Genomic DNA, 72089 nt, shown 5'->3' with positions numbered 1-72089 from the left:
TTTTTGGGAAAGAAGGTCATTCGCTTCTCTCACGAGAAAAAATGATGGGTACGAATTAAAATTAGAAAGGTTCTAACTACCAGCTAATTATAGCTTGTTTCTGAATGCCCACTGACTATAGCAACCTAAAAAATACCTTATTATTCTCACACCTAGAACATTTATCTGCCCAAGGATGCTTCATACTTAGAGGTAAGTTTTCACCCAAAGCATTGCAGGCATAGACGAAATCAAATAAAAACAGTTTCAGTCACTTGCAGTGCTTAAAATATTTATAATCCTTTCTACAGCCAAAGGCAGCCGGGCTAATTATTTACCAAGCAAGTGGAAATGATGTCCCCAGGGATACAGCAGAACTGATACATCAATTGGGACAAAGATTCGTAGTTAGTTGGAGTTCAGGGAGTCTCAAAAGCATCTCAGAGTGGCTCTATTTTAGCCCTGCATAAGAACTGGACCATCGTGTTACAAATGACACATTTGCCACTGAAAAGATCAAACGGTGCTGGGAGGGCTTCTGTAGCCAGTCCTCACGTTGATTTTCCGAGCATCTCTAATGAGCTGCTGCAATAGAAAATCTATGCTCTCTGGGGCTAGGAGGTCCCCAAATGGAAAGACTCTGTAGATTCCAGGAGAGAGATTTAATGGAGGTGGGAGATTATTGGGTCTGCACAAAGAGCTTTAAGTTTCCCAGACGAAAAGCTTTCTATTGGTAACAACAGTGATTTTATGGGTTTTGCTAATTAGAAGACCAATTAAGGCTTGCTTTAAAATTTCTCAGACAACACAATAACATCTAGACTTGAAACGGACGCTCCCTCTCATCTCATTCCTCCAAAAATAACAGTAATGGCTTGATCATATTCTTCCAAAAATTTTCTATGTGTATACATATGCATATATTGGCATTGGCAGCTATGTATTTAGGTATCGCATTACAGTGTTGTTGGTCATTCCCAGCTCTTCTTGAAATGTTCCATTAATGACAGGTTTGAAGATCTGATGCAAAGACCAACAGCCTGGGCTGAGTTTGCCCCCTGTTGAGTTGTCTGATTTCCGCCTCACATCAGTTATGACAATGCTTCCTAAACACTGTTGGCTGTGTTTTCTAAGTCTGAAAACCCTAACCTGTGATCATTTGCAAGCCAGAAACCTTGAAGTTCTCCTCACCTTAACACCATCTTCTCCCTTCTCACCTTCTTCAATCCACAACTACGTCCAGCCAATCTGATCCCCTTCCCTGTTCGTGTCTCTCCATTTTCAACATCGCTACTTTGGTCCAAGTCATCAAAATCTCCCATCTGATCTGCTGCAGTAGCTTCCTTATGCTCTTGTCCTCTTCTAATCCATTCTCCACAAAACAGCGAGAGTGATCTTTTTAAGGACATAAATCTAATCCTAACATCCACTTATCAATGCACAACAAAAATCCCTGTACGCTGTTGCCATCTGTCCTTGTGTGTGACTACTTTGCCTCCTCGTCCAGCCTCAGCCACTCTCATTTCCCAGGCTCCAGCCACTCCGGCTTTCAGTTGCTGGAGTGTTGTGTCCAACCCCCAACCCCTGCCAGTTCAGATACAGGGATACTGCTATTTTCTCTGCCCGGAGTCTTGTTTACTACTTCACCTAGTAAACTCTTATTCAGCCTTCAGATCTCAGCTCAAACTCTACTTTGCCAGGTTAAGGTTTTACTGCATGTGTGATTGTTTGGTTAATATCTCTGTTGACCACTAGACCGTAGGGTGCACTCACACAGGTCTGTTTTAGTACCTGGTTTCCCCAGAAATTAACAAAGTACCTGCCACATGGCAGGAACTAGAATAAGTGCAGAGTCAATTTACTTCCCAGTAAAGGGTTTTAATTTGCTAATAATTAAAGGACAGAACAGGTGAAGCTGCTGGGCAGAGCCCTAGCTGGGGAAATGCTGACTATGCCCCCCGGTAGAAGAGCCTGAAGTAGGAGTTAGCCCTCCACTTCCAAGACCAGTCACGCACCCAACCCCTGGCTTCAGCATGTGGTCTGTTCAGCTTGGCCATGTCTGAATGGGCAGAAATGACATTACATATGTGGACAGCAGTACTGATTTCTCCTTTTTCAAGATGAAAAGATGACCTTTCAAAGGTTTTTTAAATTAGCTATTTTTAAAGTGGCGACGACCTGGGGAAATAAACCTAATCTATCATACTACTTTTCCATCCTTTGGTGCCCTCTATTGACAGTAAACTCAATTGCTGTGAAATTATACCAAGTTTTTTTGGTTTTTTGTTTTGTTTTTTTTTTTTAATTTTTTTTTTTTAACGTTTATTTATTTTTGAGACAGAGAGAGACAGAGCATGAACGGGGGAGGGTCAGAGAGAGGGAGACACAGAATCTGAAACAGGCTCCAGGCTCTGAGCTGTCAGCACAGAGCCCGACGCGGGGCTCGAACTCACGGACCGTGAGATCATGACCTGAGCTGAAGTCGGCCGCTTAACCGACTGAGCCACCCAGGCGCCCCTTGTTTTTTTGTTTTTGTAGCTAGGAGAGTAATGAGAAGGGTATTTGCAGGGCTTTCTATAAACACAGTTTCTGGGTGATTTTAGGGGAACTTGGGTGGCTTAGTCAATTAGGCGTCCAACTCTTGATTTTGGCTCAGGTCATGATCTCACGGTTCGTGGGTTCAAGCCCCACATCTGGCTCTGCCCTGATGGTGCAGAGCCTACTTGGGATTCTCTGTCTCTCTCTCTCTGCCCCTCCCCTGCTTGTACTCTCTCTCTCTCTCTCAAAAGAAACAAATAAACGTTAAAAAAAAAATAAAGCAGTGTTTATGGGCTCACACATCCAAGCTTTTTGTCACATCCTTATGCATCTTCATCTGGCCGATGTCAGAACTCAGGGCAAAACTGTGATAGAATTTCCAAGTGTCAAATACCAATAAGAAAGAATAATCTTTTCTTGTACAGAAAATACACCCTATCCAGAACTACCAGATTATCTTTGTTTTTCTTGTCTTGGCAAAAAGCAGACCAATAATGGAAATACGGACAAAGCAAATATTAAAATATAACATTTATTTAAATTTTAATTCATTTTACTTTTTAATTAAGTAATATTATTTAACATTAATTTTAATCAATTAATTTTTTCCAAATAATTTTAGCTCCAAAATAATGTTAGTTCTTTTCAAAACATATGACCTACTTCTCATAGAAAAATGAATGAGTCATTAAAAAAGGATGCATCAACTTTGTACGTGCTTTAATCAGAAGCACAACTGCTGGATAGAAACTTACTTTTTTATAAGCACTGAATATTGAAACAAACAAAAATGTGAGAAAATTCTCTGAAATAAATTAATTCTATTTTGTTGGTTTTCACAAATTAAAAAAAAATGTTTTTGAGAGAGAGAGAGAGACAGAGCATGAGTGGGGAAGAGACAGAGACACAGAATCTGAAGCAAGGTCCAGGCTCAGAGCTGTCAGCACAGAGCCCAACATGGGGCTTGAACCCACAAACCGTGAGACCATGACTTGAGCCTAAATCGGATGCTTAACTGACTGAGCCACCCAGGCATCCCAGTTTACACAAATTTTAGAAGGAGGTACATGTAGAACAGAACCCAAGAACCTGAAGGTTGGCCACTTTAAATTTTCCAGTGATCAGTCAAGAGAACTCTCCCATTTTTTTTTCCTCTGAAGTGGTCAGTGAAGATAAATGAAAGAATGATGAATCTCTATGCTGAATCTACAGCCCAGTTTGTATATCTGAAGTACATTTGGACGCTAAGACAGTATCACGACACTATCCAATAGGAATGCAATGCAAGCCACATGTGTCACTTTAAATGTTCCAGTAGCCACGCTAAAAACAGTGAAAAGAAACAAATGAGCGTTATTTTAATACCGTATTTTATTTAACCCAGTAGGTCCCAAATATTACTACTTCAACATGGAATCAATATAAAAAATTATCAACAAGATATTTCACACTATTTGTCATGATGCTTTCGAAATCTAGTATGTATGTTACACCGACAACACGTCTCAATTCATTTCTTTTTCTTTTAAAATTTTTAATGTTTTATTTATTTTTGAGAGAGAGAGAGAGACAGTCTGAGTGGGAGAGGGGCAGAGAGAGAGAGGGAGACACAGAATCCGAAGCGGGCTTCAGGCTCTGAGCTCTCAGCAGAACCCGGTGCGGGGCTCGAACTCAGGAACCGCGAGACGGTGACCTGAGTCAAAGTTGGACACTCAACGACTGAGCCACCCAGAAGCCCCAGCACATCTCAATTCAGATGCTGAATTTTCAATGATTAATGTGAAGTGTGGTTCTATTAAAGTAGTAAAATTATCTTTAATGGAAAAATATTTTACACTGCTTCAGTTCTTAAAGTTAAGTAGAATTAAGTAAACTTTGAAGTTCGGTTACCCGCATCTCTCTTGCCACATTTCAAGTGCTCACTATCCTTGTCAGGCTAGTAGCTAACTGTGCTGGATAATTTCACATGTCAGTTTGGCCATTGGGTGCCCAGATTAAACACTATTTCAGGTTGTCTGTGAGAGTGATTCTGGAGGAGATTAGCATTGAATCATCACACTCAATAAAGCAGATTGCCTTCACCAATGTGGGTGAACATCATCCAATCTACAGAGGTCCTGAATAGAACAAAAATGGAACAGAGAAAAGAGAAATTCACCTCTTTTTCCCCAGCTTTACCGCTGGACTGAGACATCTCATCTTCTTTTGCTTCTTTTGCTGGACTCATCTCTCTTTTACGTAGGTTCCCCAAATCTGGATTTGGACTGAATTACACAACCAACTGTTTTGGGTCTCCAGCTTGTAGATGATAGATTGTGGGACTTCTCACGCTCCATAATGGTGTGAGTTAATTCTTCATTATAAGTCTTTATATGTAATCTAAAGGTTACACACACACACACACACACACACACATATATACACACATATACAGGTCATGTTTCTCAGGAGAACCCTGGCTAACACACTGCCAATACTGTATAACCCAGGTCGAATACATTCCCAGCCTCTAGCAGTTTCTGGGAAATGCTAAGTCATCTTCACCGTGGTTCTGCCACCAACTAAGTGATCTTGATCAAATCATTGACTTCTCAGGACCTTACTTTCCTCATCTGTAAATAAGCGTTGAACTAAATGATCTTTAAGACCCCTTCTAACCTGTCATTTTATATTTCTAAATCTTCCCACACACCCCTCGGACATACCCAATTTCCATAAAGGCAAGCAGAAACTCTATTTATCCCTACCCTCCGTTCTGTTCTACAATCTTTTATGAAGCATCAACTGGTGTAAAGACTTAAAGACACACAGATAAATATGTTACCAGCCCTGCCCTCTAGAAGCTTACAGTTGAACGATAAAATTCACCATAACACATATAGGACAAAGCTATGTCCGAGCTATGAACAATTACTGTGGTAACACAGTGGACAGTGCGATAGTCCTACAGAGCTCACAAAATGATTGTTTTAATTTCGTGAATTCAGTGAAAAATCAATTAAGCCCTGTGTTTGGCATTACCCAAACAAAATAATATATTGGACTTTTTTCTCTTTTGCAATCTATGCTCTAGGTTTCACTGGGGTAGCCTAAATATCTGAAGAGAATACAAGTGGTGCTAAATTCATATGTCCTTTTCTGAAATGTCTTTATCTGGTCTATCAGGTCTAGGGGGCCATGTGCCGATCTGCTTACCATGACTCTCTTGAGAACAGCAAGTCCCTTTGCCAATATTTGCCAAGCAGTTAGCAGCCTGTGAAGTGAAAGTCTGCATAAAGCAATTTCCAGCTGAGGCAAAGCATTCAGAGCCCTGAATGCTATCTTAGGCATCACTATCTTTTTCAACTCATCTAAATGCTGCCCGTGGTCCACAAAATAATCTATTTCAAACTCAGCCACTGAGACCAACAATTCACCTCTTCGACTTCAACTCTTTGCAAACCAGAGCCCATGCTAAGTTCCCCTGGCTAATGGTGGCTACAGACTTGTCCCTCCAGTGTCCCTGCACTGAAGGACAAGGTGGTAGCTATAAATTTCACTAAGACCTGATGTGAAAGCTATTTAGTGTTTCTTAGGCCTCTGAAGCATTTATTTCTGCCCCACTTAGAAGCTATTCTCTGCAATGAAATGGGAAGACTTCTCAAAAGAAAGCATTTGATGATCTAGCTGGTAAAAACATAGAGATGATTAAAACAGAGGCAAAGAATCCACATGTTGCTATTACCTTAATGATTAAAACATGTATCTCATTAATTTAAGCTGACAGTGGGCCCTTTTGTGGGTAGACAACTCATATGTAATGTCTTACTCCAGCTGAAGAGACTTGTCCCATGCCAAGCCTGGCTCCCCATTTCTTTTATTACTGAGAAGGCATCGGTACAATCCAAAATGATTAAAGCCATTGAGATTGAATTGCAGACAAAGAACTTCAGGCTGGATCAGGGATGGGAAAATAAAACTCCAACCAAGTACAGGACTCAAGGGACTTACGATCAAAACATTCTTTTTTTTTTTTTTTTTTAAATCTGGAACATTCAACTTGCAAGTTTATAACATGTTAGAAAAAAATAACTGACATGGTCTATTAATACACTAATACTTTTTCTGTGGCAGGAGTTCCTTCAGAGTCCCTAAAAGAGAACCCTTAAAATCATATATGTATTGTACCAGAAGTATAAGGAAATTAATGAAACGGATTCCTGGGTTCTGTTCTCCTTGTCCATAGCTACTCATTGCGTAAACCTGGAGAAATGTGTGAACTTGATTACTGGGATGATTAGAGAAACAGCACCTAAAACATTTAATCACAAACACAACAGAGCAGTAAAATGAACACCTCACAAAAATTACAGAAAAATAAAATTCTTCATATCACCTCCATATACCTAATCCATGAAAAATAAAATTTCCTTTGCATGAAACAAACACAAATAACTCAAGCATCCACTATCACTCAAAAAGCACAGAAATTATTTTCAATTGCTAATATTCTACATCTGATTTTTAAAACCCATCTTAAGCTGCTTCTCAATCAGCAGATTCGAGCCTTGTTATTTTTATTCTTAAGTTGTGACATATATATTAAGGCAAACTGTACCCTTACATGATGTTAGGTTAGCCCACAGAGGAGATTCCCACCCCCTGTTATACATCTTCTTTCACACTGCATCCATTCTCATAGGATCATTTTGATCTAGCTCACGATACAGATCAAGTGAGTGAGGGACACAGTTCTTAAGCTACTTTTCAGTGCTTCTTAAAAGCAAAAGTAGTTCATGTTGAGACAGATCCAAATGGTAAATTTCATTCTGATATTCTGCTGTTGGACAGCCAGTTCTTTCAATGTAAAGACAATCATGACAGATGCCATTTGAATTTTCCCACTTGATTATGGGTAGATTCTTCTTAAGTCAAAATAAGCTTGTCTTCAGTAATAAAAATACTCACACAAAACTCTTAAAAAGACTGTCTGAAGCAACCCACTCCACCACTGTATTGTCTATGAAGACAGAGAGTAACTAAAATGGTGATGCCACAATTATTAGTTCTTTATTTGTGTAGATGGGACCTATTTCTTGTTGATACTTCCTCTGGCTCGATAAAGTCAGCAATATGATCCTGATGCCTAAAAGTAATGTTTCCAGCAAAATCTTGGCTATTTTATATGAATTATTTCATTTAAATTCCTCTTTGTGATCTGCTGTTTAACAGGTTTCACAATGCATTTATTATATCATGCTTTGATATTAGAACTTTTAGTTTAAGACTAGCAGAAATAGTTCAGCTAATGAAAATAATGATTTTTTTCATGTTGTACTCCATGGTAGTTTAAAGCATTTCTATTAAACAAACTGTCTCATTAGATCTCCTGATGATGCTTTGATATGGTCAGAAATCCCAAGGATGCTACTGGGATGCACTTTAACTATCATGTGAACAAGTTAAGGAAAGTTACCATACTCCAAACATTTTCCGAGTAATCAAACGACCTACTTTAGAAACCTTTGAAGCCATATTGTTGTGTGGACCCAGGATAAATTACCCTTGTTTAACACGTACCTTCAGTTTATGTTCCTAAAGGCATCCAAGTCTACCACTGAGATTTATTTGAAAAATTCCATTTTTTTCTCCTATCATATCTGAAGATTACTTGAAAGCACATTTGTTCGCAAAGTTCTTGTTGTCCTGTTAATACTTTGTTTTTTCACAGATAGTCTAATAATGAATATTATAATAAAGAATTGACTGTTTTATATCATATTCCCTATCATTTTTTCCCAAGAGATTTGGGCATTTCTCTAGGAAACAAAAGATTAAGTACACAAATAAACTAATTTAGTAAAAGTATCATGAAGATACTATTTTTAATTATTGTTACTTTTTTAAGTAATCTTTATGCCCGAAGTGGGCATCTCAGGATGCCGAGATCATGCTCTACCGACTGAGCCAGCCAGGCGTCCCTCATCGAGATACTTTTAAGATAAATCAAATGTTGTTACTTTAAGTTAAATATTCAAATGTTTTCAGATAAACTGAAGGTTTAAAAAGATAAGAAATTATGTTACTTTTACTGTGGTGGTTGAAAAGATATGAAAAAAATAAAATTTTCATGTTCTTAATTGACATAAACAAGAAGTGAAACTTGCAAACTTTTTATGTCACCAAAACAACTAGCTTCTTGAGTTTAAATATTTGTTAATTTCATTTAAATATCCGATTTATTACTGTAGCTGGCGGTCTGCCCAAGGAGGTAAGAAATGGGTTTTTGTGAACACATAGCCATTTTGCCACAAGTCTCAGCAGGAACTTGCTGAAAGGAATATAATCTCACAATTGGTCTTATAACAGGAGAGGTTATCCTTTGGTCTTTACATTGAATACTAAATATAAGTCTGTGTAGTAACACTTAAACTACTATTCTAACTAAAAGGTGTTAAGTAACCAGTAACCATCTACATAACATGATGTTTAACCATCTTTGTCTCAGGTGCTTCTTCAGGGCACATGGATCCAGCTTTTCCTATGCAATTTCCAATGCAGAATCTCTGAGTTCTGAAAATACTTCACTTTTCCACCCAACTAGCTGCCACAAAATGGCAGATACAGTAACTTCAACCTCACTTTAATCTTGAAAGCTGGGGTAACTCAGATTAAATATTATCTAATTTCTTTTTCCCTAGGTGACCCAAATCAGTATTTTAAAAAAGCACACCTCACAAACCAATTTAAAGCTCACGCCGTGTGTGTGTGTGTGTGTGTGTGTGTGTGTGTGTGTATTTAAGCTATGTATTTTGAAAGCCGAACTAGACAAAGCCTCAACAGAACATCCAAATGGTCTCTCAACTGATATTTCACTCAGTTGAAGTTCCCGCCAGAGGTCTGATTTCATGAGTCCTTGTTAATTACCAACCTTTCCAAACGTTCTGTAGTGACCTCTGATGCAAAAAGAAATCCACCTATTATATAACCAGTGTCTAAAGCAAAAAGTGAGCAGAAAATTGAGGCAAGTACCCAGGAAGTTCGGGCAAATCCTGGCAGCTTGCTTTGTATCTTCTTTTTATTTTTACCTTTACTTAATTTTCAAGTTTTTAGTACTTTATTTTATTTTACTGTTTTTCAAGTTTTTATTTCTTTTACATATCACAACCCCAGAGCAAGACAGCAAATTATTGATAGGCAATGCAGAAAAGAGTGATAGGGTTGACACCCTGCAGGGACTGACCTAGAAAGACAGATAAAAGGAGCCGAGAGACTGGCTGCTCCATCTTAACACAGTCCTGAGAGGTGGCTATTTCTGAGATCTGGCCCTGTCTAATCCCTCCATGACTTCAAACATGTTGTTTAATATTTCTATTTCGGTAACTCTTACTTTTTCAAACGAGGATAATGAGAAATGGGTTCAGTTTCATCTCTGAGCTAGGTGCATTCAAAAGGCATCCTTCCAGTTTGTTTCTTCTTTCTCTAGGAGGCAGCCCACACGGAAGCCTTCCTAGGGAGATTCTTTTGTGGCCAAACGAAAGTGATTTAACCTCCTGGCCTCAATTTTCTCTTCTGCAAAATGGGAGTTAAAAATACATGTCTTGTGGGTTTGGATGAGGATAAGATAAATGTATAAAGTCACTTAACAAAGGGCCTTACAAATTAAAAAAAAAAAAAACTCAGGAAATTGTCATTTTAAAAAGAAAGTTTATACCAGCCATCAATGACCTTCTTTGTTATCTAACAATCTTTCAAGTTGGTAAAATATTATTGAAAACCTAAGACTATCTGTATTTAATGTAATCCTGATGCCATTCATTTTAGCCTATAAATTAGAGAATTACATACTATCTTCTATGTGGTTTTATGTAGTTTCAATGATTTAATCTTGAAAACTCTGAAGAGTCAGAAAAGTGGTAATATTGAAATAGAGGGTGCCGACTGGAATCCAGTTTGTCCACACAGGAAGTCAGAAAGAACTTATGGTGAAGCAAGAATCCTTGACTCACTACGGCAGGCACAGTGTGTGGCAGTTGTAATACCCAGCTCACCTCCAAAGTCTACACCTACGTCTGTAGTTTTCAAAACTACATCACTAGTTTTCAAAACTAGTTTGAATGGTCTCTGCTGATCAATCGGCCACCACTAACCTATTTCCAATCATAGAGTGAAGCATATTTTTATTTATTTATGTTTAAATTTTTAAAATATCTATTTATTTTTGAGAAAGAGAGACAGAGTGCAAGCAGGGGAGGGGCAGAGAGAGAGGGAGACATAGAATCAGCACAGAGCCTGACACAAGGCTGGAACCCATGAACCATGAGATCACGACCTGAGCCGAAGTCAGACGCTCAACCAACTGAACCACCCAGGCACCCCAAGTGAAGCATATTTTAAATGGGAACGAAGCCTTGAGGATGAATTGATTTTGACATCTTATTTGGGTTTTCTGTGTCAACAGAACAAAAAAAGCAAAAAAAACCCAAAAAAAACAAACAAACAAAAAAAAACGCCCACAAACAAACAAAGCAAAACATGATTAAAGCCAATTCTTGATCATAGGTGATAAAGGAGACTACAGTGTAGCATGAATAAATCAAACTAACAATTCTCAAAAGCCTACGTGAGAAATGAAGACTTAAATGTTGTCTAAATATGAAACATCATGGAAACACAGAGGCTTAAGTTTTCTTTGAAAACAAATAGAAATTAGAAAAAAAATCCATGATAGGCAAACATGAGCAAAGCTCCTCTTTTGTCAGAGCTGTTAACAGTAACTAAGTCTACAGGTTTTATTTGCACCACCTCTGCCCTTCACTGCATGTAGACTAGGAGACAGGGCAGTGTATCTGAACAGGGCAAGAGGCAAGAAGGAACAGAGACAACTGAGGTAGGAAACCACGCATACTGACCAGTTCTTAAATAATCTGTAGCTGTAAGACTATGAAATTTTTGGTGATAAACATATAAAAACAGCCTCAGTGCTAAGAAGAGAGGAAACGTTAAGTAACAGTAAGGGAAACTTATAGGAAAAAGCTAAAAACACTTCAAAGGAAAAGCCTATGAACAAGAAAAAAAAAAAAATGTATCTCCGTAAGCAATTTTGTTTAACTCTTGGGTAAAAGACAAGGTCATCTATGTTGACTCTGAGTAAGGATGCTATCTGTTGGGTCGCTACCATTGGGAGAACCAGAATAGAATAGCTGTGGACAGACTCTAAAGCCATACTTTCTGGATTCGATCTTAGTTCTGCAACTTTCCAGCCTTGTGACAAGTTGCACAGCTTCTCTGTGCCTCAGTTCTCTTCTCTATACAGTGGGGATGATAACAGAACCAACCTCATAATGTTCTGAACAGGTTTAAATGGGTTAATTATAGATAACATCTAGAACACATAATAGGTATTCCTGACAGAATAGGTATTATACTTGAGTGTTTGCTATTGCTCTTAATTGCTATCACTTGTTGAAGATCAAACCTCAAAGGAACACTAGATAGTTTTTAAAACTAGTAAGATGTATTATTGAGTTTAGTTATTATGTGTTTATTTTTAGGTACTTTAGAGAATGTACTGATTTCCCACTTTTGCTGTAATGGATTTCCACAAATTTAGTGGTTTAAACACAAATTTATTATCTTACAGTGCTGGAGGTAGGAAGTTAGATATTGAATCTCATTGGTCTAAAATCAAGATGTTGGCAGGGGGCTGCCTTTCTGGGGGTGCTGGGGGAAAATCTATTTTCTCACCTTTTCAGTTTCTAGAATCTGCCCACTTTCCTTGGCTGGTGGCTCTCTTCCACTGTCAAAGCCAGCAACGTCCAATCAAGTCTTTCTTACATTATATCACACTGACACTGACTCTTTTACCACCTTCATCCACATTTCAGGACCTTCAGGATTACACTGAACCCATCCTGATAATCTAGGACAATTTTTCTATTTTAAACTCAGCCGCTTAGCAGCCTTAATTCCATCTGCAACCTTAATTCTCTTTGTCAATAACAAAACATATTCATAGGTTCCAAGATTTAAGATGTAGATATCTTGGAGGGCCGTTGCCCCACCTATCACAGTGAGGAATAGTAATCTATCTCAAATGCTGGAATGATTTATATAATCAGTGTAGTAAAATGAGAAAAGTTCTGGAGTCAACAGATAGGAGGCCTGAGTTCAAGCCTGTGTTCAGTTATTAACTAGTTTTATCACTGTGATTAATTTTAAGCCACGCAAACTCTCCACGTACATACAATGAGCTGGTATTGCATTGCCAAAGTCTGCACCTCTAAGTAGGTATTCACCTCAAAAACAGTAATTGGGGGGGGGGGGGGCGCCTGGGTGGCTCAGTCCGCTAAGCACCCAATTCTTGGTTTCGGCTCAGGTCATGACCTTGTGGCTCATGACTTCAGGCCCCACCCGGGACTCTGCGCTGACGGTGCAGAGCCTGCTTGAGATTCTCTCTCTCTCTCTCTCTCTCTCTCTCTCTGCCCCTCCCCTGCTCACTCTCTCCATGTCTCTCTCAAAATAAATAAGTAAACTTTTAAAAAATGGTAATTTGGTAACATGGAGCATGGAGCCAAGAAGTAGGAGACCATCATCTCCAGTGGAAAAAACCACTCAAAAATGCTTGAGCGACAGATGATGGTCATAACCACTGTCCCTTTTACTTGTGAACAGTAGCACATCTGCAAGCTTTGGATGACCATTAACCTCGAGATAGCCTCCCGTTCCAACTGGGAAGCAACAAGGATTTCCAATCTAGTCTGTTTTGAGTTTTTGTATATTTATGCAGATGTTTTTTAGCCAGTGATAAGTGTTGTCTTCAGAAGTTCATCATTTACAGAATCTTGGAAAGCAGTGTGTGTGTTCCCTGCTCCCTTCCCAGGCAAGAACAGCTGTGTAATAGCAAATCTGTCAGGCATTCAGCTGCTCCTTGTCCAGGACCTCCAGGGTTGGCCTATCTTTCCAAGCAGATTTGAGGTTTCTCTCTTCTCTTTGTTCCCTGTGGCTATCTATGCCTCGGGGCTGGGTCTCAGAGCTGTGTGGTCCAGTAGGGATATTTTGGGCTAATAATATCCATTGTGCTTGGGAACTTACATTTGCATGATACCACAATAAAGTTTCTGGGTCGAATTTGCTGGTCTGTGCTAAAAACATTAGCAGACCATTGCGAAGGAACCAAAGCCTTAAATGAAGTGGGAGAGGTGGTGTCTAACAGATGGTGTTGAACAGGAAGGTGACAAAGCATCTAATATGAATGACTTACCTTTATTGTTGAAGGCATGACCTTGAAAATATCATGAAGCCAGAAACGAAGAAATGAATGTGACACAGTTGCTCTTCATTCCCAAGCAAAATAAATCTCCTCTACCTTTCATCACAGTGGTCTGTTCACAAAAGCTCTGCAATAAAAAAAAATTTTAATGCTTTCTCTAAAGTTGTCATGTGAAAATAGATCACTTGTTATATCCTTTAGATCTGATTTCCTACGGTGGAAATATTTGGCTGTGCTAACAACGATGCATCAAGCATATACACAGTAGGGTCAGTGATGAGTCTCTATGTTACGTAATTTTAGTAGATGTGGGTCTTGGCCCCCAGGGGCGAGAAATCTGTTTCTGTTTGTTTGTATTGTAATATTAATATCCAGTAAAACCATCCCTTTTTTTTCTTGCATTCGAAAACTCTTTTATTTGAGAGCTGGATCTCTTTCAAAGTTGTATACATTTTTACTTAATAATAGAAATAGTTGATGTATTAATCAAATGCTTGAATGCCAGCCTGAATAGCTATTGCCACGTTTTAAATTTTTTTTAATGTTTATTTATTTTTGAGAGACAGAGAGAAACAGAGCACGAGCGGGAGAGGGGCAGAGAGAGCTAGGGAGACACAGAATCCGAGGCAGGCTCCAGGCTCTGAGCTGTCAGCCCAGAGCTCTACGTGGGGCTTGAACCCAGGAGCCATGAGATCCTGACCTGAGCTGAAGTCAGATGCCTAACTGACCGGCGCCCCGCTATTGCCATTCTTAATCACTAAGGTTTACTCAGCAAGAAAGTCCTTTTTGCCTCAACCCTTGTTAATAGAATCACTTAAAAATATATTGGTTGATATTGGTTTGTTTTTTTAAAACGAGAAGTAAAATGCACTGAACTTAATTTTTTTTTTTTTTACTATGCTACTACTATATTAAGGATCTTATAGGATATGGGAATTAAGATTCTGGACATGTTTGGACATTGTACGGCTGTGGATTAAATATGTATTAACCTTAGAAAGTGCCCTTGTAGCCATTCCTTTTTATTAAACGATTGATACTCCATTCTTTTTCCAGAAAGCCAGTGTAGAAGCTAATTCCATGGTTAATTTATGGTTCATTTCACTGAGTTCCACCTAAAAGAGATTTTACTGTAAGATGACCAATTCTGTTATGAAATGTGAGATTTATTTGGGGCAAAGTGAACACCTACAAGCAGGAAGAAAACTAATGTCTTTAAAACTTGAAAGATGAGAACTTCTTAGAACTCATTTTTTGCATGCCACACAGGTCTGTCTGTTTCTCGTGAAACCTGATTCCAAACACCTCTTTGTACCTCTAGGAACTCTGGTTCTGATTGTGTCTTTTATTTGGTGGCATTGTGGCAGCTTCTTTCCGCTGCTCAGAATTTGGCCAAAAACCATGGAACATACTCATGAGCTCAGTCACTCTAATCCATCTGTATGTCTAGCGCCCCTCTCAGAAGCGTTCTTCTGATCCTTACACCTGCTTCCCAACCTGCAGAATTGGCTTTGGAGCAGGACTTAATTTACCTTGTTTTAAATCATGCGCTCAATTGCCTTCTTTTTCTCAGGGGGCGAAAAGCCACCAAGGAATACCTTAATGCTTAAGGAAAAATAAAGTTAGGGAAATTATCCATCTGCCTGTAAATAATAGGCTCATGTATATGAAGTAGCTAATTCTACACAATATTAGGTGCTCCTTCAACAAAAGCAAAAGCAATTAAAAGATCCTAGCATTTCTTTGTCATGCTTACGAGTCTCCCCGGCTCCAGTCGCCTAGGTTTTTAGAAGGGGTATTTGTTCTGTCCTATAATCTGAAAATGCATGTGCCTAATTGAAATAAGATGTACTCCTTAAATGATGAAAATAAAAAGTGATCAAAATAGATTTTTGTTATCCGTTGGGCACTGGGACTTTAACTGCACACTGCATGGCTTGCAGTGTGGGGATTTAATTATTGGTAATTGAAGTTGTAAGCTTCATTCCCTGCTTGCTTCAATGAAAATGAGTCCTTTTATTTAATATTGAAATAAGCACCCCTAACCCCATGATCTAGGACAGCACATGCATTCAGCTATTCAGCAATAGCTAATGTTAAAAAAAGCTTTATCTCGTATACACTGAATTGTGATTAAAACAAAACAGAAACATCAGGAGGTAGATACATTAGCCAATAGCATAATAGATATTGTTGGGTACTCTTAATAGATCCTGTTCTCGTTCCCTGGTTAGAAAGCCCATCAGGATTCTTTAAAAAGTCAAAACCATTGAAAAATGTATACACAGATACTCTTTTTGAAAACTTGTGTCCAGTAAAATGTTTTCTTTGAAATGTACTGTCCTACTGCAGCAGGATGACCGTTTGAAGTGTTAAGCAAGTAAATTTAGTGCCCTGTGTTTCTGCTGTAGGGAGTTCTTTTCTTTCTGGGAGAATATTACAGCCAGGCATGACATGCACTCTGCTTTCTGCCCAGTCTCATCTCTGATCTGCCCCCGTCTCTTGCCTCTGGCCATCCAAAGATGCCTCTGGGCATTTACACTCACTGTTACTTATGTGTGGTGGCTTTCTTGGGCCCCCTTGGCTTAATCAACATCTATCTTTTGCCCCTTCCAGACCTCAGCTCAAACATTATGGCTGAGGCTGGGGCAAATCCTCTTCTTTTATATTCTTAACACAATAAGTCATGTTGTAATTACTTGTTTTGCCCTTGTCCCTTCTGCCAAAAGACAGTTTCAAGAAGGCAGGGACAATGTCTGCCTTGTTCACAGCAAGAGTTCCAGTCACTGGTTCAGAATCTTGCACATACTGGGAATCAAGAAACATGTTTGAGAGAAGGAAGGAAAGACAGAAAATAGGAAGAAAGAAAAGTTGAAGGTTAATTAAGGTCAGTCTAAGGGACCCATGGCAAAATTCTCATTTTATAGTCCTGAAGTACCCATAACAGTTATAATAGAATTAATGATTTATTTTTCTCATTTTTGTACTGAAAACAAATGGAATTAATATTTTCCAATTTTTTTATTTATTGTACTTCATGCTAAGTCTTGAGTATACTTTCCCAGAAAACAATTCATCCAAATTTCAGTAATTAACACATGTAATTGTGTAATTTGGTAGACCCACCAAGTGCCCCCTCCACCAAATAGATTCAAGAAGATCTATATCAAGGAACATCACTGCGAAATTTCAAAACACTGGGGACCAAGAAAAGATCCTATAAGCTTCCAGAGAGTTACATAAAACAGTTACATATAAAGGATCAGGAATCAGAACGACTTCAGATATCTCAATTGCAACCAGACAAAGAAAAAGACCTTCAAAATTCTCAAGGAAAGTATTCCTGCCATTGGAGACTCAGCCAAACTATTGAAGGGAATTTGAATGAAGACATTCATATGAGGGGAGAATAAAGACATTTTCATAAAGATATGCAAGCTCTCAAAAGCTAATGTCCATGTACTCTTTCTCAAGAAGCTAGAGAGGATACGCTCCCATCAAAATGAAAGAAAAAAGCCAAGAAAGGGGAAGACATGGTGTGTGGAAGAATTTGTTTCTGCACCCTAACTGTGTCATTGGAGGCTCACCTTTATGGAGTATATCTCAGATTCGTATTTCCTACGTTTGTGTCCAGCCACAGGGATGCACCAGCAAAGGATCTGGAAGAAAGGACCACAAAGATGGCTTAGGGCTCTGATAGGATTGGGACCTATGAAGTAACCACAGCACACATTCTAGCAGTCATTTCTCATGGATTTCTATCTGTCCCCCACTCTCTCTTCTCCCTTCTTAATCCTCTCTTTTCCTACTTCCTTCCTCTTTCTCTGTCTCCTTCAATAAACAATCTTTGACGACCTCCTCCATTACCATGTTTAACCATAAAAAGGGCAATCAAGCCAAAAGAGGCAATACAGCACAATGGATAAAAGAGCAATGGATAAAAGAGAATTTGACAACAGTAGGTTGAGTCCTAGTTCTGCCATTCACCAGAGGGGTGGCCCTGGGCAAATTTCTCACCTTTAGTATAACACAAGAAAAAGAAAGATCATTATATCTACTTCATGTATAGCTTGATCAAATGAATTAACAAATACAGAACCTTAGAACAGTGAGTGGTTGATTAAGCTTTCAATAAATGGTAACTTTAACAAATACAAAATTAAAAGTGCCATTCCACTCCCCTGGGACAGCTAGATTGCTTCCAATTCCCTACTTCACGAACATGACAAAAACCATCTGTGATAGTCAGTAGTACTATCCACCAAATATTTCCAGTCTTATTCCTCAGCACATGGTAAGACTGCACTTCACCTTGAAGACAGATGTAGCCAAGATACTGCTTTGGCCAAGGAAATGTGAGTTGAATTGACTTATATTACTTCAGGGTGAAAGTACACTTCATTTTAACCGTTAAATCATGTAACATTGTATTATTATATTATTGTCCTGCATATTTTGGGCACACTCTTATATCATACATAAACACATCACCAATGTAGCCAGTGCCAATGGATTCATCCTGGAAGTCGGAGTGATTTTTTTCTACGCAATTATGGAATATTTTAATGCATCTATTTGAATACTTTATGCAAACAGCATGAGTTACAGTGATATCTATTTAAACAATAATTGATAATTAAATTTATCCAGTCTGCCAATCTCTGTCTTTTAATGGGTACATTTAGACCAACATTTAAAGTAATTATTGATGTGTTGGGCTTACGCCTGCCATTTTATTATTTGTTTACCATTTGTTTCTGCTGTTCCTCTTTTCTTGTCTTCCTGTGGATCACTTGAACATTTTTCAGAATTACATTTTAATTTCTTTATAGTATTTTTGAGTATTTTTTTGTATATTTTTCTTCATGGTGGCCACGGTTTTCTTAATAGTTATAATACATATCCATAACTTGTCACAGTCTACCAGTGTCAACATTTTGTCACTTGGAGAGGCATAGAAACCTTACTTCCTTTAGATCTCTTACTCTCTCACCTCTCCTAATTGAAATTTTTATTGAGATAATTGTAGATGCACATGCAGTTGTAAGAAATAAAAGAGAAGGGCAGCCTGGGTGGCTCAGTTGGTTAAGTGGCCGACTTTGGCTCAGGTCATGATCTTGTGGTTCACGAGTTCAAGTCCCGCGTTGGGCTCTGTGCTGATAGCTCAGAGCCTGGAGCTTGCTTTGGATTCTGTGTCTCCCTCTCTCTCTCTCTCTCTCTCTCTCTCTGCCCCTCCCCTCTCACGTTCTCTCTCTCTCTCTCTCTCTCAAAAATAAATTTAAAAAACATTTTTAAAAAAAAGAAGAAGAGAGAAATCATCAAAACTAAAAGGCAGCCTACAGATGGGAGAAGATATTTGCAAATGACATATCTGATAAAGGGTTAGTATCCATAGTCTATAAAGAACTTATCAAACCTAACACCCCAAAAGACAAATAATCCAGTTAAGAAATGGAAAGAAGAGGGATGCCTGGGTGGCTCAGTTGGTTAAGTGTCCAACTTCAGCTCAGTCATGATCTCACAGTTTGTGGGTTCGAGCCCTGCATGAGGCTTTGCGCTGACAGCTTAGAGCTTGAAGCCTGCTTTGGATTCTATTTCTCCCTCACTCCCTCTGTCCCTCCTGGCTTGTGCGCGCGCTCTCTCTCTCTCTCTCTCTCTCTCTCTCAAGTAAATAAATAAACATTAAGGGGGGGGAGAAAAGAAATGGACAGAAGACATGAATAGACATTTTTCCAAAAGAAACATCCAGATATCCAGCAGACACATGAAAAGATGCTCAACACCACTCATCATCAGGGAAATACAAATCAAAACCATGATGAGATACCACCTCACACCTGTCAGAATGGCTATAATTAACAACATAGGAAACAACAGATGTTGTCGAGGATATGGAGAAGAGGGAACATTCTTACACTGTTGGTGGGAATGCAAACTGATGCAGTCACTCTGGAAAACAGTATGGGGGTTCCTCCAAAAGTTAAAAATAGAATTACCCTATGACCCAGCAATTGCACTACTAGGTTTTTACCCAAAGGATACAAAAATACTGATTTGAAGGGGCATATGCACCCCATGTCTATAGCAGCATTACCAACAGTGGTCAAACTATGGAAAGAGCCCAAATGTCCATTGAAGACGTGGTGTATATAGATACAGTGGAATATTACTCAGCCATCAAAAAGAATGAAATCTTGCCACTTGCAACGATGTGGATGGAGTCAGAGTGTATTGTGCTAGTTGAAATAAGTCAGCCAGAGAAAAAGAAATACCATATGATTTCACTCATATGTAGAATTTAAGAAACAAAACACATGAAAATAGGGGAAGGGGAAAAAAAAGAGGGAGGCAAACCATAAGAGACTCTTAACTACAGAGAACAAACAGGGTTGATGGAGGGGAGGTGGGCGGGTGATGGGCCAAATACATGATGGGTATTAAGGAGGGCACTTGTTATGATGAGCACTGGATGTTATACATGACTGATGAATCACTAAATCTACTCCTGAAACCAATATTACATTATATGTTAACTAACTTGAACTTAAATGAAAACCTGAAAGAAAAAAAAAAGAAAAGAGAGATAGATGTCTTGTCCTGATATCAGTTTCCCCCAATGGTAACATTTTACAAAACTATCGCAACCAGGATACGGAAGTTAATAAAATCTACAGATTGTATTCAGATTTCCCCATTGGACTCATTTATATTTGTGTGTATCTGTCTGTAGATCATGAGTTCCACACAACTTTATCATCTGTGCAGGATTATGTACCCATCACCACAGTCAAGATACTGTATAGTTCCAACACTATAGGTCCCACATATTGCCCTGTTGTAACCACATCTATCTTCCTCCTGCCTCTATCAACCACTTTTTAAGATGCTAGACTAAAGAAATTATCAATATCCTAAAATATCTTGCAATATTCAAGGACACTGAGATTAATACACAAATTAAACCCAATACTTCTCATTCCCCGCTCTCCTGCAAAAAATAATTAACTTAGAAAAATTTCAGTGCTCTAGATACATACTGACTTTGAAGTCCCTACATCAAAACCAGGATATTGAAATTGACACACCTCACCGATCACATTCAGATTTCTTAGTTTTAATGATATTCATGTGTCTATGTGTGTCTATGTGTGTGTGTTTATGTATTAAGTTTAATATAATTTTACCACCTGTGTAGGTTCATGTATCCACCACCACAGTTAGTATATTCAACAGTTCCAAAATCACAAAGGTCGTGTATGTTGCCTTTTTATAACCTATTCATTCCCTTCCACCCACTCCCTCATCCCTAACTCTTGGCAACCATTTGCCCTGGCAATATGCCCTCCATTCCTAAATACTTTCTATTTTAAAAACGTTATATAAATGGAAAAATATAGTATATAACCTTTGGAATTGGCTTTTTTCTCATCATAACTTATCCCTCCTTTTAAATGTAAATGTCCTAAGTATTTCCTCTACATACACGAAGCACCACATCTGATGATACAATAGTAAATGCTGTAGTAGGGAGAATAATGTCCCCTGCCTCAACGATGCCCGTAACCTACTCCCCAGAACCAGTGAATACATTAGGTTACCTGGCAAAGGGGAATTGAGGTAGCAGATGAAATTAAGGTTGCTAATTAGCTGACCTTAAAATGGAGATATTATACTAGATTATCAAGGTGAGAGCACTGCAGTCATAAAATCCTTAAAAGTGGAAGAGGGAGGCAGAAGAGAGAATCAGAGAAATGGCAGTGTGAGAAAGACTTGGCCAACACTGCTGGCCTTGAAGATGAGGAAACGGACTCTATTCTAGAGTCTCCAGGTGGAATACAGTACTGAGGACACCGTGATTTTGGCCCGGTGACACCCATTTTAAACTTCTGACCTTAAGAACGGTAAGAAAATAAATCTGCATTGTTTAAGCCATTATATTTGTGGTTATTTGTTACAGCAGCAACACAGAAAACTGATACAAAATATCAAATATGATTTAAAAAACTCCCAAGATGAAGAAACAGTCTATTATGCTTACCCCTGTTTTTACCCATTCCATTGTTCTTTCTTCTCATCTGAAGTTCAGGCCAGCTGTTACCTCTACTTTTAGAGAATCTCCCTTAGCCACCCTTTAAAGGCAGGTCTGCTGGCAACAAATTCTCCTCGTTTTCCTTTGCCTGAGAGTTAATTAGATTTAAGTACCTATCATACTAATTCTAATATAATTAGATCATTTTTCTAGCTTAAAAATAAATGAATCTATGTTAAGCATAAAATAAAAGCATACTCTGATGCAGAATCAAGTGGAGATACAAAGAGTAGTACAATAGCTAGGCCAATTGAAAAAAAAAAGACTCAGTCGGTTAAGCGTCCGACTTCAGCTCAGGTCACGATCTCGCGGTCCGTGGGTTCGAGCCCCGCGTCGGGCTCTGGGCTGATGGCTCAGAGCCTGGAGACTGTTTCCAATTCTGTGTCTCCCTCTCTCTCTGCCCCTCCCCCATTCGTGCTCTGTCTCTCTCTGTCTCAAAAATAAATAAACGTTAAAAAAAATTTTTTTTAAAAAAAGAAAAAAAAGACTAGAAGTATGTCACAAATTGGTAAGAAATTTCCTCTTGATAGTAAAAATGTATCAAGGAAATTAGCTTGAAGGGAGAATTAAATGTCCAGCAACAAAAAAATTCTTAATGGCTTATAATAGAATCTGAGCTTATAATTTTAATCGGCTACAAAATGTTTTGGATTCTTGCATCCATCAATCAATCGATAGAAAAGCATTTTTAGACACCGTCGTAAAAGAAATGATTTCAGTAATGGAAATTTTGCTAGAAAATTATAAAGAAAATTATAAACAAAGACTAAAAGATATTCTACAAAAAGTGAAAGATCTCAACTAAGCCACCAAACAATTGCCCACAGACTTCTTAATAATATCAAAGATAAATTGATTCATAATTTGAAAAATGGTAACTTCATTTTTTAGCCTTGCATGGGTCATGTCACAGAAGAGATATTGTCCATCAATACTTTGGTATATTTGTTTCTCAAAGGACTTCCAAAATTATGAAATGTTATCAAATTAGAGAGGGGGAAATAAATTCGTGGTGCAGATATTTTTAAATCTTTTATAACCTTCAAAGAAGAATTTCAGCTAGACACAAAAATTGTGTTTCTAACATGACACATGGTGGTCCATTTCTATTAGGCCAACAATCCAGATTTTTTGGAATTTTAAAACAAGGGGCTATTGTTCCATTCATTACTGCTTCATTCCAAAGTATAATATATTGAAAATATTTGTGCTCAGTTGTTTGAAGCAGACACTATGGAAAGTGTTATGGGCATACTTGTTTAAAAGTTATTGGTATATATGTACAAATTATATGAATCATTTCCAACTTAAGGAACTGTTGAAAGAAATAGAAGATTATGATTCTTGTGATCTTGTCAGTGTTTGTTGTCAGTGCTTGTTGATAGAGTCATGGAAACATTTTTAAGATACTATTAGGTCCAACTTAAGATTTTTCTGAAACAGAAGGAATGCTTGCTAAATATTTGATAATCTAAGACAGAAAATAACAGCGTGATTTATATTTTCCCATAGATATCAAACTACATATGAATTAGCTAAATTTAAAATTCTTAAAGAGGGGCGCCTGAGTGGCTCAGTTGGTTATGCATCCTACTCCTGATTTTGGCTCAGGTCATGATCTCACAGTTCGTGGGATCAAGCCCTGCCTTGGGCTCTGTGCTGACAGCAGGGAGCCTGCTTGGGATTCTCTCGCTGCCCCTCCCCTGCTCTCTTTCTCTCTCTCTCTCTCTCAAAATAAATAAACGTTAAAAATATTTATCCTTTAAAAAAGTCTAAAACTTATTAGCTAGATATCTTCACAATACAAATCGATAATTATGATTTTACACATTTTTCTAACATGAATCGAAGTGCAGAAGATTCTAACTGTAATCAATGGCATTACATAATTTGATTGCAAAAAAGAAAAAGAACACACGAGAAAAAATGTGAAGAATGCTTTGTTATGGTAGTAAATTTAGAGTTACTTTTCAAATTATGCAATACCCCTTTGGACTCGACGTCAATAATATTAAGTAGACACAACAGTTAGTGAATTTACTTAACTTGGATTAACGTAGCATTCTAAACTGATATGCTTTTGTTTCAATGTCAAATCAATTCTTCTAAAGATAAACCATTTTTGTCAACATGAATGCAAATATTAAAGGAAAATATTTTTTGGAACTTAATGTATTTATTTATTGGAAAAATTTTAAGTATGTTTGGAATAACTGGGGCATGTGAGTCAACTTTTTATGAAATACAAATGTATATAGTGTACTTCCAGTGAACATTTATCATCTAAACTGAGATGTGCTACAAGTATAAAACACACACCAGATTCCAAGCACTTAGTATAGAAAAAATTTTAAATATCTCATTAACAATTTTCTTTTTAGATTACATATTGATATACCAATATTTTGAGATTATTGGGCGAAATATACTACCAAAATTAATTTCACTTCTTTTTTTATTTTTAAATGTGATTACTAGAGGGGCGCCTGGGTGGCTCAGTCGGTTAAGCGTCCGACTTCGGCTCAGGTCACGATCTCGCGGTCCGTGAGTTCGAGCCCCGCGTCAGGCTCTGGGCTGATGGCTCAGAGCCTGGAGCCTGCTTCCAATTCTATGTCTCCCTCTCACTCTGCCCCTCCCCCGTTCATGCTCTGTCTCTCTCTGTCCCAAAAATAAATAAACGTTAAAAAAAAAAAATAAAAAAAATGTGATTACTAGAATATTTTAAGCTACATATATGGTTCCCATTATATTTTTAGTGGACAGCAATGATATTCGTTTTGATGCTACAATTATTCTCTCCCTGTTAACTCTGTCTTTGGTATCCTTAATTGAACAACAACAAAAGCCTTAATATTGATGTAGTTAAATCATAATTTTTTTTTGATTTATGAATTATGATTTAATAAACTTCACAAATATATTATTCTTTTTCTTCTAGTCACTCTGTATTTTCACCTTTTCAGTTAGGTTTTTAATTCACCTAGAATTCATCTTTGTATGGTATAAGTCAAAAGCCCAGCTTTTTCTCCAAGTGATGAGCTGGTTTTCCTAACACCATATACCAAACAAGGCATCCTTTTCCATTTTTTGTGGCACCACATTTATCAAATATCAAATTCCCATATACACCAAGATGTACTTCTGAACTTTGCAATCTGCTCCATTGGTCTATTTCTACACCAGAACCATACAGTTTTTTGCTTTCTAATATTCCTTAATAACTAAAAGTTTAAATAATTCCCCATTCCTATGTTGGTATCAGCTAGAAACATCTCAGTAGAGGCTTTCTATGGTTTCCCTTTGCTTTATTTGGCCTTTTAAGTAATATGAGTATATACTGCCACTGGAACTTCCTTTGACTGCCTTTTCTTAAGGAGGTTGTTCTCAGCGAGTCTTTTAGAATTGGTATAGAGTAAAATCTGCCTGTTCGTTTCAGACAGTTACCTGGTGTCATTATCTGAACCACTTTTAACCCAGAACCCAGTAAAAGAATCCTCTCAGTATAAGACTTGTGTAGGGGCTTGATCAACAATGAATGGCCATGGATCTTTAGGGGTATCCTCCAGATTCCACTGCTCAAAATGGATCTTCCATTTGTCTGAAACTGTGGTTCCAAAGGTCATTGAAAACAATTTATGACAAATGAGTAAATTCAAAGTCATTTCATTCACTGATAGACCATCCTGAAGGATGGAGCGGCCAAGGCTCAATCATACCTTATAAACAGTCTTCTATGTGTTGGACATTAAGGTTTCAAATATAAATGAAATGTATTTTATTTATACATTTATAGCTTCTTTCCTCAGAATAAACTTAAAAATGATAAAATGAATAAAATATCAACCTTCCCCTCAAGGATTTCGCCATCTAGCAAGAAAAACATATGTCAAAACTATTACCACAATGCAAGGTAAAGGCAGTACGATATAGATATTGTTAACAAAATAAGGGATAATTATTACACAATGGGGTGCATCATGCTGGCTTGGTCAGCAGAGTTTATTACTCTTGATCTCAGAGTCGTGAGTTCAAGTCTTGCATTGGGCATAGAGATTATTTTTAAAAATTTTTAAAAAATAAAAAAAATACATGGGGTTCCTGGGTGGCTCAGTCTGTTAGGCGTTTCACTTTGGCTCAGGTCATGATCTCACAGTTCGTGGGTTCGAGCCCCGCATTGGGCTCTGTGCTGACAGCTCAGAGCTTGGAGCCTGCTTGGGACTCTGTGTCACCCTCTCTCTCTCTCCCCACTCACGCTCTGTCTCTCTCTCTCTCTCAAAAGTAAATAAACATTAAAAAAATTTTTTTAATTAAAAAATACATAAGGGGAAGAGATTAAAGTATCACATTTGATCTGGGGATTGAAAAACAGTCGGTGAAATTTTTAACTTTAAGATGGAGTGATCTTTGGGTCAAGTGATACCCAAGACTTGGGTTCACCAAGTGATCAATACCTTCACCAAATGATCAAACTTAGCATCACTAATAGTGAGACAACAGATGTAGTGTGACTCCTGAGATGATGCAATGAGAAGTACACAACATCTCCTAAGAGGTAGTCTCTCTAAAAATGTTTAGCATCGGGGCGCCTGGGTGGCTCAGTCGGTTGGGCGTCCGACTTCGGCTCAGGTCATGATCTCGCGGTCCGTGAGTTCGAGCCCCGCGTCGGGCTCTGTGCTGACAGCTCAGAGCCTGGAGCCTGTTTCAGATTCTGTGTCTCCCTCTCTCTCTGACCCTCCCCCATTCATGCTCTGTCTCTCTCTGTCTCAAAAATAAATAAACATTAAAAAAAAATGTTTAGCATCAATCTAATTGAACCTCTGCACCTAACTTTCAGTTTACCAAAAATATAGGAGATAGTAGAACTAGCTGTATGATAACATGAGAAAATAATCAGAAAAGTTCAGAATGTGAGACATTGTACAGGACAACTGGCCTGCAGCTCTCAGAAAGTCAACATCATGAAAAAAAGGACAGCGCACTGTTCTATATGAAAACTGGCTAAAGAAACGTAACAACCAAATGCAGTGAGTGAACAACTTGATTCGACCTTGGCTTAAAATATATACATGACACTCTTGAAACAACTGGATACATTCAACATGGAATTACTATTAATGTTCTGAGGCATAACAATGGAATTGTGCCACATAGGAGTATGTCCTTATCTTTAGGAGTTTCATGGTAAATGTTTGGCAGAAAAGTGTCATGATGTCAAATGTACTTTGAAAATATATAAAGCTAATATAGTAGAATGTTAACAACTATTGAATCCCAGTGGAAGATAGGTGAGTTTCATTGTACAATTCTTTTAATTTTGATGTATGTGGAATTTTTTTCATAATAAAACTTAGACTAACTGTAGGCAATACTAGTGTTAAAAAAAAATAGGGGCACCTGGGTGGCTCAGTTGGTTAAGCATTTAACCGTCTGACTTTGGCTCAGGTCACGATCTCACAGCTCGCAAGTTCGAGCCCTCTCAGCTGACAGCTGAGAGTCTGGAGCCTGCTTGGGATTCTGTGTCTCCTCTCTCCCTGCCCCTCCCCCACTCATGCACAGTCTCTCTCTCTCTCTCTCTCTCTCTCTCTCTCAAATATAAATAAACATTAAAATTTTTTTTAAAAAATAAGAAAAGAGTAGGCCCTGGGGAGTGAGGAGAGCAGCAGGGTGGATGACATCTTAGGCTGATGGGAGACCTTGAGTAAAGGCATAAAGGTGAAATGTTTAGGTATTGAGTGACTAAGGAGTTGTCCCTGTAGATTGTATAAAATTTTTTTCTGCTACCCCATGTGGTTGATGAACAAACCTCTATTGAGCCCCTGCTATTTTAAATGTCTCCTGTATCACATAGTTCTCTGGCTGACACTGATAAAAATCAGTTGAAGAAAAAGCTGAACAGCCAGGACTCAGGAAGAACTGGAACCAAGATGGCTCTGGGCACATAGGAATTGATAACAAGACTTCCCAAGGGGAATTGATCAGCTCCAATCCTTTTCCCTCTTTGGGTTACTCTACCTGTGAGTCAGTTCTTAGGACAGAAATTAAGATCTAGACCTAAGCAGGTACTCCCATCATGTGCACTAAGGAATTAGTTTCTTATTGGGTAGCACTCTTACTCACCTAAATTCAACTCTATTGAATTCTATTTGAGTAGCCCTCGAATCCTTCTCTTTTTGCTTGTTAGCAAGAGTTGCCTTCTGTTACTTGCCACTAAAAAAAAAAAAAGTACAATTTTCTTTGTGTCTTTCTTTATTTGTAGACTCTTGGACATTTCTGCCATGCATTTCATGACACAATTGCTTGTTGTGGTATATTTTTGTCTGAATCTTTATAGTCGATATAAGATTAGGAGATTCTTTAAATGTTTCTTCCCTCCAGATTTGGTATGGTGTAAGGGTTAAGGATAGAAAGTACAGCAGGGCAAGGGTATGAGATACACAAAGAGGAAAAGACAGAGAAAAAGAATAGAGAGGAAGGGAAAAGAACTTGAGAACAATTTTGGTACTGGAGTAAGTTTGTTAAATACACTGTGGAGCCTCACTCTTGTGCAATCTAGGACAGGGAGGAGCAAAGGTTTGAGAACTAGTACAGTGTTGAAAAATGGGTATGGGGCAAGTAGAGTGGGAATTGTGGTTGAACAGGGAAGGCTTTAATGATTTTTAAATCCTTCAGAGAGGAAAATGAATATATGCAAAGTCAAGATAGAGCAGTAAGTTCCTCAGAGTTCAAGGCAGTCCAGATTCTCAGGTAATGATGCTTGGACCTATAATAGTTACAAGAACTATCAAGAGGAGTTTTGATTTAAAAAAAAAATTAGGGTGGGACACCTGGCTGGCTCAGTCCTTAAGCATCTGACTTCTGGCTCAGGTCATGATTTCATGGTTCCTGAGTTTGAGTCCCACATCCAGTGAGCATAAGCCCCACATCTGGTGAGCCCCTCTTCTCTCTCTCTCTCTCTCTCTCTCTCTCTCTCTCTCTCTCTCTGCCTCTCACTTGTGCGTGCTCTCAAAACGCTACAAGTTTACAAGGATAGGAATGGCTATGGAGGGAACATTCTCACAGTTCAGTTTAATGAAATATTTGTTAGATATTTCACCTGCACTTAGGAAGGCTACAAAGATAAAGTACAGTCCCCATCCTTACAGAACTTGCAATCTTGTATGTGCAGAGGGAGAAATAAGCACATTAAGTACCGGGAAACGTAGTATATGTCCAGTAGGGCAAGTTGTGATCATCTTTGGAAGGTCTCGAACACCAGGCTAAGGAATCTGTTTTTAATCATAGGTACTGAAAATCACTTACAGTTTCTGAATGAGAGAATTACATCGTTAAAAGCAGTGTTTCAGGGGCACCCGGGTGGCTCAGTCGGTTGGGCATTCGACTTCGGCTCAGGTCACGATCTCGCAGTCTGTGAGTTCGAGCCCCACGTCGGGCTCTGTGCTGACAGTTCAGAGCCTGGAGCCTGTTTCAGATTCTGTGTCTCCCTCTCTCTCTGACCTTCCCCCATTCATGCTCTGTCTCTGTCTCAAAAATGAATAAACATTAAAAAAAATAAAAATAAAAAAATAAAATAAAATAAAAGCAGTGTTTCAAAGAACGTGAGTTTGTCAGAGTTCCGTAGGACCTGGCTGTTCAAAGTCGGGTCTAGGGCCAGGAGCATGAGCTTCACCTGGGAGCCCATTAGAAATGTCAAATCTCAGCTCGCCTCCCAGACCCACTGAATCTAAACCCACGGAGGAGCGACGGCCCCCAAGTGATCTGTTTGCACATTCAACTTTGAGAAGCACTGGTGTAGATTACAGTGGAAGAGGAAGATTTGACTTAAGGAAACCAGAAAGAGGATTAGGCCAAAGAGAGATGAACAAAGATGGCAGAAGTAGACCCACCAAGGCTAATGAGGTTGGCCAGGAAGGGAGAGGCTGTAAACGATGCAGAACTTTTAGGCTACGTGGTGATGGTGCATTTCTGCCTCACTCATTTTCCTAACAGATTAATCTTCTTCCCTTTGTTCATTAAAGTCACTGTTTTCTTTTAATACATTTTTCTTCTGTTTGTTCCCTCTTGCTCATTGAGCAAGCACTGTCTCTGATTGCGCTCATTGCTGACAGGCGGTAAAACAAAAGAAAGATTTTCTTAAGCCTTGTTCTTAAGGAATGCAGATTACAACTATTGCTATCCCACACACTGGAGTAAAGAAATCACAGAAAGAGATTAGAAAGAAGAAGAAAAGTGAAAATATTTTCTCTAGTACATCAGGGCTCTCTTCCCTTCTGAGTGTAATACGAATCAAACAGGTGTGCATTCAAAGCATGTGAGTGTGTCTTCATCAGCTTTTAATCATCAGCTTCAAGAAAATTCAGATCTCTCAGAAAGAGGGGAAAATAAACAGCTGAGCAGTGTGACTCATTTACACTTCAAATATACTTTGAATTGGTTATTCCTCAATTAATCAAATAGCTGGTGTATCCCTAAAGTAGTATAAAGTGACACGCTGTGTGAAATCAATTTCTCTTTCCCAAATCATTAAATCCAGTAGCCTGTGACTACATCCCCGCTAATTCTGGTACCAACCCTTTCATCCTCCATTAACTCTGGCACGCCTAACAGGCTGTCAAGAATAATTTCCCAGGACGTAAATAATTCAGAAATTAAAAATTAATAAATAATAACAGAGAACTACTGGGAAATAGGCTGGGTCAATTAGTGTGTTCTGTATTCTGTTTCTTCGCAGCGGGGGGAGGGCGGGGGGACAGCCACATTCGTTACTTGAATCTTTCCTCCGATTCTGAGGTCTGATTTACAGCTCTTCATTACTGGATCCAGTCAGACACAATTACCTCCATCACTATCTCAGTTCCTAACTTCAAAGAAACGAACGTTTTCTTGTCTGCTTTTTTTCTCCTTGCAGCAGGCTCAGCTTGACATCCCTGGAATTTCTTCCACGCAGACTAATTAATAAGTCTTTGACTTATCATATTCACTTCTCTTCTTTGATGTGCTACCTTAGTCAATCATCCCATTTAATTAGAATTTCAATGATAACTTTACTTATCTTGTGGCGAGATGTAAATTAAAATAACGGGATTTTAATTCTCTTTCGTATGGGGTTATGACATTTTGGAAGAAAAACTTTCAACACAAACATGATATTATGTGCTTTCTATGTGGGGGTGGGGGAGCATTCTGCCAAATCATTTTCCTCTTGCTAGAAAATAGTACTGCGGTGGAGCAAGCAATAAGGGAAATGCATGGGATCTTTCTATAGCATCATTTCACCATGTCCTTCCCAGGGGAAAAAAAAATTGTTTTGATTTGCATAAATAATTGAATCAAGGCACAGGTCATTTTGCCAGCCAAGGCAGTGACTGTTTTGAAGAAAAAGCATCTGCAGAAAAATCAAGGCTTTGATATACCAACCCTTTAAACTCTTTTGCCCTTTTCTGTCAAGCCATGCTATTTTCCATTTTAGTAAATTCTGTAGTGGCTTCTTTAGGCTTCGTCTACAAAGTACCGAAAGGAAATTAAAAGGTTTCCCCAAGAATACAGCAAACATTAGTAGAGCACGAGATGTGATAGTGATGTGTGGTATGCAAAACTGGTTAATAAAGGAGAGCCAAAGCAGCATTTCATTTCTAGAAAACAATACTAGGGCCACTATTTATTAAGCTTCCACTGAGGTGTGCTAGCCTCAATCACATGCTTTACCTCTGTTAATTCTCCCAGCATACCCATTACATAAGACTATTATCCTCATATCATAGATAAAAAGACAGTCTCTGCAAAGTTAACTTGACTTCCTAAGGTCACAAAGGCAGCACATGAGAAGGAAGACATAGAGAAATCATAAGAAGAAGAAAGTTTCAAGCCTTTGAGCATAGAAAGCCTTCCATGATCTAGCTTCAAACTGTCTGCCAAGTTCATGTTCTTTCTACTTAATTACATAAGCTCATCCAAAATGCATCTTCAGCATTAACCCACTGCCAGATTTTAGTATAATATATACCTTATTGATACATTGTTGATGGTTGCCTTAATGTTTATAAACATCTGCTGAAACTTAAGTCATTGTAGTTCTGAACAGTGATCTCAGTCATCTTAAATACATTATTTTCAAATAGCAACTACAAACAGAAAATCATATGCCATATACATAAGTTTTAGAATAAGAAAACAAGCTTTCCTTACACTTTCTTATACTATCCCCCTCCCCCCGCCGGAATAAAATTATTAGCTTTTCTCTTTGTCGCTTAAAAAAAAGTTACTGGCAAGAGAAACATCACTGGCAATTTCACACAATTATTCTATCCTTGCTCTCAATCTTTCCCCCTCCTCTCCTCTCGGTAACAATGACCAGTATGCCAACAAACAGAAGTCACAGTGACCAATGGAAACTTACTTCATTAGTAAAACATGAAACCACTGCATTAATGCCATTTTGAAACTAACCTTTCAGGGATTTAATACAGTTGTTCTTTAACAATAGAACTCGGTTCATTTGCTACTTAAGACATGATTATTTAAATTAAAGTTAATTGGTTTCTTTACTCCCCTTTAGGGCATTAGGCTCAGAACATTTCTATTAGAAAAATCTAATTTGTCTCAAATTCCTATTTCTAAATTTTTGAGTGGTTAAAATGCTCTGATATTTTAACTCTTTGTAGCAAAAATCATCTCTAAACTACAGCTCAAATGGCAAAGCAATTAAAGATGCAGGCAACATAATTTAGCAAAAAGGCTCCACAGTAGTTCAGAAGACACAGAGCTCCAGCATAAGGTGAGGAGTAGGTCTCTAATAGGGCCTTTCAAGAATCAAGGAAAGCTTGGTGGTGCCTGGGTGGCTCAGTTGGTTAAGCATTCAACTTCAGCTCAGGTTAGGATCTCACGGCTTGTGGGTTTGAGCCCCGCATCAGGCTGTGTGCTGACAGCTCAGAGCCTGGAGCCTGCTTCAGATTCTGAGTCTCCCTCTCTCTCTCTGCAACTCCAGCTCTGTCTCTCTCTCAAAAAGAAAATAAACTTTAAAAAAAAAAAAATCAAGGAAAGCTTGGACTACTTCTGCTACATTTCTTGAGGTGCCCGGTACAGAATATCACCAACTTACAATGGTTCTACTTTACAATGGTTCTACTTCACAACGGTGCAAAAATGATACACATTCACTAGAAGCCATCTTGGAATTTTGAATTTGGATCTTTCCCCAGGCTAGTGGTACATGGTAGGGTACACCCTCACGAGGCTGGGCAAGGGCAGCAGTTGCAGCGACACCCCCACCCCCCCACCCCCCGTCAGCTGCACTGTCACGAAGGTGAACTGGCACACTTACAACCATTCTGCACCCACACAACCACTCCGTTTTTCACTTCCAGTGCGGTACTCGGTAAATTACATGAGATAGTCAACCTTTATGAAAAAAATGGACTTTGCATTACATGGTTTTGCTCAACTATAGTCTAACGTGAGGGTTCTGAGCACATTTAAGGGAGGCTAGGCTAAGCTGTGATGTTAGTGTATTGTTAAGTGTATTAAACACACTTTTACAATGTTTATTTATCTTTGAGAGAGAAAGAGAGAGAGAGTGAGGGAGTGGCAGAGAGAGAGGAGGACAGAAGATCTGAAGCTGGCTTTGGGCTGACAGCAGAGAGCTTGACGCAGGGCTCCAACTCACAAACCATGAAATCAGGACCTGAGCCAAAGTCCCACACTCAACCGACTGAGCCATCCAGGCGACCCCTATTAAATGCATTTCTGACTTACGATATCTTCAGCATAAGATGTAACCCTACTGTAGGTCAAGAAAGACACGTATAAATTTAAAAATAAATACATGCCGGGGCCCCTGGGTGGCTCAGTTGGTTAAGCATCTGACTTTGGATTTCAGCTCAGGTCATGACCTCACGGTTCATGAGTTGGAGCTCCGCATCAGGCTCTGTGCTGACAGCATGGAGCCGGTTTGGGATTCACTCTCTGCCCCTCCTCCACTGGCACACACATGCTTTCTCTCTAAATAAATAAACAAACAAACAAACTTAAAAAACTTTTTTTAAATGAAGACATGCCAAAGCAAGATTACCAAAACCATGACATATTTTAAAATGTTTACACTGAGGCTCCCCTGGGTGGCTCGGTTGGTTGAGCATCCAACTTCAGCTCAGGTCATGATCTCACAGTTGGTGAGTTCAAGCCCCGCATCGGGCTCTGCACCAACAGCTCGGAGCCTGGAGCCTGCTTTGGATTCTGTGTCTCCCTCTCTCTCTCTGCCCCTCCTCCCCTGCTCTCACTCTGTCTCTCTCTCAAAAATAAAATAAAAACATTAAAAAAATGTAAATGTTTACATTAAACCAATTAAAGCATTTAATACACAAAATGCAGTGTAACACAATTCACCTATCCACAAATAATCGCAGGATTAATAATAGGCATTAATTCATGGAGGTCTATAGTGTGTGACACCCAGTAATGGGACAAAGTGTACAAGTTCTACAATGACAGTCTTTCTATTTCTGTCCTGTGTCTCAATGACTAAAAATATAACCTCATCTAGAAATAACAAAATTCTTAAGTAGAAGTTCTTCTTGAATACGAAGCTCCAGTCCACATGCTCACTCTCACCATTCTTTGACAATCTCCAATCTCATTCATTTACTTTAAAAAAAATTTTGAGTGCTTCCTACATTCCAAGTACCATTCTAGGTATTGAAAATTTTTATTATTGAATTTATTTTAACGCTCATTCATTTTTGAGAGACAGAGCATGAGTGGTGGAGAGGTAGCGAGAGAGGGAGACAGAATCCAAAGAGGTTCCAGGCTCCAAGCTGTCAGTACAGAGCCCCACGGGGGGCCCAAACCCACAGCCTGCGAGATCACAACCTGAGCCAAAGTCGGACACTTAACCTACTGAATCACCCAGGTGTCCCCCCAAAGGTTGTTTTAAAGGGCAAAATCTCCCTACTTGAGCAGCATACTTCTAAGGGAGGCAGACAAGGTATAGTGGACATAATATGTATATAGTACGTTAGAAAGTGATGAGTGGAGGGAAAAAAAAGAGTGGGGGGGGACTAGGAGTGCCAATAAAGGACAGAAATGAGCAATTTAAGTGGGATGGTTAGGATAGGCCTCACCAAAAAAGGGACCTGGAACAAAGAGGTAGAGCAAGTGAGAGTAAGCCATGTAGCTATGAGGCAGAGAAATAGCCAATGAAACGAGAACACCATGATGGCTTTGTGCAAATTAGAAAAGCCACCCATGATCCCCAGTTTATTTGTAGGTATTTTGGCATCCTCTGTAGGTAAGTGGCATCCTCTTTTCCATTATTCCATTTAACTGTTTTCTTTTTATTGAAGGCTATGAATTTTTGTGTATTAGTTAATATCCTGCTATCTTACTAAATTCTCATATTATTGGTATTTAACTTTTTAATTAATTTTTGCAGGGTTTCCAGGTATATTACCCAGGCATATTCCCTCTTCCTTTCTAATTCTTATGCCTCTTACCCATTTCCATTGGCTGATCTTATCCATTTCCACTGGGCATTTCCATTTTGGTCCTGATGTTAGTAGGAAAACATCACTAAGTCTTGTGTTAAGAAAATAGCTGTATGGAGCACCTGGGTGGCTCAGTCAGTGTCCGACTTTGTCTTAGGTCATAATCTCACAGTTTGTTAATTCGAACCCTGCATTGGGCTCTGTGCTGACAGGTCAGAGCCTGGAGCCTGCTTCAGATTTTTTTGTCTGCCTTTCTCTCTGCCCCTCCCTGACTCACTCTCTCTCTCTCTCAAAAATAAACATTTTATATATATATATATACATATATATATGTATATATATATATATATATATGTATATATATATGTATATATATACACATGTATACATAAATATACATATATATATATACACATGTATACATATATATCAAGAAAATATATATATACATATATATAAAGAAAAAATATATATATACATATATATATAAAGAAAAAATATATATATAAAGAAAATAGCTGTCAGTTATTTTTTAATTTTTTTAACCATGTCAAGAATGAGTGCTGAATTTGTGAATTTCCTTCTTAGTATCTATTAAGATACTTTAAGTATTAAGATCTGTTGAGTATCAGGGCACCTGAGTGGTTCAGTCGGTTAAGCTTAGGCTCTGGTCATATCTCCTGGTAAGTGAGTTGGAACCCCACTTTGGGCTCTGTGCTGACCGCCTGCTTGGGATTTTCTGTCTTCCTCTCTCTCTCTGCCCCTCCCCGGCTTGTTCTCTCCCTCTCTCTCAAAATAAATAAACTTTCAAAAATAAAATAAAATATGATCCTACAATTATTGATGCTCTATCCATCAAGAGGTAAGGATGTAAGTCCACTGCCTTTGAATCTAGGTGGGCTTGTGATATTGTGATTTAAAATTGGAAATATATATTTGATCTTCCTTCCATCCTGACACATAGCTGTCAACCCCTTAAAATCTCCTAAGTAATAAGAGTTGTGAAGTCTTGTTGTGTTAACTCAGTGATTCTTGGACCTCGCCTAAAGCTGGGGGGTGGTTGCCAGAAGAACCAACCATTTGATTACAGGATTGGTTGGGGAAACGGAACACTTCCACGAGCCACTGTCCTGGGCCTAAACTCCGTGGGAATGAAAGATCCTTTTTTGGGGACCTCACCCTATGGATGTCTTCATCTGGTTGCTGATTTGTACCCTTTAATATCTCTTGTAATAAATTGGCAATCTAATGAGAAAATGGATTTCCTGAGGTCTATAAGTCACTCTGGAAAATTAATCAAAACCAAAGAGGGAGTCGTGGTAACTTCTGCTTCATAGCCACTTGGTTGGAAGCACAGGTAACCACCTGGACTCATAAGTGGCATCTAAAGTGAAAGGCAGTTTGTAGACCTGAGCCCTTACTTGTGGGACCTGACGCTATCTCCAGGTAGACAGTGTTGGAATTAAGTTGAATTGTAGGACATCTGGCTCGTGTCAGAGACTTGCTTGGTGGTGTGGAAACCCCTTCCTCACCACCCCCATGCTGGAATTAGTGACCAGAACCTTGAGCTTGTGAATATGGTATAAGTGTTGTTATGTGCCTTTCCATGGCTAGGCCATAAAAGGCCATGCAGCTTCTGATGTTTCTATTAGAATGCTTACTTTCTAGATGCTCCCTCCCGAGGTACTTCCTCTTGGAACCCAACTGCCATGTATGAGAAGTCCAAGCCCTATGCAGAGGTCATGTAGGTGCTCTAGTGGACTGTCTCAGGCTGAGCTTAGCCTTTAAGGTATCCCAATCCAGGCACTAAGTAAAAAAGCATTCAGATGATTCCAGCCTCCAGCATTCAAGTTACCCCTCATTGAGGCACCAGGCATGATGTAGCAAAGACAAACCATTCCCACTATGTCCTATAGAACCTCCTGACCCAAGGAATCCATGAGTAAAATGGTTGTTATTTTATACCACTAGTTTGAGATGATTTGCTATATTGCAACTAATAACTAGAAGAGAGACCTAGAGATATAGTGATAAGAATACAGTGTGTAGCTGGAGTCCCAGAAAGAAATAGAATGGGGCAGAAATAATATTTGAACAGATAATGGCTGAGAATTTCTTAAAATTTGTGAAGGATACCAAGATACAGATATAAAAGAACCTACAAACCTCCTGAATGAATGAAGAAAATGAAGAAAAGCTTGCCTAAGTATATCATAGTAAAACTAATGGAAACCAAATCTAAAGAGAAAATGTTCCAAAATACAGAGAAAAAAAGGCAAACTTTTTTTAAAGAAAAAATAAGAATAATTTGACTTTTCAACAGATCATGCAAACCAAAAAACAACAGACTGGTACTTTCAAAGTACTGAAAGGAAAAACAAAAAACAAAAACAAAAAACAGAAAAAACCAACCACCAGCCTTGAATTCTTATTTAGCATAGCAGAAGCTGCTGGTGTCCTTCAACATTCCTTCAGCCCAAATCTAATTTTGGCTTCATTTGTTGTCAACTGATTAGTAACCTTAATTACATCTTCAAAATCCCTTCTTCCATGTAATATAACATCATTATGAGAATAACACCATGAGACAGAAGTCACTGGGGCCATCCTAGACTTCTTAGCCTTCTGCCTACCATGCATACTCTGTGACCCACCAATTCCACTGCTACATTTATACCCAACTGAAATGTATGTATTATCTTCGCCAAAAAACATGTACTAACCACGTTCATAGAAGCACTCTTCATAATAGCCCAAACTTGGAAACTACCTAATGCCCTTCAACAGAAGAATAGTACAATGTTCGTTCAGTGGAATTCTATGTAGCAGTAAGAATTAAAATTAAAAAAAAAAAATAGAGATGAGTATTATAAACATAAGATTGACAAAAGAAGCTAGATATAAAAAATATTTTTCATTTACATGAAGTACAAAAATTGACAAAACTTATCTATGGGGTGGAAGTCTGAATAGTGGTTATCCCTGGAAAGAGGGGAAAAGAATGGGAGGATATAGAAAAGCCATTTGGAGTGCTGATAATGCTGTGTCTTGATCTAGGTGTGTTCAATTTGTGAAAATGTATTAAATTACATATGTATGACATGTGTGAAGATTTTAAGTTACTACTTCAAACAAATCTTAGAAAATCCAAAAGAATCTTCATACAAATTAGTAGAAATAATAGAATTTATTAAGACAGCTGAAAGTCAAATTAATATATAAGCCATTGCATTTCTATATATCAGCAATAAAAAAATGAGAATATATAGTTTAAAAGACACCTTTCACAACAGAATCAGAAAATGTCAACTTTTAATTAACCTAGAAATTAATCTAACCCAAAGCATGCAAATCTCTATAGAAAAATTATAAAACTTTATTAAGGGACATTAAAGAGGACTTAAGTATACATTGAGAGATGCTATATTCACATTTATGAAAACTTCATAGTATAAAAATGTTAATTCTCCTCTAATTGATCCAGAATCAATGCAAATGCAAACAAAATTCAGAGTAGCTGACTCTAAAATGCAACTGGAAGAGAGAAAAGGTCAAGAATTTTCCTCCCAAAAAAGAAAGGTAACACATATTTGCACTTCTAGCAGTTAAGATCTCCTAAAGAATTTAGAGTGTCTAAAACTAATAAAGAAAAGACAAAGTGACCAGTGGAAGAGAATAGTGAGACAGAAACAGACCCACACAGGTTTGGAGCTACAAAGTACTATTTACAACAGAGCTTACATATCAGATTGGTGGGGAAAGAGGGTACTATTCAATAGGCAAAGCTGGAAAAAATAAGATTATACATAATGGAAAGAAAATTGTATCTCTAACTCACTCTATACGCAAAAAACAACTCTAAAAGAGTCAATAACAAGACTTTAAATTGCCAGAAAATACAGGTGAATATCTTATAGACCTTTGAGTAGAAAAGGATACTTAAAACAAGACACACAAAGCACAAACTCAGAAAAGATACATTTGGCCACATTAAAATTAATAAGTTTCCTGAAAAGTCTTTCAAGTAAATGAATTTTAAACCTCAAAGTTTCCCAGTTCAAGCCAGAAAAAAAGTGTGAGGTAGGTTCATCATATTTCAATTTCACAAAGTTTATAAGATATTTAGTAAAAGTACACAGAAGTCAATGAATGGAGAATAAGAGAGAGAAAGATTAATAAAAACAAATGAGGTTCTTCGAAATGTTTAATAAAATAGTCCATATCTCTGGCAAGACTGACCAAGAAAAATGCAAATACAGATTGAAAGAGAAGAAAGTCACATTATGGAACTGAGTTAAGTATAATAAGGGAAAATTATGATAGACCACTATTCTTTTCTGTTGGGATAGAGTAGGGCATGGAAACTTAAGTAAACCATACTACAGCGTGTTAAGGATTCCCATCTCCTGTTGTTGTACCCATCAGCCCAGCACAGTCTCTCCAGAAAGAAAGAGAATATATTCCAAGTAAATTTGTTCACTCATTCAAAAACCACTTATGACTCTGTCTGCTGCTTGCTACAGAGATGAAAGGGATTCCAGAAGGACAAAAACTGACTGGAAAGGAGGGAAATAACTCACGACTAGGTCAGGAGAGAAGCAGCTCTTTAAGAGTTAACAAAGGGAAGGATATAACCAGAGCCTTCCATTTGGTATGGTGACAAAAACGTGAGGCATGATGTCCTTAACAGGACTCACAGTCCAAGACAGATCTCTAATATGAACAAGGCAATCTGCCCTCAGTCACCTGCCTGCTTCCTCACCTCAAGGACGGTCAGACCAGGAAACCTGGAAGGAACTTTGAATGGATATTGGGACGCTCTACTCAAATTCTCTCTTCTGGGTCAATGCAGCAGGCTCACGTCTGCCTCCCTCACTAGACATTGCTCTCAGCTTCAAGGAACTGCTTCACTCCAGGCACCTAGGTGGCTCAGTAGGTTGAGCGTCAGACTTGGTTTCAGCTCAGGTCGTGATCTCATGGTTCTTGAGATGGAGCAGCGCGGAGGCGGCCTGGGATTTTCTCTGACTTCTCTTCTATCTCTCCCCCACTCACGTTTGTGCTCGGTCTCTCTCAAAATAAATAAATAAACTTAAAAAAAAAAAAAAGAAGAAAGAGGGGCGCCTGTGCTGTTTAGTTGGTTAAGTATCCGACTTCAGCTCAGGTCACAATCTCACGGTTCGTCAGTTTGAGTCCTGCAACGGGCTCTGTGCTGACAGTTCAGGGCCTGGAGCCTGCTTCAGATTGTGTCTCCCTCTCCCTCTGTCTCTCAAAAATGAATAAATGTTAAAAAATAAAAATTTGAAAAAAAAAAAAAAAGAGAAAGAAAGAACCTGTTGCACTCAGGGTCAGAGGGCATGCAGAGAGTAAGGACTCTGATCTGGGAATACAAAGGCCTGGCTCCTTTGCCTGTTTGGGACAACGATGAGAGACATCCTAATTCCAGAGCTCCTAGTTGGAGTAGCTGAGGCCTCAGCTGCAACCACATTGTGGGTCCCCTGCTCCTACCTTCTTCATTTCCCTAGGGATGTATTTTTTTAGGAGCACTCTCCAATACACCAGCATGCAACCCTCAGTATGTTTGCAGGGAACCTAAGGTCAGATAAAAATTTAAAAGCCCTTTTTAGCATCTTTCCTTAGAGTCCAGACAAAGTGCTCTTTACTTTTTTGGAGGTCACGAATCCCTTTGACAATATAAAGAAATCTAAGAATTCTGGTCTCAGAAAAATACACATAGGCACTTAATGTTAACTTTTACATGCTATTTCGGGGGAGGGGGGTTCCCTTTTCTCCTCATTTTTAAGTCCCAGCTCAAATTTTACCACTCATGTGAAGCTCTTTGTACATAATCGTAAGATTAGCCACCATTTATTGAGCACTTGCTCTCCACAAGACCTGTGCTAAGTGCTTTAATTTTATTGTGCCTTTGATCATGACATAACTCATTTAAAGACTTGCTCAAAGTAACACAGCTAATAATTAGTAGATACTGGATTTAAATCCAATTTGTAAAGCTTGTGCTTTGAATGAATGATAAGTAAAAAAGAAGGGAAGGTTAAAGACAGCAACTCCTCAAAGGTCAACTAATAACAAGTGTCAGAATTGGGTTTTAAACCCAGGTCTAACTGCAAAGCTGGCGCCCTTTAAATAAATACGTTGTAGCGCCCCCAAGAACGAAAAAAGTTGATTTTGTCCCACCTCCGCCCTTTGCAGTTCCTTTGTCATTTGCATTTGTTTCTAGGGCGATTCACAAAAGATCTTAAGTGTGGCTTTGTGGGCTGCTGACTTGCATCCGGGCCCAAGGAAAAGCGGCACGTCGGTTGCCGTACAACGTGGCGGCGCTATGCATTCCCTCCCATGGAGGGGAGCTAGGTGGCTTCCGTACAACATGGCGGCTCTGGTTATGACGTAACTTCCTGTCCGACGCAGTCTTATTTAACCTTTAAACTTGCAAGTACTTCCTTTTTCCTCTTCCGGGGACGGCGTCTGTAGGTATGGTTGCTTTTTCCTTTTCCCTGTTGCTGACTCCCTCTACAATCGGCCGCCATCCGGGGAGTTAGAGGAACCAGGCTTTCTCAGGCGCAGCCTTTTGGACTGGCATAGGGATAAGGGTTCAGGAGGAAAGCTGGTGGTGAGCAGGTCCCCCGGCTTTTAGCTTCAGAGCGCCATCGATCCGGACCACCCCTCCCGAGCCGGGAATAGCCGGAGCTCATCACCTGGAACTTTGCCGCCGTCGAGGTCGCTTGTGGAGACCTACGAGTTGTGGTTCGGCTGATTGAGGCTGCAAAATCGCAGAACGTTTTCCTATTTTAACGCCCACGTTAAGTGCGCCTGTAGTAGATGTTCTCAGGTTTTTGGGAGGACTGGAGACCATGATGTTCGGGTCGTTGTTTCAGAATGTTTTCTTTTCCAAGGCCAATAGCAAGGAAGATAAAAATGTTAATAGGGAGTTTTCGGTCTTGGTTTTGGAGATATAAACGGAATGGTGGCTTCTTGGATCTCATTGGCCTTCGGGGTCGCTTTTGGTGTCTTCATAGTTATGTTTCAGTGTAATGTTAGTAAAGACCTTATAACAACAAAAGCAGGCTCTTTACTTTTGCATTGCATGTGATGAAATGATTACAAAGTTTGGGGTTAAAAATGAGGTTTCAAGTCTTGTTTACGTTTTCATGTTACTTTGAGCAGTTCTGAGAAAACGGTTCATAGGCATACTTACCGATTTGCTCAGTGACATTCAGTGTTATTTCCAGTTGCTTAAAAAAAATGCCATAATCCAAAGACTCTTTGATACAGAAATAAGTATTATTTGGCACTTAGCTTGTCACACATGCTACTTTGGGGCAAGACACTGAACCCTGAGCATCTTTCATGTGACAGGCACTGCACTAGGTTGGGCAGGATAGCTTCTCTCATTTGTAACTAATGACAGCTGTGTGAACTCCCTAAAAATGTAGAGACAAGGAAGCTAGCCCCTTGTGCTGTATAGGCCAGTAGATGGCCCAAGTGAGGGTTCAGCATAGATGCTCAGGTGCGCTTTTCCTTTAAAAACAGGGTTTCTTAAATCTGCCTGTTAGTAGCACTTTTCTGGACACCACTCCAAACAGAATCAGACGTTTTGAGGAATACATCTGGTAAATTTTAACCAAGTGCCACCATTGATTACCATAAGGAAAACAAACATGGGTCTGTTAGTATTCTTACCAGGCACCTTTAAATCTCAGTAGTTTTAAAATAGGGAATTCTTTTCATAAGATACTTTAAGGATTATTGTATATAAGAATATGTGAACGTATAAATTATGTGATGCTGTTTTGCTGTAAGGTTTGAATTATTCCTACAATGCAATTTCATTCCTTTCTTAATTTAGGCATTCAGAATGGTCCAGCGTTTGACATACCGTCGTAGGCTGTCCTACAATACAGCCTCTAACAAAACTAGGCTGTAAGTATTTCTAAAATTTGAAATACATATTGTCATTTACTCTGCAGAATGCTGAACCTGTTCCCTATTCTCTCACTTTCTAGGTCCCGAACGCCGGGTAATAGAATCGTTTACCTTTATACCAAGAAGGTTGGGAAGGCACCAAAATCTGCGTGTGGCGTGTGCCCAGGCCGACTTCGAGGAGTAAGTGATCTTTTTTGCTCTGAATAACGTAAACAAGAATTGAACTAGGGAGCATTAGCATCTTGGTAAGGGATGGAGTGAAGGAGAGGTCACCACTAGGAAGGGTGCAAAGTACTAAGCATCCATGATCCACATCTGTCAAGAACGTGGACTTTTAAAGCCTATGTGATAAATACAGGGAAATGCCTTTCAGATAAAGCAGTATACCATTTCCTGTTCTAGTTTAGTGTTTATACTTGCCATATGTCGCATCTAGTACAATTTCTGTTTCTGTTAAAGCATCACGAAATAATCGCAACATTGACTCTGTGCAGGTTCGTGCTGTGAGACCTAAAGTTCTTATGAGGCTGTCCAAAACGAAAAAACACGTCAGCAGGGCCTACGGTGGTTCCATGTGTGCTAAGTGTGTTCGTGACAGGTAAATATCACTCTTAAATGGGCTTTCTCAAACGTGTGTGCATGTCTGTTACACTGAATGCTAATGATTATTAGAAGACTGGTGAAATGTAAACACGAGTAGCATATTTTAGAGTCCTTCCTAGGCTAGGAGCAATTGATACTGTACAAACCAGTAAAGATACTGGTTCACTTTAAATCAATTAAGATTTGGCGGCATCTTTATGGCAGATGTAGAAATTAAAATGACCTTGATTTTGTGGAGGAGGTAGATAAGAAACTATTAGTTTTTGGTCAGTCAGGTAGATGGAGAGAGGAAGGTCTAAAAAGTGTAGGAAGAGAATAACTATATATAGTTCTAGTGTGGCTGTAGCAGAGCTTTGCAGGAGGTGATAGACAAGAAAGGTAGAAGTCACAGGTTACGCAGGCCCTTAAAGGACAGACTTTTAGCTCGATCCTAAAACATGTAGGAATTGATGGATTTTGAGCCGGGAGGGAGACTTTTGATGTGCCAGAACGAAAACTGCAGCAGGATGGATAGTAACCTCATTCTTTCAACAAAAGGTGAGTGTTTGGAATGGTTTTCCTCTTGGTGGAGGCTAAGGCGATGGCACCTGCATGAAGACCTAAAGGCTGGTGGAGTGAGTTAGAGGAGAGGACAGTGTTCCAGGTCGAGGACTGGGATGTTGGGATATGTGAGAGTTGGTAGTGGCATAGGTAGAAGTGGAGCGGTGGAGTTTTTATGCTAAACGTTGTCAAAGGTCCATCAGGGACCGTTCTACTTTCTATGAAGGAAACAAGGCTTGTTGTTAAATTCACACAGCCAGTGAGGAACAGCACTGGGATTCGTTCTAGGTTTTATTGAGACCCTTGATTTTAGCCTCACTGATAGACATGAATTGCCTCTAAAGACCTGACTGGGAGGATTTGTAAGGACGTTGGTTGGTCTTCACAAGTTACAGAGCTGCTTCAGAAGAGTTAGATGCCTCCAGTTTATAAAGCTAGTTGTGTAAAGTGGTCAGGCTAGGTTTCTAAACCAAATCTGACAACAAACCTTGCAAGTTCCCTCTGCCTTTCAGGAGTTAATGTGTAGGGGGATGGTAAACATGTTACAGTAGTACAAATACACGGTAAATTGAACTTCATGAAATACTGGAAAACTGAACTATGATTGAAGTTTGGAGGAGAAATTACTTTTCAAGTAGTTGAGACTCTGGGAACGGTATTTGAGGTGGAACCTGCATGATAGGTAAATGTTGGTCAAGAGGTTGAAAGGGCAAAGAATGTGAAAGAATGAGCAATGAGATTGGAAAGATATATGGAGGCGGAAGGGTCATGTGTTAGTTTTAAGCTGGTGGAGTTTGGCCTTTTACCAGTCTTTGGTTCCCAGACCTTGCTATACATAATCATGGGCACATTTATTGAAAGTCCAATTCTTGGGCCCTAGCTCTTGGAAATTTGGATGTAGATCTACCGGTTGTCTATAGGTTGGTATTAGCTGTGACACTGACAAGAGTCTGATCTTTGAGTAAGTTTAGGGAATTTGTAAGGGTCCTGAGTAAAAGTGTCACCAGTCAGTTGTGTTTCTATAATGTGATTACATTGGGGAGATTTGAAGGAGTCCAAAATCCCAGGAATTTTAGGCCATATTATTAGATGACCAGGGTTACAAATAAAGATCATAAATGGGGAGTTTTTTGTGGGAATTGAGTGCTTTCTCTGTGGAGGTAGCTTTGCTTTAACGAATGGTAGTTAGTACCTGCTATTTGCCAGGTCCCATGCACTGTAATAATAGTGATTGATAAAATGTACTTCCTCTCTAAATGGAGGTTCAGAGTACACACACTGCAACTCCTTCCAAGTTTAATCTTCATAAAAACCCTGTGAAATGGGTATAAGGTTTTTTGTGTACCTTTTGACAGAGAAAGTTACTTGCCCAAGATCACACGGCTAGTAAGTAGTAGAGTTGACCCCAGGCTGTAGAAACTTTGCTCTTGATAAAATGCCTCTTGCCATTAGCTTTTAACCTTCGTTTTGGTTTCCCATATGTAATTCCTTCGTGACTCAGAAGAAGAGGGCAGGTACAATTGGCATAGAATTGAAGGATTATCCTACTTAAACTGCCAGTGTAGAAAGGAGACTTTGAGCCAGCCAAACGGTTCTGGCCATCTAATTTCATCTTAAGTTTTTAGTCTATACTGGTGGGTTTCCTTTACTTTTCTAGGTATCTTCCCTGATTGCTTTACTCAATTCTTTTATGGTACTTTTCCTGCCTATTAAATCAGTGGGTTTTATCTTAAACTGTATTCATTTATTATTTTTCTTTCTAGGATCAAACGTGCATTCCTTATTGAGGAGCAGAAAATCGTTGTGAAAGTGTTGAAGGCACAAGCACAGAGTCAGAAAGCTAAATAAAGAAATGAAGCTTTTTTGAGTAATAAAACAATCAAAGGCGCTTTCTGTTATTGCTGTTGTAATTTGTTAGTATACAGGTTTGGTTTCTATGTGGTGTTTGGGATTCCGTGATTTTTAGTTGATTGCTTTTACTGAAAGACCATAATGGAGGCCAGTGATGGGTAGAATTTTTTGATAGCACCTCTAGAACACTTGGGGAGGTTTGAGAAGAGTGGCTGTTATATCTGGATGTTTCTTTTAATTCCGCTGCATCATTTCCATCCAGTCTCCTTCAGCACCAAAACTCAGGATGGAAATTAAACAGTGTTTATTGACAAGTTATTTGGAATAGAATCTTTTATACACCATTGTATTTAAACCCTCCATTTCATTAGTTCACTTCAGACCAAAAACGGTCTATTTTGGAGAGCTCAGAACTCCATATTCAGCAAATCAAGAGCTCCACTCGTATACAAAAACCTCATGTCTCTGGTCTAGTGAAATTTAAATTCTAACTTAAATTGGATTTTTAATCCAGTCCAGAAAATTAAAATAACAGGCCTTAGTTATATTTATTCTTGGAAGCTCTGTGTATCTAACAACTCTTAATAAGTATGTACACAGTAATAATAGCTCATTACAGTGCTCAGACTGTACCAAGTATTTGTCTAATATTCTACATGCATAAGCTCATTTGAATTCCCTTCCAAGACCATTTTTTCAGATCATGTCAAGCTTATTTTGAATCTCAAGGAAAAATAGAGAGCAGAGCCCCCAGGCTATTTGCACAAGCCAAGAAATCTGGAAGCCAGAAGAATTCTGTAAATTCTGACCCTTTTCTTCAATTTAGATGTTACTGTACTGGTGTGGTTTAACTTTGATGGCTCATGCAGAGGAATGTTTTCTCTTAATTATAATAAATGATTCCCCTTGTAGGAAGGAAAACAAATCTTTCTGGCCTCTTAAACACTCATTGTGCCACACTGCCAGTTAACTTCTTGACAGACCACGGGTTTTAAACATTTTTGTAGAAGAGCTAGTAAGTGGTTAAGCTGCATAGGAACTCAAGAATTTAACGACAGTACTTGATAGCATCTCCTTAGTGGTGGCTAACACTTCAAACTAACCTTCATGTAGTCTCTCTAACCACTCTGTGACACCTACTTTATACCCAGTTTACAAATGAGGGAACTGAGGCACAGAGGTTGTACGATAGTACCCAGAGTCATTTAAGTGTTTCCAGGTTTTTTGCAAGTGGTCTACTTAATGATTGGAATGAAATGACTGCCTGTTCCAGTGAACACTACAGCATAAGCAGTGATCGCCGAGGCCCCTGTTGCCCACGTGGTCTCAGACAATTGAGATCCGTTAGGCTTCCCCAAACACCTGCCAATCCTAAGGCTTGTTGAGCAACTGGGGTAATGGAATCACTGTGTAATGTTTAATCACATAATAAGATTTCTGATGGGGATATAACTGAAAAACATTGGATTCTGAGGTAGAGTAACCTCTCATTTCCCCATGACTCAGGCTGATGTATTCTGCAGCAACATGTTTGGTAATCCTGGGGTGGGTTTGGTATAAGAATGTACAAATTAGTACTTAAATTAACGTTCAGAAGCAATGCCTTAAAATTTAATTCAGTTATTTGATTGCTTTGTAGATGAATTGAGTTTCTGAAAGGCTCGAGATGTAGCTTTTTCATACCAGCTGTGAGGGGACAGCCTCCTCATTTGCCAGCCCACCAGGAGTTCTTCCCTGTAGGGGCTCTTCCCTCTACTACAAAGAGTTCCACAGGACAACCTGACCAAACGCAAAGACTGACCAACGAGGACTACCCAAGTTTCAGCAAAAGAAATGGGTTGGCAGAAATTTTAGACAGCTAAAGCACTGAAGTTCCATACTTTTTAAAGGATTTGTCAGATGGTTTAGCCTTTTTAAAGTTTGAAACGTTTCCCTTTTATAAATGTCTTTGTAGACCATTTGGAAAGTGTGGAAAAACAGAATGAAAAAAATGCCTTTTAATTTCAGTACACAGGTTATCTGCCAGTTTGATATGTTCCCATCTTGTTTTCTAGACTTAAGAGTCTTTTAAATCAAAATAGGAGGCATACCATGTATATATATTTTCAATCCTTTTTCCCCACTTAACTGAAAAGATTGCAGTGGCTGCATGTGCTGTCAAATCTACGTGCCATAATTTACTCCCTTTCTTTTGAAGATGAAAGCTATTTCCAATTTTGCTCTATTTAATACTTGTGAGCATACTTATACATTTGATTATTTTATTTATTCTGATTGTTTTTAAATTCATAAGCTGGCACTGAAGTACAGCCCTTAAGCTTAGTTACTGGGGTTACAGGACTGTTTCCTAGGTATCAGGACACCTGCTCTGGCTGCTGTAACTAATTACCATAGACTGGGTGGTTTAAACTACATACCTATCTCAAGGTTCTGGAAACTGGTAGGTGCAAGATCAAGGTTCTGACAGATTCAGTTCTTAGTGATTCAGTTCTTAGTTCTTACTGGTTAGCAGAGTGCTGTCTCCTTGTATCCTCACATGATGGAGAGCAGAGAAATAAGCCCTCTTGTGTCTCTTACAAGGGCACAGATGCCTTTATGAGGGCTTCACTCTCCAACATTTAATTACCTCCCAAAGGTCCCCGTTTTTCATACCATCGCTTTGGGGATCAGGGCTTCAGTTGAACGACTTTTGGTGGGGGGGGACACAAATAGGCTAATGTCTATACGACTAATGATATGAAGTGTGCCTAATTGGTGACCAATTTCTTCACCTTTGTTGGGTTAGCCACTGAAGCTCTTGGCCACAAACCGCTTCCCAGCCTCCCTTTGCTAATGCTTCTCTTCATCTCTCCCTCTCATACTGCCCGGTCCAGTTTCCTCCCACCCCACACTCCAAGCAGACCGAGTTTGTCTTGTGTGTAGATCTAGAAGAGCCTAGAATTGCACGAACATAGCACCAGCACTGCCCTAGTGACCAAAATGGATTCTGCTCTGTTCTGGGTTTTAACTTTGTAAAAAGCAAAATGAATCTTTTATTGAATCCAGTTCTGTGTGTGTGACTTAAGTATTCTTGACAGGTTCTTAAAAAGACATGTGAATGTAGTCAGTGGTTTCTTTTCAAAGTCTAGTATTTCTCCTTCCATGGAATTGCTTATAAATTCTATTAGAAGGATGGGGGAGGGGTGTCTTCCACCCTTAAAAGCAGAAAATCTCCATATGTTTAAATAAGTAAATTTTAAGGTTATTTTCAGCAGCGCAATAACATACTTAAAGAATTTTTATCTTAATGATTTGGAGCTTGGGTTCCCTGAATTTTGAGTCCGGACTATGTCCAGCTTTAACTGTAACCCATATTTCTTATCACACCAATTAAAATCATATTCAATTCCTGCAGAATAAGATTGTGAAGCAGGGCTAAATGCTACGGTTTTTGTCTGAGTTGGATTACTTAGAATTTTTAAGAGTAAGGGTTTGGTCAGAATTTATAATCATCAGATATTACCAACAGAAGCAGCAGTGTGTGTAGCCAGCCCATTCTGGCTGTGAGAGCCAGCAGTGTGTGCCTTTCCAGCTCTGGACATCATTGATGTCAGGTTTGTGCCTTGAAATTGACATGGTGGGAGTATTTACACCTGGAAATCAGCAAATGCTACAAAAGTCCGTTTCCCTCCTCAGGAGCTGGATATGAAATATTACCAGCAAGCCATTGGCTATTACTCAAGTTATAGTCTCTTGTCACAACTTAAATATGATGCTGTTGGTTCAGGAGCTCTACATATATCTGGTACATACTTAGTAATGATTTATACTTTAAATTTTTCTGTAGTAAAAGCTTATTAATGCTTTGGATCCGTGAATGTTCTGGGATTTGATTTCATAAAATACAAAACAAAGCTTTTATTGAGTCCATTTGTGTGAATGTAGAGGAAAATAATTAAAAACCTTGCAAAGGTGCAAATTTCATCTCTTTAAACAACGAAAACTAGATGTGATAAACACTACTATAAACCAGGAGTAGAAAAGTTAAGACTATCTTCACGAATGTCCTTTTTAAGGGATGAGACCCACAATAATTCTATATCAAAAGATGCTTTCTGATTTCCAAAATATTAGCATTCAATACTCTTTTGACTAAATCTTAAGTGTTTCTGGTTAATTTAAAAGATTGTATAAATATTTTTGCCACTACATTTATATTCTGTTACAATTTGCTTTAGCTTTCATTCATTCACTCAGCAAATATTTATTAGGAACTACTATGTTCCAGAAATTGTGCTGTTGAGTAAGTAGTAATACAGTAGTCAACAAAGCAGACTCTTCCCTGCTCTCATGGCACATAGGGGAGACCATGTTAAATGAGGATACAAATACGTTTTTAATTGCACTCTTTGAGATAAGAATCATAAAGGGAAACTACAATGTTGTGAAACAGGCAAGAAAGAAACCTCATGGGGAGTTAAAGTAGGTTTTTCTGAGGAAGTGATGTTTAATCTTAGGATAAGTAGATCTTAGCTGGGTGACAAGTAGGGTGAACATTCCAAACGGAAGCACCAACATGTGTAAATGCCTTACTGTCAAGAAAGAGATCGTAAAAATAAAGTAATTCCTGCAACCCTATTCACTCTCAGTATTTACAGCCAAATAAATGTGATATGTATGAACAAATTGTTAATCACTAAGAGGGAACTCCCTGTTAGTACATAGCTTTTGGTCCACCTATGTGTCCCCAGAGCCAAAAGATGTATGCTACCCTTGCTTCCTAAGGGAGACCAGTGAAAGAAAAGCTTTCCTAAAGACATACTCCTCTGCACTAGAGGATATTTAAATTATGCACTCCCCTCTATAATTTAGGCATCAACTTACTATTAAGGAGGAAAGGGATCAAAATTATTGACTGAATTCCCCTAATACTCATTCAGCTTCTGTATTTGTTGGCCTGTGCCATAGCCTGAGGGCTTTACTGGCTCACATGCGTGCTCTTTCTCTCCTTTGTTTCTCTCTCTTGGGTTGGGAATAAGCTTACGCTTGACATTCCTCAAGAACGAATGGCCTTGAAGAAAATGCAAATGTTTATTGCATCTTAACATAAGTTGTATAAAGATTTGGTAAGCTATATATGGTCTCTGATGCAACTATTCAACTCTACCAATAGCGTGGAAGCAGCCACAGACAGTACCTGAATGAACAATCCTGGCAGTGCTCCAGTAGAGTTTTATTTACAGAAACTGATGTTGGGTCAGATTTGGCCCACTGGTGGTAGTTTGTGGACACCCCCCCCCCTTGCTCTAGATGACCGCTGCTCCCCTCTATAGCTGCCGTCTGATTGCAAGTGCACGAGAAACCTCAAGCAAGAACAGCAGAGAACTGCTTTGTTGAGTCTGAATAACCCAAAGGATATTGAGAGAAAATAAATTGGTTGTTTTATTACATTAAATTTTGAGGTAGTTTCTTATATAGCAATATACCTCTAAAACAGTGGTACAGTTCAATGGTCTTTAAATATGATTTTACTTGCATATTCCTTAAAATTGTTTTGAAAAACTGTGTAGACCTTTGCACATTTTTAGATTATCATATAAAACTTTTCATTATAACTTTAAATCATTCCAAAGGATATAATTTCCAGCGTAGTAAAAATGTGAATAATTAAAAAAAAACAACTATCACCTTTCAAATATATCGAATTAAATCTATATAGCAACCATTAAAAACAAAGACACAGGGAGGCTCTTTCAACAGTTGGATGTTTTATATTCCTCATTTTTCCTCTTCATATTATCATTCCATTTTCTCCATGGGATTTTAAACTTTTTTTGTTGAAAGTCTGTTCCTGATTGGTGATTTCCACAACTCTATTTTGTTTAATAATTTTTTTTAATGTTTATTTATTTTTGAGACAGAGAGAGACAGACTGTGAGTGGGGGAGGGGCAAAGAGAGAGGGAGACACAGAATCTGAAGCAGGCTTGAGACACAGAATCTGAAGCAGGCTTGAGGCTCCGAGCCGTCAGCACAGAGCCCCATGCGGGGATTGAACTCACAAACTCACAAGATCGTGACCTGAGCCGAAGTCAGACACTTAACCGACTGAGCCACCCAGGGGCCCCAATTCTATTTTTTTTTTTAAGTAGGCTTCAAAGCCCAGTGTGGAACCCAACGTGGGGCTTGAACTCACAACCTGAGATCAAGACCTTAGCTGAGATCAAGAGTCAGATGCTTAACTGACTGAGTCACTTAAGTGCTCCTCCCCAATTCTATTTCTAAGGAAGAAAAAGCAAAACAGAGAGACATGGAGTCTTGCCACCCCTTTGCCCTCTGGAGAAAATAAGGCAGCGTTGCCCTTTTGTCTGTCTTGTTTTCGCTTCACTCTCAAGGGACTCTCTCTCAGGAATTATTTATTCTTCGACAATTTGGGGAAGATGAAAGAGGGGAGGGCAGTACATGAAAATTGTTGTCATTATCCATTATTCTACGTTTTATATATGTGTATATGTGTATACATATATATATATATGTATACACACATACACATATATATACTTTATATGTTTATATATATATGAAGTATATATATATATAAAGTATACATATATATATATATATATATATATATATATGTATGTATGTATATTGTGTTCTGAAAAGAGCACCATGATTCTGAGTGCTTTGCTTTCTGTATAAGTTAGAGAATTACTACTAGGGGCAACAGGGAGCGAGCACAGGGTTTTAAGGATATTAGTGTTTAGAATGTTTTGATGGCATGAAGAATTCACATCAATTCATTCAACAGACATTAACTGTGCACAGGGTGTATACCAGGCACTATGCTGGCACTGCCCCTGGTGAGAATTTCTGGAGTACACAAAGTCTCCAATCTCCCTTCTTTGCCCCCTCTTTCTGTGCACACAGGCATGTGGTTTGGTGTCATGAACAAAGCATAGTCTCCACTACTTAGTTGTCATGTTACCTCGAGAAGTCACTTAAATCCTCCCAGTCTCTGTTTATGAAAGGCAAACATGGGTATAAAAATACCTATCTTCCAAGATTGTTAGAAAGGTTAAGTGTGCCTGGCACACTTAATTAAGTTACTTCATTAAAAAAAATTTATGTTAGTAGGCATTTAATTAATATTTATTCTGGGTCCCTTTCCATCTCTTCTCAAAACTTAATCTCAGAACACATCTGCCATCAGCCATAGTGTGAACATAAGTCAGTGTATTCCCTCTAGGCTCATTTACATTTTAGCTTTGTAATTCCTGATGGTGGGTGGAAAGACTGACTTGTGCCAAAGGAATTTCAGGCAGGAAAAGCGGGTAATTCAATCTCTTGGGAGTCAAGGATCACTCTATTAAATAGAAATACAAAGTCTCCGGGTAATGCCAAGGACATGGTCAAGGGTGAAGAGCACACTGGGATTGCCACCTCTTTACAAACGGATGTTGAGGGGCTCAAATGAGGTTTGTTGTACGAAATTTCCTTTTCCGTTTTTTTTTTTAAAACTGAGCATTATGATATGGACAAAGGTTCTCACACTTCCAATTCACTGAAGAATCTGCTGGGCAGGTTCTGGAGCCCTGTCTGAGACTTTCTCAGTCAGAACCCGTGAAAGTCCAGCCAAGAACCTGCATTTTAACGAGATCTCCTAGCGGATTCTCACAGAGATGCACCTCGGACTGCTTTTTCACAAGATGCGGTAGAAAGTATACACGATTTGGTGTTAGGCAAATATGGGTTTAAATCGTAGGTCCACCAATTGGTCATCAATTAGGTGACTTGGAGCAAGTTTCTTACCTTCTCTAAATCTTAGTCACCACACCTATAAAATGAAGGTAATATTTAACTTCAAGCGTTCTTAGTGTCCAGTTCAATTAAATATCCTGTGTTATCCACACCATGTTCTGCATGTCCTTTTCCTGGTTCTAGTATGGAAATGCCTCATATATATTTACGGAGAAATCAACAAAGTACATCAAGATGGTCATGATGGAGTCCTCTCATTTGTATGATTAAAAACAAGTGATAATGTTGGAAATAAACCAAAAAGTCAGCGGATACCTTATCCTCCTCTATCATGTTTTATCCCAAATGATTTTTTTCTCTTTGTAAGGAATTATACACACACATACACACACACACACACACACACACACACACAGTCTGAAAATGCCAAGCTGTATTTGATTAGTTCTGGGCAGAAGCACGTTAGGGCATCTGAAAACCACAACTGGAGACATCTATTCTGATGGGCCTAATGCTCTGGGTATTTCCTTTCAACCGAACTTGGGGGGAAAGTACTTTGATATAATGTACATATGGAAATATTTTACAACATTCTTAAAAAGTTAGATATTTTATTCAGTATATATATAAAACATACTTTTCTCTTCAATGTGTGCAAATATGGATACATCAATGTCTTAAAGAGTCCCTTGTCATTTCCAAGATAGGATTGTTTTGTTTTGTGTTGTTAAATCCACTTCAGTGAGTCTGAAAGAGCCAGACTGACAGCCCCTGGAGACAGTGGTCTTTGCTCTGGGCTCCTGGCAGTCAGCAGGGACAGCTGCTGTTCAAATGTACCCCAAATACCTTACCTCTGCTAAGATCATTTCTGGAGGTGAGAAAGCACTTTGATTTCCTGTTCACTTTGAAAGATGGCGGTGGGAATGGTGGTGGAATGGTTGGCCCTTTTACACAGGCCTTTGGTTCTGAGGCCACTGCCACGTTTCACAAGTGCAACAAAATTGCACTCTGGGTTTCGCTTCAAATTCTTTTGGAAAGATTAAAGTCTGTTAGTTTAATTTTTTTAATGTTTATTTATTTGTGAGGGAGAGAGAGACACACAGAGCATGAGCGGAGGAGAGGCAGAGAGAGAGGGAGACACAGAATCCAAAACAGGCTCCAGGCTCTGAGCTGTCAGGACGGAGCTGGAGACGGGACTCGAACTCAGGAAACATGAGATCGTGATCTGAGCCGAGGTGGGATGTTTAATGGACTGAGCCTCCCAGGTGCCCCTAAAGTCTGTTATTTTAAATGTTATTCCTAATCTCGGGGTAAAACAGTCCTTGCAAAGTATCCCTCATCGTAAGAATCTATTAATAGTGGTTACTTTCAGGAAGAAGAAATAGGGAAGGAGGAAACTGCTAAGGGGAAGATGGCATTCAATTTTCATATTTTTATTCTTTGTACTTTCTGAATTTTATAACTCTCAACATGTAATCTTATTTTTAAAAGAACAGGGACTATCTGTCTGATGGCATTTCAGGCCACTTTTGCTATGCCTTCTTTATAAATTTCTGCATTGAAAAAACGAAATCTAATACGTTTACTTTAAAAGGCTTAACTGGAAATTATTCTTTCTTTTTTTTTTTTTTTTCTTAAGATTTAATAACCCAAACTTGCCAGACAAATACACATTTCTTTTTTTCACTCGTATAAAGCTATATGATTTGCAAGGCAACTAGATGTAAAAGAAAATATCCTGGGTTTGATATTTTATTCATCTGAAAATGTTGCTTTCACAAGATTTTTCTTTCATCATTAAAAGAGTAAACCATTTGCATTTTAAAGATATGCTTGACTGCTGTGGGAAGCAGCCTTTTCCATTTGTGTAATGTTTCATTGAGTTTATTTGATCACAGCATTGAGGCAAGTTTTTTCAAATAAGTTTGCCTTTTCATTATGCTTGCGAATATAGTTTGTAAATCTCAAGGTATCGAAAATACATTTTGGCGAAGTACTGTGATTCCTGTAAAAGCGAACTCCTGCCCTGCTGTGGCCACAGAAAGAAATTACAGGTGGGTGGCTGTCAGAAAAACATACTGTTATTTTGTTGAATTGCAACAGCTTTGCACGAAAAGGTAAAAAATGTTCAGATACGGTTATTTGTCTTTAAAAAGCGTAATGGAATATATATGTATATATAAAACATATATTACACAAGATTACATATATATTACATGCAAAGATATAATTTAAAATATATGTATATAATTTTAAATATATATGTATATAATTTTTTTTTAATCTGGATCTTTAATGTTGAATACTAATGCATTTTTCAAAGTGGCTGAAAGTATGTGCTTTTGTTCCCAATCCAACCCTCACTCCAAGTGGCCTAATGGTATCTGAAGACATAGCAATCATCCTTTGGCACAAAACTTTAATGTGTGGAAAGGTGTGGGCTTTGGAATCAGCAGGCCAGGGATCTGCCACTTTCTGAATGTGTTAACTTGAGCATTTTGCCCAATAGCTCAACAAGCCTCAGCTTCCTCATCTGAAAAATGGAGTCAATAACACCTATTGGATGAATTAAATAAGCCAACCTAATACAACTCCTGTGTATAGTATACACACTCCTGTCTATACACACACTATTGGCTGCCTTATGCCTCTAATCTCTTTTTCTTCAGAAGATGGCTCAGATCTTTTCCAAGGTAAATTTCACCTCTGATGGGCTCCATTCCACACCCTTGTGCCATGGCCCTGAATTTGTTCTGTTCCTTAGCACCCTCCCCTCCTTCTGCCACTTCTGTCCCACTATCTCTACAATTTTCTTTCCTTGTCTCATACAAACGTGCCCAAGTGGCACCATCTTTAAAAAACCTCAGCTACCACCTCAGCCCTCCTATTCCTTTCACACCTCCTGTGTTAGGAGGGATGAATCCTATATTCCTTCACTCCTGTTATTTTTAAAATTCCCGTTCACTTCTCCCTTCTGCAATCTGGTTTCTTCTCCCGCCACCATGCTACTGAAATTAATGAATTAATTCACCAACCATTTATAAGCATTGATCAGGATACCACGTTTTAAGATTGTGCCTTGCAGTGGAGTCAGATCTGTTCTCGAGTCATTCTAGTGTCATGTACTTAACAGTACACTCACTGGCCAATGGTCACCAATGACCAATTGTCAAACCCTGTGGCTTCTGTTCAGTTTCACTCCATCTGACTTGCTGGAAACTCCCCCTTCTGAGCCTCTCTGCCACTGCTCTCCCTTGATTGTTCTGCTCCTTTGATCTTGTTGTATCTACTATGTGGTATCCTCTTAATCTTGTGGGTGATTCCCTAGGCATCGTCCTCTGTTCTCTTCCCTCTGTCTTTCAACTTTTGTCTCTGAACCTCCTATAATTATAGCTACATTTGGTGGGTATGTGTGGGCATTTTTCTGGGAAGAAATGTCATAGCTTTTTTTTTTTTTAATTTTTTTTTAACGTTTATTTATTTTTGAGACGGAGAGAGACAGAGCATGAACAGGGGAGGGGCAGAGAGAGAGGGAGACACAGAATCTGAAACGGGCTCCAGGCTCTGAGAAAGGTCATAGCTTTTATCAGCTTTGCAAGGAGATCTTTTGGAGGATGATCCTTCTAAACAAACCTCCTGCCTACTCCATCTCGTGTTTAGGCATCTTCATCCACTGATAAGACATGCACTATCACCCAGATGCTCCTGACTCCTGGATCTCGAAATCTTGGCTCCACCAAGATCCCCTCCTGGGAGCAAGGTCCCCTCCTGGGAGCAAGGTCCCCTCTTGGAGAGTACCTCTAGAACGATAGTTCTCATCAGGCAGATGGCAGGACCTTAGCCTTCAGCTCCATGTATCTTCCTCTGACAGGCATTGAGTGGGTTGGGGGTGAATGTGGCATGCATATATAGTAAGAGTCCCAGGGAGGAAGGAGGTGTGCTCCACCCTGGCTCTTGCTATCCACGAAAGCACTACTTGACCCTGGCCGTTACCCCAGTCTCCTCCTCTAGGTCCAGGAAAAAGCTTTCTTCTTTGGTCCAGCTCATGGACTCAGCAGCAGAGTTGCCCAAAACCATTATTTCTCAGTTCGCTTTTATCAGTGCTCAAGCCTCATATCCATTTGTTGATCAAATTCACCTGATTCTACCAGTGACGATCTTTTAGTCTTTCCATTGCCACCAACCTCCCTGCTCTGAACATTCCCACAGTCTATCCCATGCCTTCATTGTCTCTCATCTGGGCTTTCACACTGAGGTCCTGAAAGTTCTCTCTGCCTCATGACTGTCTGCTCTCCCATCTGTCTTCCAAACACACACCCGATTATCTCAATTTCAAAAATCCTTCAGTTATCAATCTATCTATTTAGGTAAAATTTAAATGCATTATGACATTGAAAGACCCTCCACAAACAGGCTTCATCCTTCCTTTTAGAGTCATATCTCCAGCCTTTCTTCCATTAGTCTTCTGTCATATGCAATCACTCACCTTCCCTTGGCAGGTGAGAAATTCTACCACTGAACCATCAATGCAAGCGACTCACCTTCCCTTGGAATTTCATACCTCTCTGCTTTCGTTCAGACTGCTCCTCGTGCCTGAAAAGCCTGACTGTTAAGGAATCTAGCTCCTCCTTCAATGCCCAGCTCAAATATGAGCTCTTCTGTGAGTCTGGAATTTCCTACCCACAAGAATGAGTAACTTCTGTTCCAGGACTTGCTAAGCAATCTGTCCAGAACTCCAGTAAGCATGCACTTCTCAGTCCTGCCATTGATTGTGGTGTGTGTGTGTGTGTGTGTGTGTGTGTGTGTGTGTTTCTCTCCTGATCAGAATGACAGTTTCTTGAGGCAGGAATCAGGTACTGGTTATCTTGTCCCTCCTCCACCTTCACCCCAGCACTTAGAACAGAACTTGTCTCTGCTACATTCTCTATAAATGCTTGATGAATGAAGGAAGAAATGGTGAACATTATCATCACCAGCACTACTGCCTGCCCTCGCTGGTCCCCATTTCTCCAAAGGAAAGGAAAGAAGTATGTGAGCATAAGTAGATGCTTTCAGAATATACCCACAATTTCGGCAAAACATGTATTAAAATATGGAAAGGAGCTTTGAGATAGAAAAGAAAGAAGATAGTAACGAGCAAAAAGAAACCAAATTTTACTTTTTTTTTTTAATTTTTTTTAACGTTTTATTTATTTTTGAGACAGGGAGAGACAGATCATGAACAGGGGAGGGTCAGAGAGAGGGAGACACAGAATCCGAAACAGGCTCCAGGCTCTGAGCTGTCAGCACAGAGCCCGACGCGGGGCTCGAACTCACGGACCGTGAGATCGTGACCTGAGCCGAAGTCGGACGTTTAACCAACCAAGCCACCCAGGCGCCCCCAAATTTTACTTTTTACCCAGCTACTTACATCTCCCTAGTTAGCAGTAAGGATGGCATCTTGATTGGCATACTGAGATCTGTTCAGTCTCTTAGAAAGAACACCCTGGCTGCAATGTGGAGAGAACTGGGATGGGAAATGGTTGGGTCTGGACTAAGAAGCGGTAGTGGAGACGAAAATGTGGGAACAAACGAAAGAAAAATTAAGGAAGCACAATTGTTAAGGTGATACACTGAAGGATAAAAAGACATGGAAGAGGCAAGGGGTTCATTCACGGATTCATTCCACTAATATTTATGGAGTCCTACTATGTGCCAGCACTGTGGAGGTGCAGGGAATTCTGTGGCAAAAATGATATTGTCCTTGACTTTAAGACACTGAGTTTCTGATACTACGATGGCCATCCGTAGTGTAGTAATTAATGTCTGTGTAGTGATGAACATCCAGATACCCTTACGTCGAATGGAAACAAATTTGGGAGGCATTATTATTCACCCCTTCTAGAATACAGCAGTGAACAGTACCTGGGTAGAGAGACAGATATACTCATGAAAGACCAGAAAGATGTTTACTATGTTCCAACAAAATACTATTTTTAAAACTTTAATTACAAAAGTAATATATGTTTATTATAGAAAAGTTAGGAAATACATGCGGTTTCAAAAAAGGAAAAATTCCACAATCTCATCACATAGATATTAATCATCTCTATGTCCCTCAGACTTTTCAGTGCACAGTGCCCAGAAAATACCTACAAAACAAATGGGCCAATGGTCTATATACAATTTTGTGGATGCTTTTCATCATTTAAAACATATTGTAAACATCTTCCATTTCAGAAAATACACTACTACAATATAATTTTTCATGGTTGTATAGTATAATATCACATAGATACATGTGGTATGTGTGTGTATATAGTGATGAGGGAGAATCCCTTCAATGAGCAGAATGTTAGAGTCTACTTGGTTGTTCATTCTGCCTGGAAGGAGTGATGACCAGAGTTGCAGGTCTATAGTGATTCGTGGGCAGTGACTAATCATTTGGCTGGCTGGATGGCCAGGGAATTAGAAGGAACACCTCCTTCTAATTGTTGAGACCTCCTCAACAATTTTCTCCCTCAGACTTTTCAGTGCACAGTGCCCAGAAAATACCTACAAAACAAATGGGCCAATGGTCTATATACAATTTTGTGGATGCTTTTCATCATTTAAAACATATTGTAAACATCTTCCATTTCAGAAAATATACTAGGAAAATTGTTGAGGAGGTTTGGAGAGAGACCTTCCTATAAAAGTTCATAGTATGAAGATATTTGTGCCCCAGGTGATACTCAATAAATTGCAACATATGTACAGAAGGATGTTCATAATCAGGTGGATAAGATGATCCATCCTATGGATAGTCATCCTCTTTCCCCAGTCACTCCTGTCCTTGCTTAGCGGGCCCATAAACAAAGTGACCATGGCTACAGGGATGGAAGTTATACGTGGACTTTCACTCATCACAGCTGATCTGGCTAGAGCCACTGCTGAGTGCCCAAACTGCCAATTGAAGAAATCAACAACAAACCCACAAAATGGTATCATTCTCCAGGAAGATGAGCCATCTACTTGGTATAGGTTAATCACATAGGACCACTCCAGTAGGCACTTGGTTTTTACTAAAATGGACACTTAACACTGGATACGATTTTTTCTTCCTTGGCCACAATGCTGCTACAAAAACCACCATTGTGTGGATCTGAAGAATGCCTTGCTCATCATCGCAGTATACCACACAGCATTGCTGTTGGCCAAGGAACTTGTTTGACAACAAATGAATTGTGGCAATTGGCTCATGTTCATGGAATTCCTGGTTTTAGCATGTGCCCTATCACCTTGAAGCAGCTGTGTGGAATGGTGGAATGGCCTTTTGAAAACTCAGTTATGATGCCAACTGAATGTCAACACCTCTTGGAGCTAAAACAATGCCTGCCAAGATGCAGCGTGTGCTGTAAATCAATGATCAGTATATGCGGCTGTTTCTCTTGGAACCAGGATTCACAGGCCCGGGAATCAAGTGTAGAAAATGGGAACAGCTCCTCTCACTGTGACTTCTAGTGATGCACTCGTGAAACTTTTGGTTCCCATTTCCTACAACTTTGGGCTCTGCTGGGCTAGGAGTTTCAGTCCCCCAAGATAATATTTCCATCAAGGGATGGCCACCTCAATAGTTCCATTAAACAGAGCCGAGAGTGTCACCTCACCTCTTTAGTGCCCTCATGCCAGTGAATCAAAAAGCAGGTAAGGGATACTATACCGACTAGAGGGTTTGATCCTGACATCCATGGGAAATTCTGATTGCCACTACAAAATGGCAGTAAGGGGGAGTGTGCCTAGGATGCAGGAGATCCCCTGCGCCTCTTAGTACCCCCAAAGTCTATGATTAAAGTCTATGGAAAACTACAACCTAGTAGGGTCAAATGGCTCAGACCCTTCAGGAATTAAGTTTTAGATCGCTCTGGCAGATAAAGAACCTCAGCCAGCTGAAGTTTTTGCTAAAGGCAAGGGGAGTATGGAATAGAGAGTGGAAAATTGTAATTATAAATACCAGTTGTGACCATGTGAAGAGTTGTGGAAACAAGCAATGGGACAGTTATGAGTATTTCTTCCTTATCTTGATATGAATATATTTGTACGTATGCTAACCAATATTTTCTTCTTTCTGTTTCCCATTCTCCTACCATCTATGGTATGCTATTTGTTGATAATATTTAACCTCTCAGCATTTAAGTTACTGGACATCAAAGAAGGAATAAGACTTATCTAGAAGAGGGATGGTTCTTGCCCCAAAATAAACAAAAAGCCTTTGTTTTCTCCCTGGAGAGAGCTGGTTACAGTTGCACGAGGGCTAGTTGCACTCTATTAGGGGAAAGCATATTGTTGCTGCTGCCCTTATTTTATTTTATTTATTTATTTTTTTAACGTTTATTTATTTTTGAGACAGAGAGAGACAGAACATGAACGGGGGAGGGGCAGAGAGAGAGGGAGACACAGAATCAGAAGCAGGCTCCAGGCTCTGAGCCATCAGCCCAGAGCCCGACGCGGGGCTCGAACTCACGGACCACGAGATCGTGACCTGAGCTGAAGTCAGACGCTTAACCGACTGAGCCACCCAGGCGCCCCGTTGCTGCCCTTATTTTAAAATTAAATTAAATATAGTTCAAAAAGGTATATGTGGATACCATGCTAATAAGGACTAGACTGTGGTGGATTTGTATTGTGTCAATTTAGCTAAGCTGGAACTATATTTCCCAGAATCTCTTCACTGTGAAGTTCTGAATTAGTGTGGGCCTCAAGAGACATTATTACTTTTAAGAGACACTATTTTTTTTAAGCTAGTGAAATAAATTACCATCTGATCATCAGTTACTTCTGAAACTGGAATTAGCAGATTCGTTAAGTGAATTATGAAACATCCATGTAGGGCCACCTGGGTGGCTCAGTCAGTAAAGCGTCTGACTTCAGCTCAGGTCGTGATCTCACAGTTGGTTGAGTTCAAGCCCAGCAACAGGCTCTGTGCTGAGAGCTCAGAGCCTGAAGCCTGGTTCAGATTCTGTGTCTCCCTCTCTCTGCCCCTCCACTGCTTATGCTCTTTCTCTCTCAAAAATAAATAAACAGTATATATATATATATATATATATATATATATATATATATACACACACACACACACACACACATACCACATGTATCTATGTGATATTATACAACCACGAAAAATGATATTGTAGTAGTGTATTTTCTGAAATGGAAGATGTTTACAATATGTTTTAAATGATGAAAAGCATCCACAAAATTGTATATAGACCATTGGCCCATTTGTTTTGTAGGTATTTTCTGGGCACTGTGCACTGAAAAGTCTGAGGGAGAAAATTATTGAGGAGGTCTCAACAATTAGAAGGAGGTGTTCCTTCTAATTCCCTGGCCATCCAGTCAGCCAAATGATTAGTCACTGCCCACGAATCACTATAGACCTGCAACTCTGGTCATCACTCCTTCCAGGCAGAATGAACAACCAGGTAGACTCTAACATTCTGCTCATTGAAAGGATTCTCCCTCATCACTTCCTTCAAGTGAGGCTCCCTCCAAGTGAATCTGTAGTCATTTACTTTCAGTTACTGCAAGCACATTCTGCAGAACTATCTGTGAAATAGCCTCCTCCCCTTTTCTTCTTCAGTTAACTGGCCATAGGGCACTTTCCATAATGCCCACAGTATAGATTGAGAGAGAAGTGGCAATGTGCAAGGATGTGGGCCATGTGCATCTGGGTTATTTTCTCATGCAACTTACGTGTAATTTTAAGATCTACATGAGCTTGATCTCCTGTAAAACACTTTCATTTGATGATGGAATGCTGTTGTAGGCACCATGTTTATTGGCTGATAGGTTAGAGGTTCAGGTTTCATGGTAACTTGTTGATTATGGTCAATAGCATAGTCTTAACTAAGCTCCAATGGCAAGCCTGAAGCTATTTCTCAGTGAACATAATTATCTTCAGAGGGAGACATAGGTTTGCTGCAAAAGCCTAGGGTTTAGTGCTATGATTCACCTAAGGGGCTTGTCAAAAGCTCAACAGGGGCGCCTGGGTGGCTCAGTCGGTTGAGCGTCCGACTTCAGCTCAGGTCATGATCTCACTGTTTGTGAGTTTGAGCCCCGAGTCGGGCTCTGTGCTGACAGCTCAGAGCCCGGAGCCTGCTTCGGAATCTGTGTCTCCCTCTCTCTCTGACCCTCTCCCGTTCATTCTCTGTCTCTCTCTTTCTGAAAAATAAACGTTAAAAAAAAAAAAAAGCTCAACAGAACATCCCTATCTGCCACAGACATTACGAAGGATATTGGATCTGCTGAGTTATGTGGCCCAAGTGACAGAGAAGTTTGCTCAGCAGGCTGGACCTGTTGCAGAAGCTTTGCTTATTCTGGGTTCCCATTCAAAATCAGCAGTTTATTGGATCACTCACTATACAGATTGGAATAACATGACCAGAGGAAGTTACGATATGATTAAATTTACATTAATCCACTGTTGTTCTTCAAGATCCATCCTTCTTTTACAAGGGCTGAATTAGCTAACTGAATGCAATGTAGTAGGAATTACCATACTGTATCTTTCAAATCTTTGATGATGACATCAGTCTCTGCAGTCACCTCTTTTGTGTTGGTAGGTAAAGCCAGTTCTATTGGTTCGACTTTATCTTTCCTACCATAAGAGCTCTCACTCTACAGGTCAGGAAACTGATACAGGGATTGTTCCACATCTGAGTATGTTTATTCCAGCTGAACTAATCCCAGCATTCTTACTGCCTCTGAAAGGAGAAGTAAAAGGAGAGCAGCGATGGAAAAGGAACTCGTTCCATGCATTGCTGTCGTCATGATACACATATACCTATGTTTTACTTGTGAATTTTAATTTTCAAAATTTTAAATAATGACAGTGATAACAAAATTCACAATCCAATATTGCATCAGGAAGAGTTTGATAGAACAGGAGACATAATAGTGCCTCACCCAGGGTCTGGAACAGAGTTGCCACTCAGCAAATACCTGTTGAGCTGGGGAAACAAACATACTCATGCTTATACAGAACCCAGAGGGAAAGAACATAGCTCACGAGACTGTCAGCTCAACTGCAAAATGTCTTTGTAAATAAATCAGGGTTAAAATTGTGTATTATTATCTGACAAAAAAAAAAAAAGTTTACAAATTTCCTCCCTAAATACATATTCAAATAAACTAAAGTCAGTAGCATTAATAGTCTTGGTGGCTCTAGTTTGTTTAGAATTTAGTTAAAAACTTATTTGTGGGATTGTCCTTCTTTTGATCAGGAGAGCCATTCCTGACTTCAAGGCTTTTTTTTTTTTTTTTTTTAATGTTTATTTATTTTTGAGAGAGAGAGAGGGAGGGAGGGAGAAAAAGAGAAATCATGGGGGAGGGGCAGAGAGAGTGAGACAGAATCTGAAGCAGGCTCTGCATTGTCAGCACAAAGCTCAATGCGGGCTCAAACTCATAAACAGGGAGATCATGACCTGTGCCTAAGTCGAAAGCTTAACAAACTGAGCCACCCAGGTGCCCCAAGGCTTTTAATTAATACTTCCTATCTTAAACTTGAGAATCTTGGCAGATATCAGTTTTATGCTCTTATCTTCCTTAAGTGGAGATTTTCTTGTGTGTAGTAAGAATTAGCCATTTTTGCTTGTATGTATAAGTAACTTAGAATGATAAGCTTGACTGTATATAATGTTTTAAATCTGTTTCTTCCAACATTTGCCCTTCTTCATTTATATAAAATATCCACTCACTGACTGATTTGATTCTATGTTTACTTAAGGGTATACTCTAATATCCATGGTTATATTCATTATTTCCTTGGTTTTCGGTTACAGAGTTTATGTTGTGTTTAACCAAAACATTTTCCGCAGAAATATTTTTGGTTAGGACACAGATGGTAACAGATGTGCATTTTTATTCATAAAAGGGTTTCTTTTTTTTTTAAATACCTGGCTTATAGAATATTACAAAGTCAAGTTGGCAAATATTTCAAGTTTTAGGATGTTAAAAATAATAATTAATTGGTTTCTGGAACAAACTTACTTTTTGGAACAGAGTAAAAAAGTGACATTAATAATACATAGATGACTAGGTAGTTTTATTTTGTCCTAAAAAATGTATATTTTAAAAATTTCTAGGTTTTTTCCCCACAATGTATATACAATTATTTTGTCCTAAAACATATAGGAAGAAGGATACACTTGCCCCATCTTAAGCATCTCAAATCTTATTTCCGTTCAGAGCAAGTCTCAGCCAATCACAAACTACTACACTTTGTAAGTTTCACTTCTCAAGCTTCAGTTTTGTCATATGTAAAGCGCTGACGATAGCATTCACCTAATAGAGTGGTCATGAAGATGAAATAAGAACCAGTGTAAATCACTTAACACAGTATCTGCCAAGCAGTGGTTAATTAATGTTTCCCTCCTGAAGCTACAAAGGAAGCTTACAAACTTTGAATTTCTATTCTTACCCTTATTTTTTCAAGGCAACATATTTTTAATTGTTCCAAAGTTTTCCTCGTTTATAAAACCATGCTAAGTTCAGAAACATTCTGCTTTAGAATTCCCAGAAAATCTTCCCATGTATAAATACTGGTTTCCGTGTAAACCCCCCTCATTAATTATTGCTGATGTTTTGGATATGGAGTTTTAATAGAGAAACCAGGCTGATTTCAAGATTTTCGGCCAGAAAGTTTTTAGTATTTATGAGGATAGAGATGGTTGAGAGAGAAGCAAAGTGGAGGGTAGGACATGGGTTATTTAAAATAGTATTTTGGTCACGTCAAGGTATCAGCTTTAGGCATCCTGTGGAGATGCCCTCTTGATAATTTTGTTTGATCTGGACTGGATATTTTTTCAACTTTGATAATATACTAGTTTAGCAATTATTAATAACAATTGTTATTATGATTGTCCCCACAACTACATCGTGAAGCAAAAGTTCAGCAACTAGGACTTTCTCAGGCTCTTGAAAAAACCGCTAATGGAAAAGGCAGAACGTCCCAAACGCTTCCATTCATCCTGTAGCTCTGGGAACCTAGAACGCCCGCATCCAATCAGCTTCCAAATCCCCAGCGCCGGCAAGTGGGAGGGGCTCAGATGTAGACTGCCTCCTCTGCTTCTCCGGCTTGGCCACGTCTGACGCCCTGCAGGTCCTTGAAGGTATATAAATCACCTGTCTACTCATTAGCAATAACTGAGCTTCTTATTCAAATTTATGCTTAACAAGATTTAATAATATATAGCTTTAAATCGTGTTGTTTACTCATTCTTCGTAGTTTCTTCTTTTTCCTATATATATAGGTCTCCTAGAGTTACGGACCTGCAAGTTCCGTTCGCTGGCGCATGCGCCGGCGAACGGGAGGGCGGGCCTGTTTCCGGGTGGCGCGTGGGGCTTGTGGTCGAGAGGCTCCTCTGCCGCTACCAGCATGGAGACTTTGTACCGGGTCCCGTTCTTAGTGCTCGAATGCCCCAACCTGAAGCTGAAGAAGCCGCCCTGGGTGCATATGCCGTCGGCCATGACGGTGTACGCTCTGGTGGTGGTGTCTTACTTCCTCATTACCGGAGGTAACTCGGGCTGGCTCGGGCCCGAGAGGCGCTGAGACGCGGAGAGCCGGCGGCCCCCGAGGCGCGTCCGTTCCGCTCTCAGCCCCGGGGGAAGCATCGCTGTGCTCTAGGTCTTTTCGCAGGGTGGAGGGAATTTCTGGGGTCTCAAGTATTAACAGCCCAGAGGTTCATGTGCCCTCACGCCCTGTCCTGTGTCCTGAGAGGCTACTCTCATTGTTCTCCATGTTCTCACGCCCGTTGCCTTTCCGCACTTCTAGCCTCAGCCTAGGGATGCGAATCGAATATATTTTTCAAGCCCAGATTGTAATTCTGTTTATTGCCTGCAATTATCAGGACTCCCATCCCCTCCTGTAAATTGTTTGACAGAGGCCCTGGAGAAGTCTAGTCTTGCCCATTCTACTCAGTTGGTCAGGAGGGTTTTGGGACTTTTATCTTTGTGTACAGCCCCTGGAAACATGGAAGAGACATGACAATCCTTGGGGTTTGTTAACCCACACCTAAGGGTCTGTTGTTGCTTTTTGCCCTGGTCAACAATAAACGTGAATGGAAGTTTCCAAATCCACGGTTTCGATTAATATTTAAGATTGAAGTTAGATTTGCAGAAGGTATTGTATTTCAAAAAGCAGAGGTTGAAAATTTAAAGAATAAGGAAAATAGCAGTACTATTAAACACTCCAGAATTGTCCTATCCTGGTGTTTTGTTTTTTTTTCCAAATAAAAAGTTGCAAAAGGGGCGTTGTTTTGTATAGTGATGAGTTGGCAATCCAGCTACAATTTTCAGGCCACCACCCTTGCAAGCCACAGTTCCATGATGTACTCAAGACTATTCTATTGTATTTCCAGATTTTGAGAAGTGGGGTACTTAACTTAGGTGTTATAAAATTGAAGCTTACAGATTAGGGACAGCAAAAGTTCCCTTTTTAAGGGAATAGCCATAGGCATCTTTATTTTCATAGATGTGAAAAGAGTTGTTAAGAGGGAAGAATGTGAAACTTTGAGGGCTTAGTACTAGGATTTGTCTTTGAATCAACTCCCATCCCAAATCGAGAATAATGATAGTTAACTTAAGTAAAATATATTTTAAATATTTTTTTTTATGTTGGTAAGATGCTATCCTAACATTGCATTAACATTAACATTTGCTCAGCACATTAATGGGTGCTGTATTGAATAAATGAAATTTAAAATGCATGTGATTTTAACAAAAAATGAGTCTTCGTCTGCTTTGATCTGCTGGTCTCTTCTCCTAACCCTAACCTCCCTTGGAGACCAAGCCTTTGTTAGAAGCCTCACAGTTTTCATTCTGTCCACTTATTCCCGTGGATTGTTGTAATGGGGAGATTCTCTGCCCCAATCCCAGGGGCAAATTGCAAAGGACACTTTTTAGTGGCCAAGGCCATGAGGTGTCTCATACAAGGAATCGGTTTTGCCACTGGAAAGGAGTCTCTTCTAAAAACTGTGAGTGTACTTCCATAAATAATGTTCATTGCTGAGAAATATTCAGCAAACAATGCATTGAGGTTCGATTAAGTTCCAGGCCCTAGGTACTGGGAACGACAGTGAACGAAACATAAGGACGCTGTCCTTCTGAAGCTTATAATGTCATGGTTGAGGTTGGTTAAATATCACATAAAGCTTTTTCCACTGCGTTATTTTTTCCATTACAAATTGCCAGAGTTGCACTGAAGGGAAAGAACAAAAGATTATGAGAAAATAACAGGAGTTGGGAACATCACATTGCAGTGTGGTTCCTGGGGAAATGACAGGTTAGCCAAAATCTAAAGAATTGGGGGAGAGGAAATAGTAGGCAAAGGGAAAAGGATGGACAGATACGGAACCAAGAGACCAATTAGGTGGGTTTTGTAGTTGACTAAGACTAGGTTGGTGGCAGTGGAGAAGGAGGAAAATACAATGAAAGATAGCTTGGAAGTAGATTCAGTAGGTCTTGATGGATTGATTGGGTTATCAGGAGTGATTGGGGAGAATGCAGTGCGAAGGAATCTTAAACTGGTGTTTGGTTTGAGCATCTGAGTAGATGGAAGTGTCATTTTCTGAGACTGAAGACATGGTTTTTGCTGGGGTACAGTGAACCACAGGTCACTTCGGGATATGTAACAGTTGGGCATGGTTATGTCAAGTTTGCAGATATGAGTCTAGAATTGAGAAAATAGGTCTGTATTGAAGTTGGTTAACAACAAATGTTTTTTGAATGCCTCTCATAAGCCAGGTATTGAAGAACATAGTGAAAGTCCCTGTGCTTAGGGAGCTTACATCTAATTCAACTGAGGCTAACATTGTTTGATCGGTGTTGGCATATTGACCTTCATTAGTGCATGGAACTGAAAGCCCTGGGAAGGGATGGGTTGAGTTCCGGAGGGAATGTGGACAATGAGGACAGTGGATCAAGCCCTAAGGAATTCCCAGCATGTAGCGGTTTAATAGAAGAGGAGGCCCTGCGAGAGGTAGCAAGAAAACATGGACAGGAGTATCACAAAAGCCATGAGAAACCAATTTTCCCCCAAGGAAAATGGATTTAGTAAACTGTATTGAGTGCTGCCGGGAAGCCTCCTAAGATAACTGAAAAATGTCCATTAAATTTGACACCATGAGATCATTGGCAACTTTAGCAACAGTAAGATCAGCGGAGGCAGATACCAAGTTCAAGTGAGGTGAAGACTGAAGAATAAGTAAGGAAAGGGAGACAACAAGTTTACCTTTTTTTTTTCTTCCCCAAGAAGGAAGTCTCACTTTTTTTCAAAAAGGAAGCACAGTAATAGGATTTAACTAGAAGGGTCTGGAATCCAGGGAAGGTTGATGTAGGAAGGAGAGGGTTGAAATACAGGAAGGAGGAGCGATAGCCAAAGGAACAAATTCTCTGAGAAGGCAGGAGGGGATGGAGTCCTGATAATTGCAGAAGCAATCCCACATTGGTAGGAGGAGGGACTCTTCCTCTCTTGGAGCTGGAGGGAAGGAGGAAGGGATGGCTGTAGATGCCAGCTGGTAGGCTTGGTGGTGGTGGTGGAGAGATTAGAGAAGCCCAATGTGATTGCTTTGTTAGTCAAGGGTGAGGGAGACACACAGTCTTAACGATGCTTAAGAAAAGCTGGAAGTGAGGATGTTGGAGAGTAGATGTGGACAGTGGGAGATCCGGAAAATACTAATGTTGATGGAATTAATGATCACAGGGACATCGTGACATAAGTGATGGACATTAATGATCATGAATCTCTAGTATTGCCTGTCTGCCTATTGGTATGATTTAAAAATGTCTCCTTATTTTACATTTAAGCAAGAAAATTAGTCACAGTACCTTCAATTGACAGCATTTTCTTGAACTAAAATAATAGCCTTTAATATTTAATCTCCTTTATGAAGTAATTTTTTTTTTTAATGTTTATTTTCGAGAGAGAGAGACAGAGTGCAAGCAGGGGAGGGGCAGAGAGAGAGGGAGACACAGAATCTGAAGCAGGCTGCAGGTTCTGAACTGTCAGCACAGAGCCTGACACGGGGCTTGAACTCACAAACCACGAGATCATGACATGCCTGAGCTGAAGTCGGACGCTCAACTGACAGAGCCACCCAGGCGCCCCTATTGTGGAGGAATTCTTGAGTATAAGAAACAGTTACTGAATGAATTTCTTTTATGAAATACCTGTTTTAGAGATAGTATGCTAAAATATTGAGTTGAATTTCTGAAAGGTTTATCTAAAGTTTAGGGGATTAGCTAGGCCTCACTTGATTATAATAATATATCTAAGCAGTCTGTTTAAATATAAATGAATCTTTAGAGACTGATGAAAACTCTAATCCTTTTTAAAAATTAGGAATCCAATCTAATCTGTACTATTATCTTTCATATAGGAATAATTTATGATGTTATTGTTGAACCTCCAAGTGTTGGCTCTATGACCGATGAACATGGACATCAGAGGCCAGTAGCCTTCTTGGCCTACAGGTAACAGTTGCCTTTTTGAATGATTTGGTGGGAAAGAAGGTTGCTGGGGCATGAGTGCTTTTTAAAAATACAGTGAAACCTATGGGTCCATCTGCATTTAGATAATAGCTGTTTTAAAATGCTAAATGCAGAGATGCAGGAAGTGGGCAAGAACAGAAGTATATTATTTATTAGGAAATAATATATTTCATAGTGATATGATCACTTATTTAAAGGAGGGTATTGGTTTAAAATACATTTATAGGCTATTCTGGGGATGAGGAAACTGCAGGTACCAGTTTATTTGTAAGTAATGTTTTTTAATCTAAAAAAAATTTTAAAAATGTTTATTTATTTTTGAGAGAGACAGAGAGCAAGTGGGGGAGGGGCAGAGAGAGAGAGTGGGAGAGACACCAAATCTGAAGCAGGCTCCAGGCTCTGAGCTGTCAGCACAGAGCCCAACGCGGGGCTCAAACCCACGAACCTTGAGGTCATGACCTGAGTTGAAGTCGAACACTCAACTGACTGAGTCACCCAGGAGCCCCTGTAAGTAATGTTTTATTGGAACTAGGCATGCCCATTTGTTTATATACTATCTATGGCTGCTTTCAAGCT

At 39.3% G+C, this 72089-nt stretch overlaps 2 protein-coding genes across 2 annotated transcripts in view; both read left to right on the top strand.

Annotated features, from left to right (window-relative positions):
• Positions 1 to 41769: 41769 nt before the first annotated feature.
• Positions 41770 to 46304, top strand: RPL34 (ribosomal protein L34). Its single transcript, XM_042935721.1, has 5 exons — positions 41770 to 41821; positions 43197 to 43270; positions 43354 to 43453; positions 43768 to 43871; positions 46180 to 46304. Exons 2-5 carry the CDS (start codon positions 43206 to 43208, stop codon positions 46262 to 46264), a joined length of 354 nt encoding a protein of 117 aa, XP_042791655.1. The 5' UTR covers positions 41770 to 41821; positions 43197 to 43205; the 3' UTR covers positions 46265 to 46304.
• A 21035-nt stretch (positions 46305 to 67339) lies between these two features.
• The window catches only part of OSTC (oligosaccharyltransferase complex non-catalytic subunit), a 10138-nt gene continuing 5388 nt past the window's right edge, over positions 67340 to 72089 (top strand). Inside the window, exons 1-2 of the mRNA XM_042935720.1 lie at positions 67340 to 67540; positions 71402 to 71495. Coding sequence (XP_042791654.1) covers positions 67402 to 67540; positions 71402 to 71495 — 233 coding nt within the window. The 5' untranslated portion in view covers positions 67340 to 67401. The remainder of the gene's footprint in view (positions 67541 to 71401; positions 71496 to 72089) is intronic.

This window comes from Panthera leo, chromosome B1, assembly GCF_018350215.1.
Source record: "Panthera leo isolate Ple1 chromosome B1, P.leo_Ple1_pat1.1, whole genome shotgun sequence".
Taxonomy (NCBI): domain Eukaryota; kingdom Metazoa; phylum Chordata; class Mammalia; order Carnivora; family Felidae; genus Panthera; species Panthera leo.
This window is presented reverse-complemented; position numbering and strand designations above follow the sequence as displayed.

Excerpts from the sequence above, each read along its gene's own strand:
- RPL34 (XM_042935721.1), top strand. The coding sequence starts at position 43,206 with ATGGTCCAGCGTTTGACATACCGTCGTAGGCTGTCCTACAATACAGCC. Across the intron at positions 43,454-43,767 it reads GCCCAGGCCGACTTCGAGGA|GTTCGTGCTGTGAGACCTAA; the intron begins GTAAGTGATCTT and ends GACTCTGTGCAG. Across the intron at positions 43,872-46,179 it reads GCTAAGTGTGTTCGTGACAG|GATCAAACGTGCATTCCTTA; the intron begins GTAAATATCACT and ends TTTTCTTTCTAG.